At 46.2% G+C, this 68,566-nt stretch overlaps 2 protein-coding genes, 1 long non-coding RNA gene and 1 pseudogene across 3 annotated transcripts; 2 read left to right on the top strand and 2 right to left on the bottom strand.

The window, feature by feature from the left end:
* Positions 1-23,258: 23,258 nt before the first annotated feature.
* On the bottom strand, positions 23,259-25,118 carry LOC124698126. Its single transcript, XR_007000886.1, has 3 exons — positions 25,095-25,118; positions 24,115-24,165; positions 23,259-23,356 (listed from the first exon to the last, which is right to left on the bottom strand). It is a non-coding gene; the product is annotated as an uncharacterized LOC124698126 (long non-coding RNA).
* Positions 25,119-25,319: 201 nt separating this feature from the next.
* Positions 25,320-26,251, bottom strand: LOC124695438 (annotated as a pseudogene).
* Positions 26,252-27,124: 873 nt separating this feature from the next.
* LOC124698125 (pentatricopeptide repeat-containing protein At1g62350-like) lies at positions 27,125-30,688 on the top strand. Its single transcript, XM_047230647.1, has 2 exons — positions 27,125-27,457; positions 30,283-30,688. Exons 1-2 carry the CDS (start codon positions 27,125-27,127, stop codon positions 30,685-30,687), a joined length of 738 nt encoding a protein of 245 aa, XP_047086603.1. The 3' UTR covers position 30,688.
* Positions 30,689-59,692: 29,004 nt separating this feature from the next.
* On the top strand, positions 59,693-62,795 carry LOC124695437 (probable leucine-rich repeat receptor-like protein kinase IMK3). The gene is made up of 3 exons (XM_047228289.1): positions 59,693-59,911; positions 60,240-62,010; positions 62,119-62,795. The coding sequence occupies exons 1-3, from the start codon at positions 59,693-59,695 to the stop codon at positions 62,793-62,795; spliced, it is 2,667 nt and encodes an 888-aa protein (XP_047084245.1).
* The last annotated feature ends 5,771 nt before the right edge of the window (positions 62,796-68,566 follow it).

Raw genomic sequence — 68,566 nt, 5'->3', positions numbered from 1 at the left:
TCCTTGCATGAAAGCGGTTTGCGACGGCCTGACCACATGATCAGCCACTGTATTCAGTCTAATGGTGACCACTTTCGTGAATATCTTCAAACTTACATTTAAGAGGCAGATGGGTCTATATTGTTGGATCCTTTCTGTCCTGTAACTTTGGGTAACAAGATAACCTCACCGAAATTTAGACAGAATAATTCTAGCTGTCCAGCGTGTAAAACAATGAACATTTTTAGAAGGTCCTCTTTAATGGTATCCCAAAAAATCTGATAAAATTCAGCAGGGAAACCATCTAGACTCGGGGCTTTGTTAAGTTCCATTTGGAAAATTGTTTTATTAATTTCCTCCTCCGAATAAGGAGCCGTTAAAACAACATTCTCTTCCTAAGACACTTGGGGTATATCTGCTATTTGGGTCTCATCCAGAGAGAAGAAACTCTCATCTGGCGGAACAAATAGCCCCTTGTAATAATTACTATATATGATTTGAGTTGCTCATGGCCTTCAATTAGACCCTCATCTTGTACTAAAGATTGAATACGCTTTTTCCTGTGACGGTCATTGGAAATCCCATGAAAATATCTCGTATTTGAATCTCCTTTCAGAATGAATTGGGCTTTTCAATGTTTGTACCACTTCAACTCTTCTTCCCGAAGAAGACCCGCCTCTTGTAATCACTCCAATAGTAGGATGTTGCGTACAAAGGACATTGACAGTCACTCCAAGCATATTAACATGCCACATTGATCTAGGCGGACAATCGCACTACTATCACCAAACTAGGCTAACGATCTTTCTCGCAAAGGATGGAAAGAAGGGGTTGATGAGGATCATGATGTCGCCAATGGCACCCATATAGGCACGCCAACAACTAGAACCAACCATTGTCCATGGAGAGTGGCAAGGGCAAAAACTTCTAAGCTGCTCGGTGGCTCGAAACCAAGCTTCGTTGAGACATGATTGGAGGTGGATGGTTTTTATTCCACACCATCAGAGCGATATCGCTGGGACACCAATATCAAACGAAAGAAATTTCATTCCTCCACTGGATGAGAGACAAAAAATCTCTCTCCTCAGCGCCCACGGTAGCAGATTGGTGGCTGGTGATAGAGGGGAGCGAGATTGGATTGATCTAGACGTGGTGGCTAGGGTTCTATGGTCCAACAGACTTGATTTTCTTGTATCATATATGTAACATGTTAGAGAAACTAACCTAGTATGATTAGAATTCCCTATTATGTGTTTTCGCGTAACTAGGACTTCAAGTAGCAAATGAACAAGCGGTTGTATCTGCACGTCGAGTAAGTGCAAAATTACGTGATATCCTTTTGCTGGATGTAAAAAATGAAGTGTTTGACGGCTCACACAACTTTTTCAAAACCTACCGATTGGCTGAAAACTAAAAAGAGTAGTCCATTTTGCAGACTGAAATAAAATGTGTGCGGCTGCACATTATAAAACACATTTTTGAAAGTGCAACCAGTGTAGGCTAAAAGTGTAGACACGCGTCAAAATAAAGAAAACCGTATGATTTTAAATCTAACGTAAAAGTAAATCGAACTACAAGAAAACGCTGAAATAAATGCAGTTTTACATTGCAACAGCAGCCGTTGTACATGTGCGGTTGGAGAGAATTCTATAGAGATAGAGTGATTTCATAAAAACTCTAGAAAGCTGCTCCTAAAAAGAACAGTAGATTGTTCCCAAGTAATTCCGAACAACATAATTACGGCGTCACATGTGAACCAGATTTGGCACCTCGTGTGAAATCAGCTTGTTTCCTCCGTTGTCCAAATCCGACGGCGGGGGTGGCTGCGGGCTGCGGCACTACTATACAGTACATGACATGCACTCAAGAAAATTATGCATTCGACGATCGCAGTAGAAATTGCGATGGAGAGTATGCTTGGGGCATCTTGCCATTTGTCGACCAGCTTTGAATAGGCGAGTAGCTGACGAATGCGGCCATGCGTGGGACTTGAATGGAAGTTTTAATTTGACCCTGGACAAAAATATAATCACACGGTCCCTTTCAGGCCGCAGCCACGCTCATCCATGACAACATTTTAGCAAGTCGACACTAGATTAGCATCACCCATGAGATGGAACACCAAAAGAAACTACCACCAATTGTTTTCTTTCTGGTGTCGACCTTATTTCCACATGTGCGCACCATCTCAGACCTTTCACAATGGAGGGTGTCCAAAGAGCTTCTTTAGCAGAACCCGTAAGCAGGCTAAAACTATAAAATAACCGCTAGTTTACGGGTTCAGTTTGGAAATCAGCGCAGATTAAACGGGACGAAACCGGAAAAAAATTTACAGGCCGAGACCGAAAACCAAACTCTGGCCCCTATTTGTAGGGCTCGGAAGGTCGAACTGGAGGCTAAACTGTATTCCTAGTGGTGTTTTGGCGAGCTACCGAAATAGGACCAAAATTCGACAAAATCTGGCCGGAGGACAACCAAATTTCGGCGGGGCCCTGCGTTGCCAGCTCGGGGAAGGGAGAGCGAACAGCCGGCTGGCCACGAGTTCGCCAAGCACGGGCGGGGCGGCCCTGGAGGCGTCCGTGACGAGGCGGGGCGGGGTCGAGCTCGCTGGGGCGGTGTCGGGCGGGGCTGGGCCAGGGCACGGCGGGGCGGCGAGGGGCGGGGCCGGGCGGCGAGGGGCGGGGCCGGGCGGCGAGGGGCGGGGCCGGGCGGGGCGGGCATGGGTAGGGCGTGCCAGAGCGGGGCGTGGTGGCACGGGGCCGGGGCAGGGCGACGCGCGGGGCGGGGCGGGGGCGGGGCAGGGCGGTGCGGCCGAGGCCTAGGCGTGCTGGGGCAGGGACGCGTGGGGCTGCATTTGCAACCAGGGGAGTTTGAGAGGAAGAAGAAGATGTGAGGGGGAAAAGAAAAAAAAGTGGGTCTAGTGGCATCTTTTAGAATATGCTTTTTTACAGTTTTATTTTACGGGTTCTGATCTGCGCTGACACCTTTTCGACCTGTAAACACAAGTTTAGTGAACCGAACTCGCGTTTTACAGTTTGCACGTTTACGGGGTCTGTTAGAGATGCTCTAACATATTATTGAAAAAATGCTTAAGGGTCAGCCTCTTTAATAAATTATCTCTTAAGTGTTATCTCTGCAAGGAGATTGGGCTAGCCATTATTTGTTGTCTATAACTCTCTCCAAGGATTGTATCTTAGGCTTTCACAGTGCATATACTGTCCTATAGCTAGGCATGTTAAGAGACAAGTACTTCAATGTATTCTTTTTTAGTGTTGGATTTAAATTTAATGACTTTGGGCTTATGTATACATGTGATTTGTTTACTAATATTTTTTACCGATGGTCACATGGAATTGTTATATCTTAACTAACATACAACACTATTCTCTTTCATCGTTAAATATGGTGATACATAAGCAAAGTACCTAGAACATCGCGCCAAGAAATATCATTGTGAAAGGCCTTAGAACAACCACATGCTGCTGAAAGCTAAATATGTCAAGTAATGAAAAATGGCTTCGATATCAAATGGCTAAATTTTCCACAGCGTGTAGATTGCCAAAATATCTATGTTCTCTCTTCTTAATTTTCCATGGTCCACAACAAAGAGAGGCACTAGAGAGAGGGGAAATTTGGATGTAGGAGCAACTACTTGCTCTCACGCCCTAAGGCTATGACAATACCCTTCACAATGGAGGATACCAATACCAAAAACCAAATTCATGATTTAGAACCCCTATTTGGCATACATTGTGTACAACACAATTTTCTCACCTCATTAACTATAGTGTTAGTACCATTGTGAAAGGGCATATACGGGTTTTCTACGTCCCAACTTGTTGTGAGCATTGAACTGAATTTCGCACAATTTACTCAATACAAATCTCGCCGACGGGGTGGTTACAAGAAACCGGCAAGTTTGGCAAGTTGAGAGGCCACTTGGGTGTGCATCATTCAGGGTGGCGTGGGCAGGCGATAAGCGTGGGGGCGAGACAGAAGAGCAAGTGGGCGGCGAGTCGACAGTGGATCAACCGTAGCCTTTGTAAAGTAGTACGACCAGACTATCACGAGTTCATGCATGGCCGTCCCTGTTTCCCGGGCTGTACTCCTTGGACCAGAGGACAAATCTTCCTGGCCTGGCGCCTAGTGGCGCCACCAACATGGCCGTGCAACTAATCCAAGTTGGGAATTACGAGGCAGGAACCAGATCGATGAGGATCAGCCCGATGGATAGGGATGTGACACATTTGTATATTTGGATTATGAATACATTTGATTGTTTTCGAATGATAAAAAAAGAAAACATTTATAGTCATACATTTTGTGCAACTTGTTTCTTGCTCTTGCATATCCAATACAATGGCCTAAGTCAAAAGCATCTAGAATCGGTTAAACTAGCAAAATAGGTTTTTTATCTAGATTTTCTATCAAGATTGCACATTTACATTTCGAGCTAAGAGCATCTCTAGTAGACTCCGTAAAAGGCCCAAAACCGAAAAATAATCGTCAGTTTACGGGTTCGGGCCGAAAAAGGGCGCCGATCAGGTAAACGAGCAAAAACTGAAAATATTTTTTCGGGTTGCGTTCGTTCGCTCCGTTGGCCTGTATTTGTAGGGGCCGATGGAGCGAACCGAATGCAGCCCGAACACAATCCCTGCTTTGCGTGCGAGGAAATTTTCAGCTCCTCCCAACCGCCGCCGCCGCCGATCTGTGCGCCCTCACCTTCCTCTGCGCCGCCACCCTCTGATTTCTCCCCGATGAGTCTCGAATCGACCCCGCCGGCCGCCGTTGCTACCTCGCAGGCGCCGCCACCCTCTCATGTGGTCGCCAGAGCTTCCGCCGCTCCACCAACCACCCCGGCGACCGCTGTCACCCCTGCGACCCCCGCGGATGTTGCAATGACGGTCTCGTCGACGAGCAGGGTGAAGCGGCGGCGCGCGGGAACGCATGTGGTCCCGCAATCCGGTGCCGCGGTGGCCACCGGTGATGTATCGGCGGTGGCAACAAAGCCGAAGGCAGCCCGTGCGAGACCGAAGAATTTAGCTCCAAAAAGGACGAAAGTGAAGGCGGTGACTAGCCGTGGTGCCCCGCCTCCGGTCCCCTCCACGCCAACGCCGCCGCCGCCACCGGAAGCCACCGCGAACGTTGTCAACACCCAGATTTTTAAGTCCAGATGCCTATTATGCCATTCATCGCAATCCCAGGAATAATATTGTTGTGAGACATAACAGTTGATATCATAAGTCATCATTCATTACAAACCATAATCGTCTTACGAAAGTAGATCACATGATCCAATATTACAACCATAGTTGATCTAGTGATCAACGAACATCACAAATATTACAAAGCGGAAGCGTAGTAGTAGTAGTGGACTATCTAATTCCACAAGCCAACGCTTGACGTCAGAAGAGCTCCTAGTTGTTGTAGCCGTCCTGCTGGCCGTCATCTTCATACTACTGCTCCTCTTCATAGTCTGGCCATTTGAATAGCCAGGGACACAGCCGTGAGTACTTTTAAAGTACTCGCAAACTAATACTATGGTAAGTAACACTAATTTCATTAAAGGGGTGCTAAGCTCTAGGTTTATTTGCATAAAGCCAATTTTAGTTCATAAACATTTGGTAAAAGACTCCTCAAATTGCTAACTAACTCAAGTGGGAACATTAGTGTCATTCCCACAACTCAGTTGTGATTCAAGTCAAGTCACCATTCATGTCACCCTTTTAGTCCGTAAAATATCTGACAACATAACAGTATGGCCTTTCCAATCGTCCGTAACCATGGACACGGCTATTCGAATAGGTTTACACTCTGCAGAGGTTGCACAATTGTGCAACAACATTTGATTACATCCGTCGGGGATAACCCCGAATCATCGTAACTCAGTACGCGGATCATCAACCATAACATTTCACTTATATATCCTAGTATAGGCACCTCTCCCCATGAGCTTGACCTCCCAGTGAAGACAAACCGTCAGCCTGGGAACTGCACAGGGCTTGGCCGGACATTTACCTCTTTTCACATTATTTCACATTATTTCACTTAAACGGAGGCAGCCTCGACATAACCCCTATGATGCTTGTTTAGAGGGAACCCATACTAAGACACATAAACTTCCAGTTAAGCCCTACCCATAATCAGATATTGTGGGGGTACTTGTAAATTGGAAAGGTATCGCATCCAAACCCAACCATCAATTTTTATCAAGTTCACCAAGTCACTAAAGTCACATTCACCTTCAAAAATCATTCAAGTCACTTCACTTTACCAAGTTCTCATCTAGAGTAGTCAATTTTATTTGTTAGCACTAGCAACTAGTCATGAGGGGTGCTAACTAGCTTTGATTGTTCTAGGCTAAATTTGATACTCTTGGGCTACTCTAGACCAGGTGAACCATGAATCAAAAAGTAACTTTGCTAAATAAAATTCAATAAAGCTTGTAAAGTAAAAACTTGGGATAGGACCACTAAGCATAAAGTAAAATATGGTGATGCCTTGCTCTTGTAGCGCTTTGCACTTTGCAAGTTTATTAGCTTGCCTTGGTTGGTGTACTGATCAAAGTGGTCTTCTTCTCCTTGGAAGTAGACCTCCTCCTCTTCTTGATACTCCTCGGTACTAGCGTCTAAAAACGAATACGATACATACAATCACCAAACCAAACTTAAATACTAGACTAAGCACACACATGAGTCACACATGCTAGGCTAGCATCACAACCAAAATCTCAAAGGGGTTTGACTTGTGTGTTAAGAAAACTTGTGAGAGAGAAAATAATTTCCTCTCATTGAAACTTCTTAAGATTTAAGTTCCTCAAATAATAATAAGGTATGAATTCATGTTGATCCATTTCAACAATTCATATCTATCATTTGGGGAAAATGATTTAAATGAGGTACTAACCTCATACTATTTGATTCTTACTTTAACAACAATTTAATGTCTCTAAGTAATTCAAAATGAGATAATATAGACTAAGTCAACACACCACTTTGAATTGCTTAGGACCATGATTTAAATGAGAGAGAACCTCTCATACTATTTGGAAAATAATTTTGAATGATTTAAATGCACTAGAAATAGCCACATAGCCATCATTTTGATCTAGTCCATGATCATACAAACAACTATGTGAGGTTTTTATAGAAACATGTAGAGTATGTGAAATGTGATTTATGAGAGTTGGAATCAACTCAAAATCACTTATGGTTGACTTTTAATAATTGTTTGAATTTACAAAAGTCCCTGCCTTGTTATTTTTGTCACTTTATTTCTATACAAAGAATCTAAGGGTGAGACCAGTGGGGTTGGATAGAGCTTTTTACAAGCTTTCCAACAGTACCAAATTCATCAAATTTGGCCCAATGGATTTGAAACTATGAAATTTAGAAAATGGAACCAGTATTGAAGTTTGAATTAAACAGAAAAACGAGTTTGAATTCGTGGGCTGGCGGGAAACGATACTGGGCCCAATTGGTTTAAAATCGCAACGGCCAGCCCACCACGCGTCCAGCACGCGTGGGCTGCCTGACAGGGTGGGGGCCACCCGTCAGTCACTTATCAAACGTGAACCGGTAAGTGTATATTTGGACCGCACGATTAGAACGTGATCCGACGGACCACAGCCATCATCGTCGACGACGAGAGAGAGACTCTGCCACGGCGAGGGGAGGGGGTCGGAGGCTCACCGGCGGCGATGGTCGGCGATGAGCTGCGGTGAGGTTGTCGACGACGAGGAAGCATATGGTAGCAGCGGCGCTTGCTGGGGAGGCTCCAATCGACAGCGACGATCTCAGCACCTCCGCGGCTCCGGCGATGAAATTGGCTGGCTACAGAGGTGAATCGAGCAGAGGCGGTGGTCGAGGAGGGGTTGTGATGAGAGGAAAATGCGAGGGTGTGTTGGATTGGGAGCGGGAGAGGCTCCTTTTATAGCGACTTGGCGAGGCCGAGGTACTGCGGTGAGGTCATTGACGACGACGCGTCTATGCTGCGTGTAGTTGACACGTCCGTTGGGAACCCCAAGAGGAAGGTGTGATGCGCACATCAGTAAGTTTCCCTCAGTAAGAAACCAAGGTTATCGAACCAGTAGGAGTCAAGGAGCACGTGAAGGTTTTTGGTGGCGGAGTGTAGTGCGGCGCAACACCAGGGATTCCGGCGCCAACGTGGAACCTGCACAACACAATCAAAGTACTTTGCCCCAACGTAACGAGTGAGGTTGTCAATCTCACCGGCTTGCTTTGTAAACAAAGGATTAGATGTATAGTGTGGATGATGATTGTTTACGAAGAACAAGTAAAGAACAATTGCGGTAGATTGTATTTCAGATGTAAAGAATAGGACCGGGGTCCACAGTTCACTAGTGGTGTCTCTCCCATAAGATAAACAGATGTTGGGTGAACAAATTACAGTTGGGCAATTGACAAATAAAGAAGGCATAACAATGTACATACATATATCATGATGAGTACTATGAGATTTAGTCAGGGCATTACGATAAAGTACATAGACCGCTATCCAGCATGCATCTATGCCTAAAAAGTCCACCTTCAGGTTATCATCCGAACCCCTTCCAGTATTAAGTTGCAAACAACAAACAATTGCATTAAGTATGGTGCATAATGTAATCAACACAAATATCCTTAGACAAAGCATCGATGTTTTATCCCTAGTGGCAACAGCACATCCACAACCTTAGAACTTTACGTCATCGTCCCAGATTTAATGGAGGCATGAACCCACTATCGAGCATAAATACTCCCTCTTGGAGTCACAAGTATCAACGTGGCCGAGCCTCTACTAGCAACGGAGAGCATGCAAGAACATAAATAACATATATGATAGATTGATAATCAACTTGACATAGTATTCAATATTCATCGGATCCCAACAAACACAACATGTAGGATTACAAATAGATGATCTTGATCATGATAGGCAGCTCACAAGATCTAACATGATAGCACAATGAGGAGAAGACAACCATCTAGCTACTGCTATGGACCCATAGTCCAGGGGTGGACTACTCACACATCGATCCGGAGGCGATCATGGCGATGAAGAGACCTCCGGGAGATGATTCCCCTCTCCGGCAGGGTGCCGAAGGCGATCTCCTGAATCCCCCGAGATGGGATTGGCGGCGGCGGCGTCTCAGTAAGGTTTTCCGTATCTTGGCTCTCGGTACTGGGGTATTCGCGACGAAGGCTTTAAGTAGGCGGAAGGGCAGGTCAGGGGGCGTCACGGGGGCCCCACACGCTAGGGCCGCGCGGGCCCCCTGTAGGCCGCGCCGCCCTAGTGTGGCGGCGCCCCGTGGCTCCACTTCGTATCTCCTCCGGTCTTCTGGAAGCTTCGTGGAAAAATAGGCCCCTGGGCGTTGATTTCGTCCAATTCCGAGAATATTTCCTTTGTAGGATTTCGAAACCAAAAACAGCAGAAAACAACAGACTGTCTCTTCGGCATCTCGTCAATAGGTTAATGCCGGAAAATGCATAATAATGACATATAATGTGTATAAAACATGTGAGTATCATCATAAAAGTAGCATGGAACATAAGAAATTATAGATACGTTTGGGACGTATCAAGCATCCCCAAGCTTAGTTCCTACTCGCCCTCGAGTAGGTAAACGATAACAAAGATAATTTCGAAGTGACATGCTATCATAATCTTGATCATACTATTGTAAAGCATATGAGATGAATGCAGCGATTCGAAGCAATGATGAAGATAATGAGTAAACAAATGAATCATATAGCAAAGACTTTTCATGAATAATACTTTCAAGACAAGCATCAATAAGACTTGCATAAGAGTTACTCATAAAGCAATAAATTCTTAGTAAAGGCATTGAAGCAACACAAAGGAAGATATAAGTTTCAGCGGTTGCTTTCAACTTCAACATATTTATCTCATGGATAATTGTCAACACAAAGTAATATAACAAGTGCAATAGGTAAACATGTAAGAATCAATGCACACAGTTGATACAAGTGTTTGCTTCTAAGATAGAAAGAATAGGTAAACTGACTCAACAATAAAGTAAAAGATAGGCCCTTCGCAGAGGAAGCATGGATTACTATTTTTGTGCTAGAGCTTTTCATTTTGAAAACAAGAAACAATTTTGTCAACGGTAGTAATAAAGCATATGTGTTATGTATAAGATATCCTATAAGTTGCAAGCCTCATGCATAGTATACCAATAGTGCTCGCACCTTGTCCTAATTAGCTTGGATTAACATGGATTATCATTGCATAGCATATGTTTCAACCAAGTGTCACAAAGGGGTACCTCTATGCCGCCTGTACAAAGGTCTAAGGAGAAAACTCGCATTGGATTTCTCGCTTTTGATTATTCTCAACTTAGACATCCATACCGGGACAACATAGACAACGGATAATGGACTCCTCTTTAATGCATAAGCATTCAACAACGATTAATATTCTCACGAAGAGATTGAGGATTAATTGTCCAAGCTGTAACTTCCACCATGAATCATGGCTTTAGTTAGCGGCCCAATGTTCTTCTCTAACAGTATGCATACTCAAACCATTTGATCACGAAAATCTCCCTTACTTCAGACAAGACGAACATGCATAGCAACTCACATGATATTCAACAAAGGTAAAAGTTGACGGCGTCCCCAGAAACATGGTTACCGCTCAACAAGCAACTTATTAAGAAATAAGACACATAAGTACATATTCTTCACCACAATAGTTTTAAGGCTATTTTCCCATGAGCTATATATTGTAAAGGCAAAGAATAGAATTTTAAAGGTAGCACTCAAGTAATGTACTTTGGAATGGCAGAGAAATACCATGTGGTAGGTAGGTATGGTGGACACAAATGGCATAGTTATTGGCTCAAGGATTTGGATGCACGAGAAGAGTTCCTCTCAATACAAGGCTAGGCTAGCAAGGTTGTTTGAAGCAAACTCAAGTATAAAAGGTGCAGCAAATCTCACATATGAACATATTGTAGGTATTATAAGACTTTATATTGTCTCCTTGTTGTTCAAACACCTCAACCAGAAAATATCTAGACTCTAGAGATCAATCATGCAAACCAAATTTTAACAAGCTCTATGTGTAGTTCTTCATTAATGGGTACAAGGTACATGATGCAAGAGCTTAAACATGATCTATATGAGCACACCAATTGCCAAGTATCACATTATTCAAGACATTATACCATTTACCACATGCGGCATTTTCCGTTTCCAACCATATAACAATGAATGAAATAGTTCAACTTTCGCAATGAACATTAAAGATAAAGCTAAGAACATATGTGTTCATACGAAACAACGGAGCATGTCTCTCTCCCAAACAAAGAATGCTAGGATCCGAGTTTATTCAAACAAAAACAAAAAACAAAAACAAACAGCAAGTAAAGCACATAAGATGTGATGGAATAAAAATATAGTTTCACTAGAGGTGACCTGATAAGTTGTTGATGAAGAAGGGATGCCTTGGTCAGCCCCAAGCTTAGACGCTTGGGTCTTCTTAAAATATGCAGGGATGAACCACGGGGGCATCCCTAAGCTTTGACTTTTCACTCTTCTTGATCATATTGTATCATCCTCCTCTCTTGACCCTTGAAAACTTCCTCCACACCAAACTCAAAACAAACTCATTAGAGCGTCAGTGCATAATTCATATATTCAGAGGTAACATAATCATTCTTAACACTTCTGGACATTGCACAAAGCTACTGAAAGTTAATGGAACAAAGAAATCCATCAAACATAGCAAAACAGGCAATGCGAAATAAAAGGCAGAATCTGTCAAAACAGAACAGTCCGTAAAGACGAATTTTTAGAGGCACCAGACTTGCTCAGATGAAAATGCCCAAATTGAATGAAAGTTGCGTACATATCTGAGGATCACGCACGTAAATTGGCAGATTTTTATAAATTTTCTACAGCAGGGGCGGCTCAATTTCGTGACAGCAAGAAATCTGTTCCTGCGCAGTAATCCAAATCTAGTATTGACTTTACTATCAAAGACTTTACTTGGCACAACAATGCAATAAAATAAAGATAAGGAGAGGTTGCTACAGTAGTAACAACTTCCAAGACTCAAATATAAAACAAAAGTGCAGAAGTAAAATAATGGGTTGTCTCCCATAAGCGCTTTTCTTTAACGCCTTTCAGCTAGGCACAGAAAGTGTGTATCAAGTATTATCAAGAGATGAAGCATCAACATTACCTCGGGCTTTACGCCTACCCTTCTTATTCTTTTTCTTACTCTTTGGTTTAGGGAATACATGTCTACCTCCCGGTGTAGAGGTGAATTTTAGGGTGCCTTCTCCTACATCTATGACTGCTCCCAATAGTTTGGATCTTCCAAGTGTGATTTGTCCTGTTCCTACACATTCAATAACAAGATAATCAGTGGATACTGTTCTTCCAAGAATGGTTGTATGCACACCCTCGGCTATTCCCTTAGGAATTATAACAGAGTTATCAATAAGAGTTATTCCTTCTCCCCCTTCAACGAGTCCCCAAAGTGTCCAAGATTCATAAATACTCTTAGGCATAAGGCAAAATTCAGACATAATATCACAATGGGCATGAAAAGTTTTACCACACATAACAACTTTAATAGTAGGGTCCCATTTTGAAGGTTCAGAGTTCACTAAAACTTGATCAAGACGGTTACGAACATAACTATAGTTTTCTTTCAAGCAAGATGCACTTGTCTCAAGAGTGTTTAATCTATTATAAATGCTAATAAGAGCTGAATCAAAGTTATTAGCTGAACTATGTGATGCAACCAATTTTTTTATGGCATTAAAAGCTTGATCACCGTCGCAATGAAGGAAATCTCCTCCCACTATAGCATCCAAGGCATATCTATAGCGAATCATAAGCCCAAAATAAAAATTACTAAGGAGCAAACTTAGAGTCATTTAAGGTTCAGCTTTACGATAAGAATCAAAAATTCTAGACCAAGCATTTTTAAAACTCTCCTCATTCCCTTGTTTAAAAGTAAAGATTAATTCATGAGGTAAAGAAGTAACAGGTTCAGAGCTAGACATGATAACAAAATAAACTAAATGCAAGTAGCTAATTTTTTGTGTGTTTTTGATATGGAGAACAAGACAGTAAATAAAGTAAAACTAGCAACTAATTTTTTTGTGTTTTTGATATAAGAGCAAACAAAGCAGTAAATAAAGTAAAGTAAACCAAGACAAAAACAAAGTAAAGAGATTGGATGTGGGAGACTCCCCTTGCAGCGTGTCTTGATCTCCCCGGCAACGGCGCCAGAAATTTACTTGCTGCGTGTAGTTGACACGTCCGTTGGGAACCCCAAGAGGAAGGTGTGATGCGCACGGCGGTAAGTTTCCCTCGATAAGAAACCAAGGTTATCGAACCGGTAGGAGTCAAGGAGCACGTGAAGGTTGTTGGTGGCGGAGTGTAGTGCGGCGCAACACCGGGGATTCGGCGCCAACGTGGAACCCGCACAACACAATCAAAGCACTTTGCCCCAACGTAACGGTGAGGTTGTCAATCTCACCGGACTTGCTCGTAAACAAAGGATTAGATGTATAGTGTGGATGATGATGATTGTTTGCGAAGAACAATAAAGAACAATTGCGATAGATTGTATTTCGGATGTAAAGAATAGGACCGGGGTCCACGAGTTCACTATGGTGTCTCTCCCATAAGATAAACGAGATGTTGGGTGAACAAATTACGGTTGGGAAATTGACAAATAAAGAAGGCATAACAATGCACATACATATATCATGATGAGTACTATGAGATTTAATCGGGGCATTACGACAAAGTACATAGACCGCTATCCGAGCATGCATCTATGCCTAAAAAGTCCACCTTCGGAGTTATCATCCGAACCCCTTCCGGTATTAAGTTGCAAATAACGAGACAATTGCATTAAGTATGGTGCGTAATGTAATCAACACAAATATCCTTAGACAAAGCATCGATGTTTTATCCCTAGTGGCAACAGCACATCCACAACCTTAGAACTTTACGTCACCTGTCCCGGATTTAATGGAGGCATGAACCCACTATCGAGCATAAATACTCCCTCTTGAAGTCACAAGTATCAACTTGGCCGGAGCCTCTACTAGCAACGGAGAGCATGCAAGAACATAAATAACATATATGATAGATTGATAATCAACTTGACATAGTATTCAATATTCATCGGATCCCAACAAACACAACATGTAGGATTACAAATAGATGATCTTGATCATGATAGGCAGCTCACAAGATCTAACATGATAGCACAATGAGGAGAAGACAACCATCTAGCTACTGCTATGGACCCATAGTCCAGGGGTGGACTACTCACACATCGATCCGGAGGCGATCATGGCGATGAAGAGACCTCCGGGAGATGATTCCCCTCTACGGCAGGGTGCCGGAGGCGATCTCCTGAATCCCCGAGATGGGATTGGCGGTGGCGGCGTCTCGATGAGGTTTTCCGTATCGTGGCTCTCGGTACTGGGGTATTCGCGACGAAGGCTTTAAGTAGGCGGAAGGGTAGGTCAGGGGGCGTCACGGGGGCCCCACACGCTAGGGCCGCGCGGGCCCCCTGTAGGCCGCGCCGCCCTAGTGTGGCGGCGCCCCGTGGCCCCACTTCGTATCTCCTCCGGTCTTCTGGAAGCTTCGTGGAAAAATAGGCCCCTGGGCGTTGATTTCGTCCAATTCGAGAATATTTCCTTTGTAGGATTTCTGAAACCAAAAACAACGAGAAAACGACAAGCGGCTCTTCGGCATCTCGTCAATAGGTTAGTGCCGGAAAATGCATAATAATGACATATAATGTGTATAAAACATGTGAGTATCATCATAAAAGTAGCATGGAACATAAGAAATTATAGATACGTTTGTGACGTATCAGTCTACAGGGGTGCTGGTGGACTGGCGATGACGCAGGCGTGCAGCCGACGTCCTGGCGGTGATGCAGGGCTTGACGGCGGTGAAAACGAGGGTCCGTGGTGCTCGTCATCGTCCTCGCGTCCTGGCGTCCGTGGCGGATGGCGTCGGCATGGCGTCGTGCACAGGGTTCCCGCGGGCAGGTGAGGGTGTCTGGTCGTCTCCTGGCGTCGTGGCGCAGCTGCTGGCGAAGGGAGAGAGCGAGTGGTGGCGTGAGGCGTTGGGGCGACGTCATGTCCGTGCGTGTCTGCGACGCTCGCCTGCGCGCTCTGGCGTGGCAAGGCACGTCTGGGCGTCGCGCGTTCTGGCGCCTGTGGTGCACCAACGCGTCGACCACCGTGTCTGGCACGGTCAGGAGGGTGAGAGGAAGTGATGTGACAAGATGGTGCATGCTGGCAAGGTCTAGAGAGAGAGGGAGCAAGTGCAGGTCCATGCCATGCCACGGCATGGCATGCCTTTGTCAAAATGGTGACGACCCTGTGTACCAATTCTTGTCTAATGTGTTTGGCAAAGCTCAGAGGGGTCAGGGAGGTACAAAGGATGACCTAGGGTTGATGGAGGAGGCAAGGAACTGCTGGACAAAGCAATGTCCCGAGTTGGCAGTAAGGTGCTCACCATGTGCTCGATGAAATGGCCGCAACAGAGTGACATTCGAATTTTTGGATGAAATTTGGTGGGTTTGCATTGAATAATATTTGGAGTAGAGTGGTGGTGGTGGTCAAATTTGAAAAGGTTTGCAAAATCACAAATGACATATGATCTAGAATCTGTTTCAAAGTCCTCACTTTGCTTGATCACCATTTGAAATTGAGCAAGAATTTGCAGTGATGGTTTTGGGCAAAGTTGTTCACTTTGATGTTGTCTAGGATGAGGTTCAAAGAGTTGGCAAAGTCTAGTTGAGAAATCTCTAACTAACAGGAGGGCAAAGGGCTAAAATTGTCACAAGTGACCATTAGTGCATGTGAGTTGGTTTTTGATTTCAAATTTGATTCAAAAAGAGTTTCTTTGATTCCAAAAGTGCTAATAAGTGTTTAGTAACCATTTACAACCAATGGTGCAAGCCAAAATGGTCTAGGTTAAGAATTTGCAAAAATGGCATAAACCATATGTGTGTGTTGGTTGGATTTTCTATTTTCCTTTCTCTTTTCTTTTTCCTTTTAAAGGGTTGATCAAGTGATCATTGGTTAGGGTTTTAGCACCCTTGCAAACATACAAACAATCATCATGGCAAATGCACACTATCATAAATATAAAAGGTGAGTTGTATGCATAGCACTATATGGAGATAAAAAAGTTTTTGTTGGTTCTAAATTTTGCATTTTGGAAACTCTCTTTCTTTCTTCATTGAAAAGTTGGGATGTTACAAACGTCGCCCAGGTCCGTGGGAATGGATGCTGTCTCCGGTACCGATCAAACATGAAGCGGTACTGGCAACACATTGAGGACAAGTTTCATAAGCTGATGTCGCGCGTTTGCCATCCTGTCGATCGCACGTACCGATCCCTCCAAGGTCGTTGGGACGCGATCAAACCGGCTTGCAGCCGGTGGGCAGCAGCAATGGACCAAGTGGTGTCCAATTCTCCTAGCGGCGCAACTGTCGACGAATATGTGAGTGCATATTTGGTAAAGCTAATTGTAGTTTAGCTTTGGTGACATATTGACGATTTCTTCATTCCTTTTGCAAATGTAGGATCGCATTGCCGATGCGAGGTACAGAGACATGGCCGGCAACAAGGGCAAGAGCTTCACCATGCGTCATTGCTTTGATGTGCTTCAGCACCTCCCCAAGTGGAAATTGAGGGATGAAGAAGTATCACCGAATAAAGCCGCAATGGTTGCGCTCGACGACACCGAGGACGAGAAGGAGGGTCGGAACGTCGACAAGCCGGAGGGGAACAAGAAGGCGAAGGAAAGGCTCAGGCTCGAGGGGGAGGCTACATTGTTGAGGGACAAGTTTGATCAAACGATGAAGTCGAAGGAGGTGATAGCGTCCAAGACTTTGGAGATCAAGCGTGTCATCATCGAGATGAAGAAGGATGTGAGCCTTGCAAAGCTTGAAGCCAGCCGAGAGGAAGTCAGGAACAAAGCCAAGTTGGAGGAGATGAGGATCAATGTGAAGAAGGCCAAAGCAATGAAGCAACTATTGGCTGAAGAGAGGGAGATCATGATGATGAACACTAAGGACATGAATGAGGTTCAACTGGAGTGGTGGAAGGAGGCCTCAGCGGAGATCACGCAAGATGAAGAGCAGGGTGTCGGGATGGACTGCAGAACCGTCCCGAACTAGGGTTTTGGTGGACGGCGGTGTCAGAACTTTTCGTGGATGGAGGCTCTCGTCTCTGGGTTTTCCCGATACGAGGAATAAATAGGCGGAAGGGCGGAGCAAACGAGGCGAGGAGGCGCCATTACATGGGCTAGGCGCGTCCAAGGGTGGGGCCGCGCCTGCCCTATGTACTGCCACGTGGCAGCTCTCCTGCGCGTGTCCTTCTGGCTCCATCTTCATCCCGGAAAATTTAGACTCTGGGCTTTTGTTTCATCCAATTGTGAGAAACTTTCATGTACAACTTTTCTAAAACACAAAAACAGCAGAAAACAGGAACTGGCACTGCGGCACTGCGTTAATAGGTTAGTCCCAGAAAATGCTAAAAAGTGTGGAAAAGTGCACATAAAACATATAATAATTGTAACACAACAAGTATGGAGCATCAAAAATTATAGATACGTTTGGTACGTATCACTCGTCAAGAGGAAACTGGTGCTGGCGATGTGACTCCAGGAGGTGGTGGCGATGTGACTCCAGGAGGTGGTGGCGATGGTGCTGACGGCGGGCCAATCTCGATTTGATGTCGACGGTGAGAGGAGATGGGGAACTATGAACTATGTCATTTGATGTCTGCACTATGAACTATGCATAAATTGTTTGCATTTTATTGTGACGTTTGTTCCATCATATCCCTGTTTTTACTGGTTCGGCCAAAACTGTAAAACAGAATATTCTGTTTTGCAGTTTCGATTTACGGGATGTGTTCTGCGCCAGCCATTATACGACCCGAATACGCGAGTTCGGTAAGCTGAACTACACTTTTTCAGTTCGCGTTTTACGGGTTCTGCTAGAGATGCTCTAAGTAGCATGAGGAAATATCAAGTGCATACGTGGTGTACCTTTTCTTTTTTTATGGGGGCCGTTGTGCCTACTTTGGTACTCCTGTAAGGGTATATTGCTCCTATATGTGGTTTTGGTAATTAATGATAATCCCTATGAACTAATGTTTTCATTGAGTTTATATGAAGAAATATTCCATAGGTACTACTTGTATTCCATGTGTTGGATTCAAGTATGGATGCCATGAAGATAAAGATATACCTTATGTATTGGCATCAAGATCATCGATTTGAAGATATATATGCGATATGATCAAGAAGAAGAAATGAAGATAGAGTTCTTATGTGGAACTCAATATTAGCCATGCTCTAGCTTATGTGATAAGCAACGAATGATCAAGATCTTGAGTGCTTGATTCCAAATGAAGAATTCAAGTTATGGCTCTAAGTCGGTGTCATGATAGTATCATAAGTTGAGCTATGGTTGACTAAGATTTAGAGCATGCAAACAAATGAAGAATTCTATATACACCTCAAGATAGTATGATAGAGCATGAGAAGATACAAGGTTGACCAATACAAAGAGTGAAGAATATATTCAAGTTTGGTCAACACATGAAGCATGTAGAATGTGCCACGTGAAGTCATGTGGTATGGTAAGCCTTGTCAATTATGCTTCATGAACTAACCCATCATATATGTGCCCTTGTGTTGTCTATGTGGGTTAGGTATCTTTCCATGGGCATGCATCAAAAGTGAGATCTCATATAGCCCATGAGAGGATGACATCAAGTGGTGATCGTCATCAAGGTTGAGTTGGGCAACTTCAAGTTGAGCATCTCAAGAGGATCATATGCTTGAAGCTTGCCGTCCATTTGATGATAATGGACATGTGAAGATATGCATCAATGGAGCTTTCCCATCATGGTGTATGGGGGAGCATTTGTGAGTCTTCACGAAGTAACAATGATCAAGTAAGGCATTCCGTCTTGAGTGGAGCTTGAAGAGTTATCATCAAGATCAAGCGGGATGCGCAAGTCAAAGGTATGACTTTGCTAGGTTTTCCTTTTACCGGTCTCAAGGTGGATGTTGGGAGACCGGATTATAGGATAGATAGCCGCACTATCAAGAGGGGCTTTCGGTTGGGTAACTTGATCACATCATCTTAGGGAGCTCAATCCTTTGCATACTTTGCATATCCCTATTGCTTCTTGGTGTTTCTCTGTGAGAGGTTCTTGAGCTTGTTGCTAGCTTTACAACAATCCCAAGTTTATCGAAAACGGAATCCACATGCATCTTATATTGCGTTTTCGAGTTTGGACGTCTTCACCGTTTTTTGACGGTGGGAGACTCCCTCTCTAAAAAATCTAAAAATATCCTGTGAGGAGTCTCCATATTGGTTTCATGTCAATCGGGGTCCGAACACAAAAGTTATCACAGTTTTTGTATACCATGTTTTTCCTGTTGGCCCGGTTTCTCGCCCGGCGTGACCGGCCGTCCCACCGGATGGCTCGGTTCAAACCGGCCCCTGGACTGGTGCCAACCGGGCACTATTCAGTAAGTCTTCCAGCTTCGCCCGGTGCTGGTCCGGCCGGTGGCCTGGTCTGACCGGACCCTAGACCCCGGTCCTAGGCCCGGTTGACCAGCCTCCTCGACGGTTGACTCAGCCTAACTTTTCCCCAACGGTTATATTTGCTCTTGGGCTATAAATAGCCCTTCTTCCACCTTGGTCTATAAATAGCCCTTCTTCCACCTTGGGCTGTATAAGTTCTTTCACTCTCTCTCCTCCACTGTTGACTTTGAAGAACTTGCCCTCTCTCTTGATTCCCCCCATGATTCTTGCTCATTCTTGAGGGATCTAAGGGAGGAGATCTAGATCTACAATCCCCACCAATCCATCTCTCCTCTAAGTGAGGAGAACTCTTTAGATCTAGATCTTGGAGTCATTTGTTGATTTCCTCTTTGTTCTTCCTCTCTAATTTCATCCTAGCATTTGTTGCTTTGGTGAGATTTGAGTGTGAAGGATTGAACATCTCTAGTGTTCTTGCTTTGCATCATTGCATAGTGTTGAGCTCTCCACCACGATTAGTTCGAGTGAGAGACCGTGAGCTTGTTACTCTTGGAGGGAGACCTCCTAGTTGGCTTGGCGGTTGGTGCTCCGGTGATCTCTTCAAGGAAGATTGTGAAGAGACCCGGGCTTCTCCTTCGTGGAGCTTGTGAAATGGTTGTGGAGCTTGCCATCTTCGGAGTGGAGGAAAAGCTAACCATAAGGAAAGGGCCATTATCCTTCGTGGGTTTGGTTCGGAGAATAGGGCGAGCCTTCGTGGCGTTGGGGAATCCTTCGTGGGACCTCCACTCCTCCAAATGTGACGTACCTTCTTGCAAAGGAAGGGAACACAGGAATACATCCTCGTCTCCGCGTTCCTCGGTTATTTCTATACCCGAGCTTTCTTTCCTTGTGATAGCCATTGTGCTTGAAGTACATATATCTTGCTATCACTTGTGCTACATATATCTTGTGCCTATCTTGCTTAGCTCTAATTGTTGTTGTTGCACTTAGTTGAGCCTAGCATATTTAGGGGTTGTGCTTGTAAACTAAACGTTAGTTTAACTCCGCATTCTTACAAGCCAAATCCGTAAGAGTTTTTAAACGCCTATTCACCCCCCTCCAGGCGACATCTCGTCCTTTCAACTCCGTCGGATGCAAATTAGTTGTTGAATATTCAATTAATCTAGACATATTTTAGATTATATTTTACTTAAAGAGAACGTATTTTGTACGTGCTCTGGATCATTGAATTATTCCTTGATATTCTTGCTCACCATAGTAGATGGAAAAATAACTCTCTCCCATAGCCTTTTATCCGAATCTCAAAGCAAAATGGAGGGTGACGGAAACGCCCGCATCATGCGTGTAACAAAAGTATTTCCGTTACTTGAAGAGAATGTATTTTGTACACACGCGCATATGTGTGGGTGTGTTCTGCATCATCGATTTAGTCCTTGAGATTCTTACTCACCATGGTCGATGAAAAAATGGCTCTCTCCCTCCTCCTTAAATCTACGATAAGTAATTTGGATTTAAGTGAGACAAGTAGTGTTTATAAAACATATGGCCACCTTTTGAAAATATAAAGCATGTAAGTTCTGATCTAAGTCAAATTCTCTAAAATTGACCACGTCCGTGGAAAAAAGATATAAACTTGTAGAATAGTTGTCTTCTAATTGGTCAAACTTAAAAACTCTGACTTAGGTGAACATTTACACGGCTAGTAGGGATTATATACTACTCCATTGGTTCCAAATTTGAGCCGCTAAAACTTCTTATATTAAGGAACATGGGTAGTACTAAACGACTGAACTACGTAGAAACATTCTAAACATTCCCCTATAATGCAAAAGGAAGACATTGGATCACACACCTAGCTCATCTTCTTCCTCCTCTAAGGCATGTCGGCTTCCTTCCGTTCTATTCTTCTCCCTCCGCAACATGTTAGGGCATCAATATGCACCCTCGACCATGTGTGCCTATAAGCTATAATGGGAGCTCATCCCTCATCATCTTTGCTAATTTAGAGGTCAATGTCATCATCAATAACCTCCTATCCGTCTTTCATTTTCCCTTCCATTTTTTCTTCACGCTTCTCCTTCTTCTTCAATGGTGAAGCTTACATGAAAATCTAGGTGGGCTAAATTAGGTGAAAATTAGCTTTTAGTGGGCTAAAGTTTACAAGTTCATAGGCATATATCTCTTGGGCTGGGCGGGCCAAAACCCGGTTTTTCCCCAACTAAGCTCCGCCCCTGTTCTTCCTCCTACTAATGCTCTGCCTCCCTATGATCATGTTGTAAGGTATGTAGAGATGTATTGTTCAATATGTTAATGGACATATGATTATGGATATTTTTTTCCAGTAAGATGCTAGCACCTTGGTCTTGGTAGCAGGCAAACAATCTTCACATTAGAAAAACTAGCAAGCGAAGGCGCGGCGGCACGCCGCGCCGGAATGTGATAATTACGTGCTTTATGTTGTTCGTTAGTGTTCGTTTGTAGTTGCTTATTTAGTGTGCGGTGGTAGACTGGACGTTCTTATTAGGCTTCCGGGTGACGTGGGTGTTGATTTATTGGGCTGAGATCTGTTGCATGGCTTTTTATTTTTGGTCGAACGGTGGTAGTAAGCTGAAGTTGACATGTTGTTGTGGCTTTTGGTTGTGGAGCGGTGTGGCTGATTCAGTGCTGAACGTCTGGGGAGTTGCTTCATTTGATGTGGTTATAGATGAAAATCTCTTACTTGATGTGGTTATATTTTCATGTGTTGGTGGAATATACTTAGCTGGCTAGTAGATTTGTGAAGGATGGTATAAGTTTTGTTAAATGTGGCGAGCATACTTAGCTAGATGAGTCAGGATTTGCGTGTTGGTTGAAATAACTGCAAAAAGACATATAGCAAATGAGAAAATTCGCAGCCTATCTATCAGTTAAGACATTAACAGACGTACTTAGGATACATGGAGCATAAACTCCACCAAATGGTGGATACAATAGAAGGAAGACGAAGACAGATATTGCACTACAGAGGTAACAAAACCACCGATATTGGGGCATTAACTCATGATGTTATCATTCTTGGTCATCAGATAAAAGGGTAACAATGAATTATTTGCTCCTTCTAGAGGAGGAAGAGCGTGTAATACAGCCTGTTCTTTAAGTGGAGGAGCTCCTGGCAAAGTCGCCGGACATGGGTTGTTTTGTAGGTGCGCTCGTTCCTGGCGGACCCCTCAGCGGTACGCCTAACATGTTTCTGCTCTTTCTCGCTCTCTGGCATGTATTCTTCCAGGACAGGTTCGGCTTTCATTTCCCTTCTTCGCTGAATAAGATGTCATCGCCTGGCACATAGGACTCCTCTAGACCCGGCGCGGCCACAGAAACAAATGAATATATATTTTAGAGAAGCATCTAACTCCATGCTTATTATAGGAATAAATTTGCAATATCAAATAAATATTCCAAATATAATAATCTCTTTACCACCACCAACACCATCTGATAAATATTATAAATATAACTCTTGTCCGCCTAGAAAAACAGGTGGGAAGAATCAAGAGCTAAATATTTGCAGCATATGCGCTGCGTATAGCGCAGGATTCCGCATAATCTTTGGACTATAAATGTACAAACCTAATACTCATATATTTCGTATAGTGAATGTCCCAGGTCCTAGTTCAAATCTGTTGTTGTTAGTTAATATATGGAAATACTTTTGTACAATTGCTATGCAGTGTCCAGACACTCAATTGATATCCCTGGTTATGCAATTTCAGGCGTCCCAAGCCACTGAACTGGAGTGTATTATTGATAGTTTCCTAGAAAAATTGGGAAGTAGATGCATTATTTCTATAAACAAATTAGAAAGTTAAGAAGATGGGAAGGAAATGTAACCATATAAAGCATGCAGAGACAGTGTTTAGATATGAGAAGATGAAGCAAGCAAATAACTGACTTGTTTCCATCCAAAAGAGTGGCATATCTAAACAAGTCGGTCGGAAGGTCTTTTGTTGGTGCTTCATTTAAATCCAAGTGTTGTAGAAAACAATGATAACACATCAACATATAAAGAAGATGGTTAAATATATTCTACCCACAAAGAGGCAGAACATACATATACCTGGAGTGCAAAGAAATAACATTCATATCAGAGCAAATAGCTGCCACTGATGGCAGTCACCTTGGCTAGTCGAACTGCAACTGTTGTAGAGAAAAAGAAGTGGACCAACTATCACTATGAGCATGGAGTAAAAGACTGCAATTTCTCAAAACTCAGAATAAGAAGTTGATTTAAACTATATATCCTGTAACTACGAACCAAGTACCAACATAGTCCAAAAACAAAGAATGCATGACGTAGCATAGCTGATGACTACATTTAAAATCCTGTAATCCAAAAGTTCAGGCCAATAGACTACAGAAGAGTTATGAAGATATGTGGGCCAGGAACTAAACATAAATATGGCTATTCTCTTAATTTCCACAACCAATATACAGAAAGGAAAAGGCGTGTCTCAAGCGGAAGGGAAAAAAATGTGGCAATCCAAGGAAAGCTACAGGTTTGAAGGCAATGTACCTGGCCATTTTATCAGCAAGTGATCTCAGCCACCAATCTACATTCTGGAATCTGCAAGAAAAGTAGCCCTCAGCATGTTCTTTCAAATATGACTCAGAACATGGTAAGTAAGCGTAATGTACAGAAGGGTGTGCTCAATTATTATGCAGTCTTTATTTGTTGCCACCACAGGTTTGATGCACAAGATGCTCGAAGTTTTTACGGTACAAAGAATTTTAAGGCATGCTTGCAGCTAAGAAGAGGAGATCAAGCTTCAGTTAATTGAACACGAAATGAATGATTAGATATTGTCTCACATCTTAATTAACTCTCAGCAGAATACAAAAGGAAAATTGAAGTGAGGAAAAGTTAGAGGTTATCCTTAAAGATAAATCTAAGGAATTCCTATTAAATTATGAAAAGACTCATACTCTGCATACTTGACAACAGATATAAGATTTGTTTGTGAAGAAAGGAGCCGTAGAAGAAAAATCCCATGAAGTGCTAAAATACTGCAATATGAAAAGACTCATGCTCTGCTTACTTGACACCATTTGATGTTTAAATAAATATAAGATTGCTTTGGGAAGATAGGAGGAAACATTGTACATACGAAAGCTGTAGGCAGAAAATGCAACCCACCAATGTTTTATGGTTTCCTATAGAAACTATCATAAACCTCTAGGCACCTTCAATAACGAAAAGATGTTGACTTAAATGGAGCACATGCATTTGGACAGCTAAGAGTTTACAGCCACATCAGTATGCCAATGTGTAATGGAAGCATAAGTAAAAGCAGATGACTGTATGTACTGCAATTAGCTATGTCAGCATAAAGAAAGATACCTATAGCTGACGCTTGGGTCCAGACATTTAGCTTAAGATAATTCCCAGGCAAACTGAGTTCATTGGATACATGAAGAATAGATAGTATAATATATCGCTACTGTATAGAACTGCAAAGCTGGCTTTCCTTGTCTATACTAAGAATTATTACTCACACAGTAGTAAATTGGGCAGTCATTTTTTCATCAAACATGAGTAATGCATGCATATTATCAGTTCAGATGCAAAGTTTGAGAAATCACAAATTCAAGAAAATTGACGTCCCACAATCCAACATGGAGCCACAACACATTCAAGAAGATAGGGTCTAAAACTTCACCAGAATTGCAGACACAAAGAGGAGGATGCCAAGCTCAGACAGGCTTGCGGAAGCACCACTCTCAAACGTCGAGGCGGCGCCAAGAGCTGCGCGGCGCGAGGCCCGCAGCCGTCACGGTCCACATGCACGCGCCGCAACAGGGGCAGCACACGCGGGGCTCCAGCGGGGCGCGGCTGCCCACCAGGCACGCCCGCGTGCAGAAGCGCATGAAGCCGCGGAACACCCCGCGGTAAGCGCCCACGTCATCGCCGGCGCCGGGCGCAGCGTGCTCGCACTGGTCCGACATGTACAACAGGTCCCCGCCGCACTGCCGCAACAGGAAGCTCCGTCCGGACGTCTTGAAGAAGAGGGAGACGGGGGCGAAGTGGCTCGGGACGGCGGCGCCCACCGTGCCGCAGCGGAACAGGAGTACCTTCGCGAGTGCCGGCCACCCGCTGCCGACGCGCCCTGGCCCCGGCGCGGAGTAACGTCGTGGGGGAGGACACCATCTGCGGCGCGCGCGAGACTCAGAGCTCCCGCCACAGCACGCACTCGGCGACGGCACAGAGGCGGCGACTGACCAGCGCCACGGCGCAGAGAGCCTGCGGGTCTAAATGTCTAATTGAGCGCGCAGAACATCAGCACCAGACCTCTCTGTTCTCGCCGGATCCATCCGTGAAACCGCCAGACGGTCGACGCGTGCGCCTCCTCACGACTCCACGTTCTACACCCCACCACACCCCAACCTGCCTGCAGGTCAAAATAAACGAACCATAAAATCACATGAACCCAATAAATCAAACCCAAATCACAACAACAAATCGACCTCGATAAGAAATCTCCACAGCTCGAAGGAGGAACGGAAATTCGAACTCGACCAGAGAACGTACCTCCAGCCGGTTCAAATAACCATACACTCGTCGCCGCCTCGGGAGGGAGAAGAGGGCAACCAGCTCCACCTCCGCGCCGCCAGCAGCCTCGGGAGGGAAGGAGGACGTCCAGCTCCTCCTCCATGCCCTCAGCCGCCCGAGAGGAAGAGGACCGCATCGACCTCCTCCTCCGAGCCTCCAGCCGACTTAGGGGGGAGAGTCGCTTCTCCTTCATGCCGCCAGCCGCCTTGGGAGGGAGAGAGGGCATGCCGCACCAATGGCTTCCACGATGTCCAGGGAGGAAGAGGAGGGCATCAGCCCGTGATTTTCATCCCGCCGATCCGATCCACGGGCCATCAAAAATCGATTCAGAGCGAGGAATAGAAAGGAGACCCTAGAGCGGAGACAGCAAGGAAAATAGGAGAGGGCGGAAAGAAAATATAGGAGCGTCGACCGCACCGCTTCAACACGTACAGCTGGGTCCCACAACCCAACAGCGGCACGGTGAGAAGGAAATATTAGGGGTACCCAGAAGTAACAACCAAATGGCAAACCAGGTGGAGTAAAAACAAAAAAAAAAGGGCAGGTATCCCCAAAAATGTACACAAAAACGAACGTGTGCACAGAATTACACGTGTCAGCTAATGGCATAGGCCTAAAAAAACCCAAAAATCTGTGAAAAATTGAGGCTGTTAAGGATTAATATAGTAGTTATGAAAGGAAGACCAGAAGAGCATACCATCATAAAGGCTTTTCTAGTCTAGAAAAAAAAAGTAAAGCTATATTTTTTTAGGGGAATGCTACCTGAGTCTTTGGGTTACAGCCCAAGAGCACAAACACTGTGCACAGTATTTCGATCCACAACACTGGGCCCCGATTCTGTATATATGGGCTCCTTCGGATCCACAGGCCCCACTGTTGGGTCTGAGTTGGGCCAATGTTCCATCACTTACTGGCGGCCCATCCACTTCCATCACAATAACTCACCACTCGGCTGTAAAAAAAAAACAGCACCCAAATGCTCTCCCGTCTCCTGCCGCGCCGCCACCACCGTCGCCTCCTACAAACCCTACAATCGGCGGCCGCCGCGCGTGAACTCCACCAGAGGCCGTGCTCCACCGCGGCGGCATCGAGCCCTAGCCTGTCGATATGGCGGCGGAAGAAGGAGATGGGGAAGGAAGGCCTCATGGCGGTGGGGCAGCTCAAGCGGCTGGCGGCGCTGCCTCCCGCCGGAGGCCACCCGCGGCTGGAGCAGTACATGCTATTGCACGTCTCTCGGCTCCTCCGCACCGACCTCCTCGCCGTCCTCTTTGAACTGCTGCGCCAGGACCACGTGCTTCTCTCCATGAAGGTCCCGCTTCCACCCCGTTAAGTCTGCTCGACTTACTGTTGTTTTATTTTCTAATACTATCGTCCTAGATGAGACTTAAACGTAAGTTTTCAGTGCCGTCTGCGGAAAATGGGTGCACCATGGTGTTGCATTAGTGATTGAATTGCAAAGTAGTTCGACTGTCATGCTATGTGCATATTGATATACTCCTAGAAAATTAGTGATTCTAATACTTTATCAACCCTGAAAGTCTGAACTGGCGTCCAGTTTGCAATGCTTGGGCTATGAAGTACTCTTTAATTGCACCTAAGGAACATAAATTAGTTGAATTCTAGACTAGGGTTTGTAAAGCTGGCCTACGCAGAAATATATCTTGTATATGTTTTATGTAGAATTCAGGTGCTGTTTGAGTTGGTAATTATTAAATCAGTAGTTCGTTGGACAGAGAATTTGCTTGGAATTTGGTTGGGTAGTAGTACTGAAATTCTGTAGTTCTGATTTGCGTATAGGCTTTTGGTACTCTTGCCGATGGTGAGGTCCTATTTGTGGGATATAATATTCGATGTGGTGAATTGAACCTCTGATGTGTGATCTACAATTATTCATTTGAACTTTCTTCCGCAGCAGTCAGCACTGAATTTTTCAAGTTGTTTGTGCTCTTTTGTGGTGATCAAGTCCAGACAACACCGCACAATAGCAAAACCATTAGCTTTGCATTACATCGCTGAACACTCAAAACTCTTACTAACCACCCGTTCCTGGTTGTGGGCTTGTGGCTAATGTGGTGTTTGCATGGAACTTCACGTTAAGGTGACATCCTAAGCTACGGCATAATAGTTTAAAATAGATATGCCCTCCGTCTCAAAATAACTTGCTCAACTTTTTCTAGATAGGATGTATCTATAACTAAAATGTGTTTATATACTTCCGTATCTAGACAAAGTTGAGTAAGTTATTTTGGGGCGGAGGGGTACTATTTTAGGCCCTTATGGTCCCACATACACAGATGATTGCCTGCTCTCGCTATGGACAAAACCATTGATGTTGTCCATCCAGGACAACACATGGATGCCACATCAACACAAACTCAAGCCAAAACCAAGTTCTTTAAGGATGAAGGTTTGCTCCCACTTAAGCCGTTTTGGATGAGGTCACGGAGGCCATGATCGAGGAAGAGGGCAAGCTTTTGGGAATACGATCACCGAGAACCACTTTGATGATCTAGCCTCCAACCTTTGAAGGACCAGCAGACCCTTTGGATGTCGACGATTTGCTAAAGGAAGGCATATAGAGAAAGCTTAATCTGACCAACTGCAATGTGCCGTACCATGTCAAATGAGTGGTATGCCAACTCAATGGCGTGGTAGAGAAAGATGTTTGTATCTGAGGACTTGAGCTGTTTCACTTAACTGATGTGCTATGGAAGAGCTTACATCGCAACTGAGAGGAATAAGACTGACAAGAATTTTTTTGCTGGGAGGACATGGACGTTAGCCAACATCAGAAGTTCACATCTCAAAATAATATCAGAAATTCCTGTTCGTGCCACAAGGATGCATGGCAATTGGAAAACACTGGTAATCAAAACATAGATCGACAAACATGATTAGCCAATGGCTACCAATTCTTCCGTGATTTCCGTACGTTCCAGCACCTTGTCAGCCAGGCCATCCTCCAAGAGAATTCTATGAGCTAGAGGGAGCACTGCGGCAAGGTAATCACGGGGCGAGTAGCTCCCAACAGAAGACCAAAAATTATCCAGGGCTGCCAAGTTCTGGACATTAGACAGCCATCGACCAACAACAGTACCCAAGAAAGTTCTTATCAAACTTCCAAAGCTACAGCGAGAGGTCCTCACATCAGACTATCAGAGCTTGCAGGGAAAGTGTGCTGAAGCTGGGTGTAGAATGGCACTTTGCTAGTGCCCACACCGACAAGAGAAACACCGTGCCATGTTAGTGAAGTACAACTTGGGTTCTGCAATCAGAACACAACAAGGGATAGAAAGCTTGTGTAACACTGTCTATATTCCAATGAACAAAGGGGTCGTGTATATATACACGTTACAGGATCCATGACAGCACACATGGCTGCTAGCAACGCACACTCAGGTGCCATCCAACATCCACCCTACCCTATTCCTTGTTGGTGCCTGCAGATCACCTGCAGTTCTGGAGCTTTAGCTTGAATCTTGTCCTTTGCGAGCTGCATGGACTCTCTACGCTTCTCCCGAATCAGTGACAACCACTGTTACAGCAAAGCAATAGTTTTATAGATAACTTGTAGTGGTGAAGAAACAGCTTTGTTTTCAAAAACTAAGTCATTGAGACTCGTCCAAATTGACCATGCCATCGCCCCAAAGACAGCCCAGCCAACATAATTTTAGAAGGAGGGTCATCCCAGCCTTATGCCTCACAGAAAAGGACTTTGTAGTTTGGCGCGTCATTCCTCATTAAGCTTGAATGACTATTATTCACTTAAAGTATGATGCACATCGGTGTCAGTCCTGCTGATAGTTGTTAAAATGCAAATTTGATGCTTTGGCAATCGTTTTTTATATTATCTATTCAGATTATAATTCCTCTCATCTCAGAGAAGTTTACTTCCAACTCCATTCCATTTTTTGGGAAGTTTTAAGCTATTTTAGTTGTGCAGTGCGCATTTTCGCCCGAAGTGCAGTGCGCATTTGTGGGACATGCACTTATGTCATTATTACCTTGGTTAGGTGGATGTTTCCAAAACCCCATGTACCTGCAACCTAGAGCAGACTAGTGTATAAGCAACACTTTATACTATTTAAAGTGCTGTAGGCTTCTGTAAGATTAAGCATTTGTCTGTTGTTACAGATATACGGCGTTGTGCGGAAAGAGATCTGGTATCGACCCGATATGTACTTGTACCGAGACATGCTGCATATGCTAGCTAGGAACAAGAAGATCGACGAGACAAGGCAGGTGTGGGCACATCTGAAGTCTGAAGATGTGCTATTTGATCAGCACACCTATGGTGACATCGTAAGAGTGTTCTGTGACGCTGGCCTGATAGATCTGGCGATGGAGTTTTACGAAGACATGAGGAGCTCCCCGGAGCCGCCCCTCTCCTTGCCGTTCCGGGTTATACTGAAAGGCCTGATCCCATATCCGGCACTGAGGGAGAAGATAAAACGAGAGTTTCTGGAGCTTTTCCCTGATATGATTGTGTATGATCCCCCAGATAGCTTATCGGATATAGATGAGGAATTCAGATTTTGATTCAGTATATGCGCATACTTTTATACCTGAAGCCTTCCTGAAGCTACTATCAAAGATCTAAGTTGCTCTGCTCAGGCTCAGGTAGTGTTTGCTCTCTGCGTTGTAGCCGGACCTCCATTTGTCTCAGGCTTTTGACAGATGAGATCATTTGTAGATCATGACAGTTTCTTTCTCATTTGACCCAAGAACTGAGGATCATTGGTTTTCCCTTCGTGGCTTGTTTGGGCAGGAAGGGATTAGAAACTGGGTGTTTAGTTCAACTTAGGGCATCTCCAGCGGCGCGACGCATTTCGGACGCCCAAAAGTGGTCGCGAGCGTCCGTTTGCGTCGCCCCGCGGACATATTTTGTCCGCTTGTCCGTTTGCGTCTGGGTGTGCTCCCACCGGGGCGACCCATTTTTTTGAATTGCAACATAGTACAAACATTGAAGTAGTACATAAAAATACATAAAAACTATACAAAGTAGATCTATAGGCCTAGACTACTTGCTTCCTGACGGGTCGTTGCGTCGCTCCGTCGCCTCCCGCGCGGCCGCTATGGCTCGGTGCGATGCCGCGTCCTCTTGCAGGCACTGCTCCACGGCCTCGTCCTTGAGCGTCTCGAAAGTCTCGACGAGGGCCCGCTGCTCGGCCGCCTTCTCCTCCGGCGTCGGCGCATCAGGGTCATCGAAGGACCAAGATATCTCCGAGTCGGAGTCCTCGGCTGCAGCGGTGGCCGCCAGCCCGCGCTGTTCCAGCTCGACGTCCAACGCCGCGTGGCCCGCCGGCCTCCTCCCGTGCTTCCTTCTCCGCTTCGGCCCGGGGCCGCGGCGTCCCTGACCGGGTGGAGGAGATCGGTGCTATCTTCGGAGTCGAACTTCTCGGAGGAGCTCGACGCCGGAGGAGGTGGAGTGGGAAGTGAAGGTGGAGGTGGAGGCGCGGCAGCCTGGCAGCGTCCGACGCTGCTCATGGTGGATCTGCTTCAGAGGAAGCGGCACTACGGCAGCGGCGGCTAGGGTTTGTGGGGAGGAGATGAGATGCTCGCGCCCCTGTATATATAGGTCGGAGGCAGGGCGACGGCCGCGCCACGCGTGGCATCGCCATTACTACGTGCACAGAGGTAGGCGACGGCCGCGCGCCACGCGAGGCATCGCCATTAACGCGGCCGCAGACTGCCGAAGCGACGCCCCGGTGCCGCATGCGGCGGAGAAGACGCATCGACGCTGCGCACGCTCGCGGAAGCCGAGGCACGCCGTTAACGCGGCCCTGCAAAGGCTGCAGCGCGCCGCCCGGAAGTAATGCCGCCGAAGACGAAGCAGTTGTGCCGCTGCTAGGTGGGCCCGTGCGAGGACCGAGCGGACATTTTCCGCGACCGCCGAGCGTCCGCCGAGACGCAAACCTGGCGCATATTTGGGTCAGGTTTGCGTCTCCGCGGACGCCCGGTCACTTTGCGTCGCGTCGCTGGAGGTGGTACACGACGCATTTTCGGTCACGGCGGACACAAACGGTCGCTCAGCGTCCGTTTGCGTCGCGGAGATGCCCTTACGCTGCCTGTACAAAGCTACTGTGCTCAATAACAGGCTATTGGCTAACCCTTGTGTTGTCACGAGCACACATTTCTGACATTCTCTTGAGACTTTACTCCTAGTAAAGTTTCTGACGTTGGCTAACGGTCATGGCCATTTCAGAAGACAGATGGTGACTGACTGACAACCTTAAATTAGAATGAATCTGAATCTTATGCAGCTCCATTCCGTCCTCCCTGGGGTTCGCATAGGGCCGGACGATTTGACTTGCTGTCCTATCAATTCTCCCTTCTCCGTTCTTTGCAGTGAGCCGCCGCTTTCAGTTACCCTTTCTGTACGTAGTACCTACTCCCTCCGCTTCAAAATAAGCTAAACTTTGTACTACTACTAGATTAGTGCAATTTTTTTGATACTTTTCATGGATCCGAGAGAGTACATTTTTTGAACCGGAATTCGATGTTTAGCACCTGTTTTATAGTCTGGTCCCGATTTGGGGCTTACTGGCGCGGGGAGATGAGAAGCGTTTCAAACGAAATTTGGATTAGAGTTGGCGATTTGTTTGGTAGCTCGTGATTAATTTTTTGGCAGGTACACAAGGCCCAGTTTATTTGGTTACATCCGAGCTCAGTTTTAGTCCCGCCATTTGTTCATATGGTAACCTTACCTCGCACCTTCTTATTTATCACAATGAGCTTCACGTTGTCCACGAAGCCTGACAACATGCTGGCGCTTGGAAACATCACCATGCCACTCTCGCTGAAGATGGCTAAGGCTGTTGATGCTACATGCGTGCAAGACTAGGTTGAATATGAGAGACCGAACTTCCAGCGTAGCACAACAAGGTAAGTGTCGCCATTGGCTACACCTTCACGGTTACCACCATGCCATCGCCAACGACGGTGGCCATGCAGGTTACCGTCATGCCACCGTTGATGGTGGCCAGAACGATTATCGACATGGCTTACCACCTCTCACATACCACAATCATCACTACGCTGTTGTCTACGAAGCTAGATACAAGGGCTACCACGACGGCGGATGGAAATGCCACCATGACGCTGATGTGGCTACCACCATGGATTACCACCTCTGACTTACCATGACCATATTGCCATTCACTAAGTCAGGCACAAGGTCTACCACGTTAGCGTCTGGAAATACCACCATGACGTCGTTGATAACGGTGTTGGTACCACCATTGATTACGCTCTCTCACCCCTCACCTACCATGATCATGTCGTCGTCCATGGAACCGGGCACAATGCATACCACAACGATTCAAGGAATACCACAACGTCGAGGGTGATTACCACCATGAATCGATGAAAAAGATGATCAAGACAAGTGAGAATTTGAACAACAGATTACAATGCACCCAAATAACTTACCACATAAGTACTAATTACATTATACTAGCGAGTTGTTTATCTATCCGTCTACGTCTCCCGAAAGAAAATATTTACAACAGTGGGTTGAACCTACGAGTAAATGACGAGAAACTACCACATTACAGGCGGTCATGTCTGAAAACTACCAACATTGGGCAAGACGACACATAACTACCACTCTTGAGACTTGGTCGAGATGCGAAGCACTGATTCTACCAATTAGCCTTGTTAAGCCATTTTCTGACCGTTCGGCCCCACCTGTCAGGTCTACGTGACTGAAACAAAAAGATTAAACCTCACTACAAGAATTTTATAACCTGTGAGGGTCGATTTGCAGAATTGCCGAAGGGATAAGATTCCTATCGCGCTCGCCGTCGCAGGCACGCAGCCGCCGCCCCCCGTCGCGCCCGCGCAGCCGTCCCCGAGCCACTGCCTCCGCGCCGCCGTCCCCGAGCCCCTTGCGCCGCTGTCCTCGAGCTCATGCCTCCTCTCGAGCCCCACCCCGTCGCGCCTCCCCTCCCGAGCCGCCACGTCGTTGCGCCGCCCCTCCATTCGCGCTGCCCCCTCTCGAGCCACCTGAAAGAACATCTCTCACATCATGTTTTGTGTGTTTGATGTCAATATATGTGATACACTAATGTTTGTTTAAGTGGTACAGAGATTACATAGATATTTATTCATGTGTGTTGGATTTGATCGTTTGTCAAAAGAAAACGAAAAGTTGGCCGGGCCGGATAATCCGGGCCGGATATTGTTGAAATATCCGGCCCCCGATTTTGGCTAAGTCTCTTGAGGAAAAGCAGCGCAAAGTATAGGGGCCGGATTTTTGCCCGGATATTGTCCCGGTATTGTACCAGGGCCGGAATATCCGGGCCGGATATTTTGGAAATATCCGGCCCCCTCGTTTTTGGCTAAGGACTGGAAGAAAAACAAGTCTGGCATTGGGCCGGACATTTGGCCGGATAAAGTCACAGTTTTGTCCCGAAGGCCGGATTATCCGGGGGGGGCGGATTATCCGGCCCTTACTTAGGCCGGAATATCCGGCCCCCCGGAAGCTGCAACGGCTCAATTTTGAGGGGAGGTATAAATACCCCCCTTCTTCTACCTTGGTTGTTCGCTCAATCATTACACAAGAAATCTGCCAAGCCACCTCCATTAGAGCCACCTCAAGAAACTCAAGATTTGCAAGATCTCCTTCCTCCCCCAACCAAAGCTCTTGATCTTTGGAGATTCGAAGGAGAAGACACCGATCTACATCCTCACGGAAGCGTTCTTCATTTCCCCTCACTTGTTTGAGGGATCTCATGCTAGTGTTCCTATTTGGTTCCCTAGTTGATTTGTTGTTGATGTGTTGTTGTTGATTGTTGTATTGTTACTGATTTGGGAGCCTCCAATTTGGTTGTGGATGTGTGCCCCAAGAACTTTGTAAAGGCCCGGTTTCCGCCTCGAGGAAATCCCTTAGTGGAAGTGGGCTAGGCCTTCGTGGCGTTGCTCACGGGAGATCCGAGTGAAGCCTTCGTGGCTGTTGGTTTGGCTTGCATAGCAACCACACTCCTCCAAACGTAGACGTACCTTCTTGCAAAGGAAGGGAACTACGGGAATCATCTCCGTGTCATCGCGTGCTCCACTCTCGGTTACCTCTATCCCACTCTATCTCCTATTGCGTAGCTATATCTTGCTTAGTTGATATCCTTGTCATATAGGTATATTCACTTAGTTGCATATCTAGAGAATTTACCTTTGTGTCAAGCCTAAGTTGAAAAAGAACTAAAAATTGGTTAGCACCTATTCACCCCCCTCTAGGTGCGGCATACGATCCTTTCAATTGGTATCAGAGCCTCGGCTCTTATTTCGGGCTTAACCGCCTAAGAGTATGCTGAACGAGGATCCCACGGAAGAGGCCACCAAGACGTCTCCATGGAAGACTTCAATTCGTTGAAGTCCTCCATGGAAGCCCAAATGGAAAGCATGAAAAAGATGATTGCCGAGCTTTTGGCTCCGGCCCTTCCCAAGGCTCCTAGTGTAGAGGTAAAAGACACGGGTGCGTTAGATGAGGGAGATGCTTCGGACTTACCCTCATCTACCAAACCCGTGGAAGGTGATAACTTAAACACTATCACATCTCCTAGGGGAACTAGTGGAGGTGAAAGCTACAATCGAGTAGCTCCACCTTTCCTATCTCCCGATATACCGGTTCCCCATCCCCATTTGAACATTCGGGGCGACCCACCTAAGTTTTCTATTGATAATTTCGATACTTGGCAATTTGAGTTCCGCTCTCATGTTTGTAGTGCCTCCAATGAACTATGGAGAATCATCTTGGAGGGCTTCAAGCCATACAACCCCGACAAGTTGACTAGAAGAGAAGCGATTGATAGTCAACTCAACAACACCGCCTTACACATGATTCAAACTAGTGTGGGGACACCGGAATTGCATCGTGTCCGGAACTACACCACCGCCAAGGAAGCTTGGGATGGCTTGGCCGCTAGTTGCATTGGAAGTGAGAGCACAAGGAGGAACAAGTATAATGCTCTTAAGAATAAAGCCGAAGGGTTCATGAGGCTACCGGATGAAGATCATGAAGTCATGTATGGAAGACTTCTCACCGTTGCCGATGCCTTCCGGCTTATTGGTGCCACCCACATCAATGACACTTGGATCAAGGAGAAGTACATTGAATGCATGATGCCATTTGTACCCATTGATGTCAAGACTCTTGTGGGAAGGGAATGCTATTCCTCTCTCACCTCTCAACAAGTCGTGCACGAGATGCAAGCTCTCAAGGTGCTTGAGGAAACCTCTCATGATTCTCGCAATCGTGCTCTTGGGATGACAAAAGGTTCCAACCTTGCCTTGGCGGTCAACTCCGTTGAAGAAGTGATTCCTCAAGAATCTTATAGGGCATCTTGGAGTATGTCCTATCCGGAAGATTTGCAATGCCACTACCATGATCACATGGCCTTCCATGCAAAATCCTTTTGGGTTGATCCCTCCAAGGCCAAGGAAGACAACATCAAGAGGAACAACAAAAGTGGGTTCACTAGCTTTGGTCCAAAGACAAGATCATGCTACAATTGTGATGACAAGCGTCACTTCATTGCCGAATGCCCCTATGAGAATAGAGAGCTTCATAATGGGAGGCTCATTCCCAAGGACAAGAGCAAAGACACAAAGGGCAAATATTCAAAAGCCCCCAACAAGAAGTTCTACAACAACAAGACCAAGAAGGGCAAGAGGCCCTCAAGAGTTGTGCTAGTAACACGGGAAGAATATTCATCCGATGAAGTTGAAAGTTCTAGTGGTGATGAAGATGAAGAAAGCTCAAAGGAATTGGCCGCCATCGTCACCACCAACATACCCTCTTCATCTCTCTTTGAATCTCCCAATGAGAACCCTCATATCAAGAATGCACATTGCTTCATGGCAAGGTCCTCCTTGGACACACCTATTGTGCTATCAACTCAAGAAGAGTATACCTCCGGTGATGATGATGTTGATGATGAAGAAGATGCAACCTCTAATGGCTTGGTCGCTCTTGCCTCCCTCTCCACTAACTCTTCATCACCAAGTGAATCCCCCAATGAGGTCATTCTTGTGGAGGAAGAAAGTTGCCTCATGGCTAAATCCTCCGAGGTATCATCTCCTAGCCCCTCTATGCCTAACATATCTAGTGATCTAGGGGTTGATGATGCTAGTCTAAAAGTGAAACAAGAAATGCTAGATTTTGATGATTTCATTCTCAACCTACAAGGTAACACTAAAAAGCATGTTTCAAACCTCACGGTTCGTATAGCTCAACAAAGTGATATGCTTGAGAAAAAGGGTCAAATAGAGAGAGAAGACTCTCTTGAAATCCATGCTCTTAAAAATGCTCTTGAGGAAAGTCAAGAAACTATAGCTTCTCTTGAGGAGAGGCTAGAAACTCTTGAAGAGCCTCAAGATAAAATTAACAAGCTCACAAAAGCTAGAGATCTTGCTAGGGCTAAGTCTAAAGTGCTTAAAAAGGAAAAGTCCCAATTTGAGGTTGATCATGAGAAACTTGTGAAGGATCTAGATGAACTAGACAAAGCTCACAAAGCTTTGAAGAGTGAATTCACTCTCCTATCCAAATCCTATGAGCAACTTCAAATTAGGCTTGCTTCATATGATGTGCCTAGTTCCTCTACTCCTCTATGTGATCATGCAAATATTGTTGAGGAAAATGCTAGGTTGAAGGATGAATTTGCTAAGGCCTCCTCTTCCCAAAGTAAACTTTCTTTGGATGATCTTTTGAGTAAGCAAAGATCAAACAATGGGAAGGAGGGCCTTGGTTATAATGCCAAGGCAAAGAAGGCAAACAAGCAAAAGGCCAAGCCCGCACAAGAGAAGAAGAAAGACGTCACTAATGGTGAAGCCTCCAAGGGCAAAACCATGAATGATGATGATGCGGGAATTGCTAACCCTCACTATGTTTTATTTAAAGATTATTATGGTGATGTTTATGCTAAATATGTTGGCCCATATGATGGTTATGTTGCTTGGTCTATTTGGGTCCCAAAGACCCTTGTTGCTAACAAAAGAGGACCCATTGCGAAATGGGTACCTAAATCCAAGAATTGATCTCATGTAGGACTATGCTGCCGGAGGTTCAAAATGGGTACTTGATAGTAGATGTACAAGTCATATGACCGGCGGCAAGAACCTCGTCAAGGAGTTGAGGCCTAACATTAATGATATCACCGTCTCCTTTGGCGATAATTCTACATCCGAGGTATTGGGTTTTGGCAAGGTTGTGGTTGCACACAACATTACTCTTGTGGATGTCATGCTTGTCAAAACCCTTGGTTACAATTTGCTTTCCGTTTCCGCCCTTGGCAAGATGGGTTTCGCCGTCTTTATTGATAATGATATTGTGGTCCTCTTGTGGAGCAAGACTCTAAAAGTCGCTTTCGTTGGGTATCGCGAACACAACTTGTATGTGGTGGACTTTTCGGGGACCACCACGACAAGTGCGATGTGCCTATTCGGAAAGGCGGACGTGGGTTGGTTGTGGCATCGCCGCCTAGCCCATGTCAACATGAGAACTTTGCAAAGTCTTCACAAGGGGAACCATATTGTGGGACTAATGGAAAATGTGTCTTTTGCCAAAGATCGTGTTTGTTGGGCTTGTGTTGAAGGCAAAATGCATGACTCTCCGCATCCAAGCAAGACCATTATCTCTTCCAAGAGGATCTTGGAGCTCCTTCATGTGGATCTCTTTGGTCCCGTTACTCATGCAAGTCTTGGTGCGAAGAAACATTGCTTGGTGATTGTCGATGACTACTCAAGATACACTTGGGTCTACTTTCTCAAGACGAAAGATGAGACTCAACAAATATTCATTGACTTTGCTACCGAGGTGCAACGCCAACACAACCTCCTCATTATGGCAATAAGAAGTGACAACGGCTCCGAGTTCAAGAACTACACACTCAATGATTTTCTTAGTGATGAGGGGATTCGTCATCAATATTCCATCGCTTACACCCCTCAACAAAATGGTGTTGCGGAGAGGAAGAACCGGACTCTTATGGATATGGCAAGGTCTATGATGGCGGAGTATAAATCTCGCTATAACTTTTGGGCCGAAGCCATCTCCACCGCTTGTCACTCCTCCAACCGGCTCTATCTCCGCAAGGGCTTGAACAAGACTCCATATGAAATACTCACCGGGAACAAGCCTAATATCTCATACTTCAAGGTGTTCGGGTGTAAGTGTTTCTACAAAATCAAAGGAGTTCGTTTATCTAAATTCGCTCCTAACGCTTTGGAGGGTATATTTGTTGGTTACGGTGCCGAGTCTCACACTTATAGAATCTTTGATATAGCCTCCGGGATTATCATTGAATCTTGTAGTGTGAGGTTCGAAGAAAATGATGGCTCCCAAGTGGGGCAACTTGATGTTTGTGCAGGTGATGAAATACCTCAAGATGCCATAGTAAGAATGGGTGTGGGATTTTTCCGCCCCATTGAGGGACACGGTGTGGCGTCTCGGGAAGAACTATGCTCTACCACGGTGGAGCCCTCATCTTCTCAACATCAACAAACCCTACCTAGTGAAGCAAATGATGCACCAACCCAAGAACAAGAACAAGACCCTCCCTCTTATGTGCAAGATCAAGGACAAGATCAAGGTCAAGATCAACCAATCATTCATAATGGCTCCAATGAGGATCCAATCAACTCTTGCCCTTCTCCGAATAGTGTTCAAGATCAAGCACATGAGATTGAGCAACCCCAAGCAATTGAGGAAGCTCAAGTTGAAGGTCAAGACGGGGACCCAAATGATCAAGTTGATCAAGTGACACCTCCAAGGCCTAGAAAGACCAAGGAGGAGATCGAGGCCCGTCGTCTAGCAAGAAGAGAAAGGAACCTCGAACTTCGTGGACACACTCATGACAAGGTTCTTGGTGATGTAAGGGCAAAGGTTTCCACAAGAAGGCAATTGGCGAACTTTAGCCATCATCATGCTTATATCTCCTTAGTGGAACCCAAGAAAGTATTTGAAGCCCTTGAAGATTCGGATTGGTTGGAAGCTATGCATGAAGAACTCAATAACTTCAAGCGCAACAAAGTATGTACTTTAGTTAAGAAGCCAAAGGAGTGCCGCAATGTTATAGGCACTAAATGGATTTTCAAGAACAAGCAAGATGAGTTTGGAAATGTTGTGAGGAACAAGGCAAGATTGGTGGCTCAAGGGTTCTCTCAAGTTGAGGGAATTGACTTTGGAGAAACCTATGCTCCCGTGGCTCGCCTTGAGTCCATCCGTATCCTTCTTGCTTATGCTTCGCATCATAACTTTAAGTTACAACAAATGGATGTGAAAAGTGCTTTTCTTAATGGTCATTTGCATGAAGAGGTTTATGTTAAGCAACCCCGGGGTTCGAGGATCTCAACTTTCCTAACCATGTCTACAAGCTTGATAAAGCACTTTATGGTCTCAAACAAGCTCCTAGAGCTTGGTACGAGCACCTTAAGGAATTGTTGGTAGACCGTGGGTTTGATGTTGGGCTAATCGACCCCACTCCTTTTACTAAGAGGGTCAATGGGGAGCTTTTCATTTGCCAATTATATGTTGATGATATTATATTTGGGTCTACTAACAAAGCTTTCAATGATGAATTCTCAAAGCTTATGACCGATAGGTTTGAGATGTCTATGATGGGAGAGATGAAGTTCTTCCTTGGTTTTGAGATCAAGCAATTGAGGGAAGGAACCTTCATCAACCAAGCAAAATATCTCCAAGACATGCTCAAGAGGTTCAAGATGGCCAGAGATGAAGGGTGTGGCCACTCCTATGGTTACCAAATGTCATCTTGCACTTGATCCCAATGGTAAAGAGGTGGATCAAAAGGTATATCGCTCCATGATTGGATCCTTGCTTTACCTTTGTGCATCTAGACCGGACATAGTGTTGAGTGTTTGTGTGTGTGCAAGGTATCAAGCTTCTCCTAAGGAGAGCCACATGATAGCTCTCAAGAGAATCTTTCGATATTTGGTTGATACCCCAAGATATGGTATTTGGTACCCCAAAGGCTCAAGTTTTATTCTCAATGGTTACACCGATGCGGATTGGGCGGGAGACAAGGATGATAGGAAATCAACCTCCGGGGCTTGCCAATTTCTTGGTAGGTCCTTGGTGTGTTGGTCATCTAAGAAGCAAAATTGTATATCTCTCTCCACCGCCGAAGCCGAATATGTTGCCGCCGCAAGTGGATGCACTCAATTGTTATGGATGAGGCAAACTTTAAAGGAATACGGTGTCATTTGTGACAAAGTGCCTCTATTATGTGACAATGAAAGTGCTATCAAGATTGCCTATAATCCGGTGCAACATTCAAGAACGAAGCATATTGAGATCCGGAATCATTTCATTAGGGATCATGTTGCCCGGGGTGATATTGAGCTTATCTATGTTCCCACCAAAGATCAACTTGCCGATATATTCACGAAGCCTCTTGATGAAGCAAGGTTGTAAGGGTACATTGCCCCTATGTGTGGTTTTGGTAATTAATGACAACCCCTATGGACTAATGTTTGCATTGAGTTTATATGAAGGAATATTCCATAGGTACTACTTGCTCTCCATGTGTTGGATTCAAGTATGGATGCCATGAAGATAAAGATATACCTTGTGTATTGGCATCAAGATCATCGGTATGAAGATATATATGTGATATGATCAAGAAGAAGAAATGAAGATGGAGTTCTTATGTGGAACTCAATATTAGCCATGCTCTATCTTAAGTGAGTATGAGAAGATACAAGGTTGAGTTGGGCAAGTTCAAGATGAGCATCTTGAGTGGATCACATGCTTGAAGCTTGCCGTCCATTTGGTGATAATGGACATGTGAAGATGTGCATCAATGAAGCTTTCCCATCATGGTGTATGGGGGAGCATTTGTGAAGTATACACGAAGCGACAATGATCAAGTGATGCATTCCGGCTTGAGTGGAGCGTGAAGTGTTATCATCAAGATCAAGCGGGATGCGCAAGGCAAAGGTATGACCTTGATAGGTTTTCCTTTTACCGGTCTCGAGGTGGTTGATGGGAGACCGGATTATAGGATAGATAGCCGCACTATTAAGAGGGGCTTTCGGTTGGGTAACTTGATCACATCGTCTTAGGGAGCTCAATCCTTGCATGCGTTGCATATTCTTATTGCTTCTTGGTATTTCTCGGTGTGAGGTTCTTGAGCTTGTTGCGAGCTTTACAACAAGCCCAAGTTCATCGAAAACGGAGTTCACATGCATCTTCTATTGCGTTTTCGAGGTTGGGTGATTTTACCGGTTATTCATGATATAAGGTTCTACCTTTTATATTCATGATAAAATCCCCTCCTACATATTCTTGGGTTTTCACTTTCTATAAGATAGCATTTGTTGTTATCTTCCAAACAAAATTGGTTTCATGCGATTCGGAGTTCGGGAGCATTAGTTATTAAAGAAAAGGAGAAAGGAGAAAAGAAGAAAAAGAAAAGAAAAAAAAAAGAAGGGGCCAGCCGGCCAGACCGGGCCAGGCGCCGGCCCACCCGGTCGAAAACCGGCCTGGGCACCGGTGCCATCCGGGGCGGGGTCCAGTGGGCTCGCCTGCCTCCTCCGGCCCAGGCTCCGGTCGGCAACCGGGCCGCCCGGCGCAACCCCCGGCCCAACCGGACCCCCGCGCCTCTCCCTTGCGCGTCGCCCACGCGCGGCTGGCGCGGCTGGCGCGCCCAGCTCGCCCCGCCTGGGCCTGGCTGCTCCACGCGGCCCGTATGCCCCGTCCGGCTGGCAGGCCGGTCCGACCGGACTGGCCTCCGGCCTCCTCAGCGCTACGGGCCGGTCGACCGGCTGGGCCGCCGGCTGGGCACTCTTTTTTTGCCCGTTTTTCTCCCCTTTTCCTTGTCTTTTTTCCCCCAACGGTTTTATTTGCTCCTAGCTATAAATAGACCTTCTTCCACCTTGAGACTAGTAGGTCTTCCCATTCTCTCACCTCCATTGTTGCTATTTGAAGAACTTGCTCTCCCCCTTGATTCCTCCAACCATTCTTGCTCATATTTGAGGATTTGAGAGAGGAGATCTAGATCTACACTTCCACCAAACCGTTTCTTCTCTAAGTGAGGGAATCTCTTGGGATCTAGATCTTGGAGTCTTTGGTTGACTTTCCCCTTGTTCTTCCTCTCCAATCTCATCCTAGCATTCGTTGCTTTGGTGGGATTTGAGTGTGAAGGACTTGAACACCTCCGGTGTTCTTGCTTTGCATCATTGCATAGTGTTGAGCTCTCCACCACGATTTGTTCGAGTGAGAGACCGTGAGCTTGTTACTCTTGGAGGGTGACCTCCTAGTTGGCTTGGTGGGTGTCCCGGTGATCTCTTCGTGGAAGATTGTGAAGGGGCCCGGGCTTCTCCTTCGTGGAGCTTGTGAAGTGGTTGTGGAGCTTGCCATCTCCGGAGCGGAGGAAAAGCTAACCATAAGGAAAGGGCCATAATCCTTCGTGGGTGTGGTTCGGAGAATAGGGTGAGCCTTCGTGGCGCGGGGAATCCTTCGTGGGACCTCCACTCCTCCAAACGTGACGTACCTTGTTGCAAAGCAAGGGAACACGGGAATACATCCTCGTCTCCGCGTGCCTCGGTTATTTCTATACCCGAGCTCTCTTTCCTTGTGATAGCCATCGTGCTTGAAGTACATATATCTTGCTATCATTTGTCCTACATATATCTTGTGCCTATCTTGCTTAGCTCTAGTTGCTATTGTTACACTTAGTTGAGCTTAGCATATTTAGGGTTTGTGCTTGTAAACTAAACGATAGTTTAATTCCGCATTTATACAAGACAAATTCGCAAGAGTTTGTAATTGCCTATTCACCCCCCCCCTCTAGGCGACATCTCGATCTTTCAATTGGTATCGAGCAAGGTCTCTCCTTGTTTTAGGCTTCACCGCCTTGAGAGTAAAGATGTCGGCTAGTAATTTAGTGCACAATGACACAATTATCTTTGTTGGCACAAATTATCATTTGTGGCGAAATTGCTTGCTTTGTAAACTTCGGACCTTGTGTCCAAACATTGAGCAATTTCTAGATGTAGGTTTTTCTCCTCCGATGGATCCTCAAAATCTATCTTTAGAGGATGAGAAAAACTTACATCTTGAAGCTCAAGTATCTAATGAGCTTTTATTCTCCTTGAGACCCGATTTTTGTAGGTTCTTGATATATATAAAGAGAAAATCGTCTCATGAGATGTGGATCAAGCTTAAGGAAATGTTTGGTGGATCCACTTCTCAATTGGTCGGTGGTGACTCCGAGGAGCTCTCTTCCCCTTCACATCATGAAGAGCTCCAAGTTGCTTCCACCTCCGGTCGTGATGAGTTATCATCTTCTTTCACTTCACCAACGTGTAGCAAGACACGAGGTAATGATATGGTGAGTGGTGAGGAAAATTGCAATGTTGATATTGTGCTCAATAGTGATGATTCTTCATCTCTATCCCATTGTAATGCTTTCTCTTTGGACTTAAACACATCTAGCATTGAATATGACCTACATACTTGTGTTGATAGTCCTTGCATATCATGTGTAAATTGCTTACATAGATCCCATGATGATATGCTTGCTTTGTCTTGCTCCCATAATCAAAATGCTTCTATTTCCTCTAGTTGTTTGTTGACTAACAATGTAGAGGAAATCGAACACTCTATGGATCAAGACATGTTTTCAAATGAGGATTCAAGAATATATTCATCTTCATCCTCCGGTATGCACATGTGCCTTATGGCAAATGGACCAAAGGTATCTCCTACTTTGACTCCTAACACATCCTCTAATGATGAGAGTGATGATGATGATAATGATGAAGAACATAATATCTTGGTGCATGATATGGGAATGGTATATGCTTCTCTTCGTGGTAATAAAGAAGCTCGTGCTTATCTCGAACACTCTATGGATACCTTGAATAAATATAGGGAAACCATAGTGGAGTTGGAGTCCCATGTTGAAAATGGGGAAATGAGATTCACTCTCCTCAAGCATGAGCTAAAAGATGAGAAGCATGCTAATTTCATGCTTACACAAAAAATTGAATCCTATATGCATGAAAATGAGAAAACTATTGTTGATGCTTGTGCTACTAACTTTAATTCTTGTGAAGCATCGACCTTAAAGGAGAATGTTGAGCTAAGGGCTCAACTTGAGTTGCTAACTAGCAATTATAGGAAATTGGAAGAAAGTCATAAAAAGCTCTCAAGCTCTCATGATGATCTTCTAATTTCCTATGATGAGCTAAAGTTAGCTCATGAGGCAAGTATCACTAAGGTAACATCTTGTGAGCCTCATATGGATGTTAGCACAATCTATACTACAAATGTTACATTGCCATGTGCTAGTCCTTGTAATCCATCTAGTCAAACTAGTGATACACCTTGTGTTGGATTACTCACTTTGCCTTGTTGCTCTAACAATGAAGCTTCTACTTCCTCTAGTACTTGTATTTCTACTAACCATGTAGAGGAAATAAAAGAGCTCGAGGCTCAAGTCCTTTCTTTGAAGAAAGACTTGGAAAAGCGTCATGAAGGGAAATCCGCACTTGACAAGATGCTAAGTGTGCAACAATCCCCCAATGACAAAAGTGGACTTGGATTCAACTCCAATAACAAGAACAAGTCCAAGAGCAAGAGCAACAATAAGAAGGGCCAAGACAAAGTCAAGGATCCGGCCAAGTTGGTTTGCTTCAAGTGCAAGGTTGAAGGGCATCATGTTAGATCATGCCCATTGAATAAGAAGAAGCACTTGAGTGAGAAACAACAAGGGAAACGGCCACAAGGTCAAGGTCAAGCTCATGCTCGACCTCAAGTTGAAGATAGGGCACTTCCCAAGAAGAATCAAGATATTGTTCCCCAAGAGAAGAAATCAATAAAGAAGAGAAAGGGGAACACTTGCTACTTATGTCGTGAGAAGGGGCACTTTGCTTCTTCTTGCTTAGGTGGTACCTTATCTAACCCTATAATTGTTGATAATGATTATTCTCTAGGGAAGGATAAGGATGGCAATGTGTTTGCCAAGTTTGTTGGAACTCAAAGTGGTTTCAAGAAAAGAACCATTTGGGTTGCCAAGCCTATTGTGACTAATCTCTTAGGACCCAACTTGGTTGGGGACCAACAATCTCAAACTTGATCAATAGGTGCATGTGGAGGTCATTGGAGACTTGGCTACTTCATGAAGAATTAAGGGATCTTCATATATTATTTTTTGACCAAGCCAAGTCGTATGGATTATCATCTATATCTCATAATCCAATGTTCCTCCTAGCGGTAACTTATACTTCAACTCTTCATGCTTATTGTAAGTTACTTGCCCCTTTGCATGTTTGGTTTTGTACCAAATATGTGTATGTATGTGTTGTGTCTTACTTGCTTATCTTGTGTGTTCAAGTATGTTTGTTTGACTCACCATATACTTGTGTATTGTTTTGAGCCTAATGCATCTTGATGATATCTTATTTGGCTCTCTTTGAAGTGATTAATGGAACATCCCATTTTGGGGGAGTGATATGCTTTGTGCATCTCTCTTTCTTTAAAATGTGTGTACATGGGTACCACCACTTAGTATTGATATTGCAAGATTATCTAGTCACTATGTGGTGTGCCATACTCATGAGAAATTCAAATTCTAAATATCCTTTAATCATCTCTAGTTGAATTTTAGTTGCCTCTTATTTAGAAGAAATGTTTTATCACATTATGGGGGAGTAATATGTTTTGTACATATCACAAGCCTAGAAAATGTGAACATATGAGGTTATGCCACTTAGAGTTGATGCTCTTAATTATCTTGTTCCTAGGTGGCATGTTTGCTCAAACAAGCTCCATTCCTAATAAAAATATTTTATTACTCATCTTGTGGGCTTTTGTTTGAATATGAAATTCTTGGTGCGGTTTTTCCTCAAATACATATCTCTATATCTTATTTGGGACACCGTTTGCTTCAAGTTATTCTAATCATTGCCGTGCGTAATTGTGTGACTAGTTGAAGCTATCAAGAATCTTCATCCGTGCATAGTGCTCAATTCTATATACTTATCCTATGCCTTTTATTGTGAAGTTGATCCTTACTAACATTGTGAATACTCCACCGGAAATTATTTCCAATATACTCATTGTCTTTTATTGTGAAGTTGATCCTTACTAACATTGTGAATACTCCACCGGAAATTATTTCCAATATACTCATTGTCTTTGAATTCTTGGATCATCTTCACCTTGGATTGTTTATTGTTGCCTTATTTTATTTCCAACAAATCTTTGTTGCTCCCATGTGTCTTCCTTGTCCCTTTGAAAAATCCTTTGATAAATTCTCTTGATTCATATCAAGTGTTTGTTTTGGAAGACAAACCTTTTTCCTTACGGTACATTGTGCCATTGTGAAAAGTGTATAGGGTTTGGTTTATTTTGTTTGAACCTTGCTCTTTTGGGGAGTTTGCTATCTCATTCTTTCTTACATGATTTATTTGCTTGAATGAGATAAATCTTTGAGCATGTTTGCTTTATTTAATCCTCTATGCTCAATGGTTTCTTCTTAGTTCACTTGTTGAACTTTGTTGAACAAATCTTTTGTGATTTGCTTCTTAGATATAATTTGGACAACAAATTTGTTTTGTGACACCTCTATGCATTATTTAATTCTTTTGGTGTTTTGTCCAAAGTATATCTTTCTTGGATCTTTAAAAGTTTTGGTGCATGCTTATATGTAATTTGTTTATGCTTGTAGCATGCTTGCTTTCTTTCGATCCATTATGTAGGATATACTCCATCAAATCCTAAATGGCTAAAATGTGCATGAAATTCGAATTTCATCTAAATATGCACATGTTTATATGGAGTGTGTTCTATATATTGTGGTTAGACTAACCATGTTGGACCCAATAAGTTTGGGGACCAAGATGTACTTGAATGATGTTTTAGGTATATTGGAGATGCAATGGAGGCTTGTCTCATCTATAAGGAAGGTGTAGTCACCATATGAGTTTTGGAGTCAAGCTAGGATGATTGATGAACTCTTATCTACTACATCAAGCCATTGCTATCTCGGTAACAAGTATCTTATTCATGCATTCTCATATAGCATCCAACCTCTTGTAGGTTGTATCTTGGCATGAAATTATTTATTTCGAAAATATTGCGGTTCTTGAAAAACCCTTTTATAATAAAACTTCTTATTGAACATTTGAGTAATTTGAGAAGATGCATATGATAGGTTATATATATCATATTTTATGATTCACCTATCACAAATATGCCCTCCAGCAATTTACTGCATATCAATTCCTCAAAGAGCTCTTGTGTGCAATATTGATGAATTTGTGAAATAAATCCATATTTATGATACTTGTTGCCTTTCTCAAAACATTCCAACTAGCTCTACTTCCCTTATTGTTGGTTGTGATGTTTTTGAGATTTTCTTAGTTGAAGCTCATTCATATACCACTAGTGAAAATTGGAGCCATAGGCTATATATGCTTTTTAAGCAAATATCCTTTGGTATATTGTATGACTTCATTTTTGGATATCTAGTCTTATTTATTTTGTTAACCTCTTGTGCGTGCATTTTTCTTTATGGATCATTTTGTCCACTTTAGAAACTTATATACACAAGAGCGTTAATCCATCACCTTGATATCCTTGTTCTTTGCCAACCATCTTCTTATCCTTTTGATTTTAGTGTTATTGGTAAAGAAGATTTATGAGTGCTTGGTTTATTTGTTTTTCTTCATGCACTCATATCTCGTAATTGTTGGACTCAAGTTGTTCTTGATAAGCATATTCTCTTTATCTTAGTTGTGTTCTAAATGATGTATAGGGAGTGAGGATTCCATGTTTGTGCATATTGTATTCAAATGCAAACATTATAAATTATGCACGAACCTTGGGGAGCTTTCTTATTTTATTTAGAGCACTATATCTCTCTTATCATGATATCTTTGTTCGTCCAATTGGATCCTTGATTGCTTGCCTTATTTGTTGAAGCTCACTTCACCATGTTATCTTTATGCAATCTTTGATCCTCAATATAGTTTGACTTCCTTCAAGTATTCATCATTGGATATGTGCACTTGATTCCACTCAAATTATGAGAAGTGCACACTTTGGGGAGGAACTCACATTATATTGGCCTTCTAAATTTTTCACCCATTTTGACAATCGATGCCAATGGGGGAGAAGTTTAGAGGGTTTAAGGGAATGGTTTTATACTTAAGTTTGGTTTGTGCTTAAGTGTTTTGCCTCTCATGCATTCCATATTTATATGTCTTGCATGGTTGTATATATATAGTGGAAACTATCCCAAAGGTTAATCTTGACAATATATGCAATGAATTCATGTCATCACACGTGCATACATTGTGGGGGAGTTTTCACTATATATATTGGTTCTACTCACATCTCTTGCATTTGTTGTAGTTGTGTGAGTAGAGCCGGTTTTGATATGGGCTAGTAGCTTTGTGTTACTTGACCATATCAAATACAACCTCTTGTATACAACTTATTCTCGGATAAGTTGTGTACTTGTTTCTAATATTCATTATATAAACCCTCTTATTGTGGTTGTCATCAATTACCAAAATGGGGGAGATTGTAAGGGTACATTGCCCCTATGTGTGGTTTTGGTAATTAATGACAACCCCTATGGACTAATGTTTGCATTGAGTTTATATGAAGGAATATTCCATAGGTACTACTTGCTCTCCATGTGTTGGATTCAAGTATGGATGCCATGAAGATAAAGATATACCTTGTGTATTGGCATCAAGATCATCGGTATGAAGATATATATGTGATATGATCAAGAAGAAGAAATGAAGATGGAGTTCTTATGTGGAACTCAATATTAGCCATGCTCTATCTTAAGTGAGTATGAGAAGATACAAGGTTGAGTTGGGCAAGTTCAAGATGAGCATCTTGAGTGGATCACATGCTTGAAGCTTGCCGTCCATTTGGTGATAATGGACATGTGAAGATGTGCATCAATGAAGCTTTCCCATCATGGTGTATGGGGGAGCATTTGTGAAGTATACACGAAGCGACAATGATCAAGTGATGCATTCCGGCTTGAGTGGAGCGTGAAGTGTTATCATCAAGATCAAGCGGGATGCGCAAGGCAAAGGTATGACCTTGATAGGTTTTCCTTTTACCGGTCTCGAGGTGGTTGATGGGAGACCGGATTATAGGATAGATAGCCGCACTATTAAGAGGGGCTTTCGGTTGGGTAACTTGATCACATCGTCTTAGGGAGCTCAATCCTTGCATGCGTTGCATATTCTTATTGCTTCTTGGTATTTCTCGGTGTGAGGTTCTTGAGCTTGTTGCGAGCTTTACAACAAGCCCAAGTTCATCGAAAACGGAGTTCACATGCATCTTCTATTGCGTTTTCGAGGTTGGGTGATTTTACCGGTTATTCATGATATAAGGTTCTACCTTTTATATTCATGATAAAATCCCCTCCTACATATTCTTGGGTTTTCACTTTCTATAAGATAGCATTTGTTGTTATCTTCCAAACAAAATTGGTTTCATGCGATTCGGAGTTCGGGAGCATTAGTTATTAAAGAAAAGGAGAAAGGAGAAAAGAAGAAAAAGAAAAGAAAAAAAGAAGGGGCCAGCCGGCCAGACCGGGCCAGGCGCCGGCCCACCCGGTCGAAAACCGGCCCGGGCACCGGTGCCATCCGGGGCGGGGTCCAGTGGGCTCGCCTGCCTCCTCCGGCCCAGGCTCCGGTCGGCAACCGGGCCGCCCGGCGCAACCCCCGGCCCAACCGGACCCCCGCGCCTCTCCCTTGCGCGTCGCCCACGCGCGGCTGGCGCGCCCAGCTCGCCCCGCCTGGGCCTGGCTGCTCCACGCGGCCCGTATGCCCCGTCCGGCTGGCAGGCCGGTCCGACCGGACTGGCCTCCGGCCTCCTCAGCGCCTGGGCCGGTCGGCCGGCTGGGCCGCCGGCTGGGCACTCTTTTTTTGCCCGTTTTTCTCCCCTTTTCCTTGTCTTTTTCCCCCCAACGGTTTTATTTGCTCCTAGCTATAAATAGACCTTCTTCCACCTTGAGACAAGTAGTTCTTCCCATTCTCTCTCCTCCATTGCTACTATTTGAAGAACTTGCTCTCCCCTTGATTCCTCCAACCATTCTTGCTCATATTTGAGGATTTGAGAGAGGAGATCTAGATCTACACTTCCACCAAACCGTTTCTTCTCTAAGTGAGGGAATCTCTTGGGATCTAGATCTTGGAGTCTTTGGTTGACTTTCCCCCTTGTTCTTCCTCTCCAATCTCATCCTAGCATTCGTTGCTTTGGTGGGATTTGAGTGTGAAGGACTTGAACACCTCCGGTGTTCTTGCTTTGCATCATTGCATAGTGTTGAGCTCTCCACCACGATTTGTTCGAGTGAGAGACCGTGAGCTTGTTACTCTTGGAGGGTGACCTCCTAGTTGGCTTGGTGGGTGTCCCGGTGATCTCTTCGTGGAAGATTGTGAAGGGGCCCGGGCTTCTCCTTCGTGGAGCTTGTGAAGTGGTTGTGGAGCTTGCCATCTCCGGAGCGGAGGAAAAGCTAACCATAAGGAAAGGGCCATAATCCTTCGTGGGTGTGGTTCGGAGAATAGGGTGAGCCTTCGTGGCGCGGGGAATCCTTCGTGGGACCTCCACTCCTCCAAACGTGACGTACCTTGTTGCAAAGCAAGGGAACACGGGAATACATCCTCGTCTCCGCGTGCCTCGGTTATTTCTATACCCGAGCTCTCTTTCCTTGTGATAGCCATCGTGCTTGAAGTACATATATCTTGCTATCATTTGTCCTACATATATCTTGTGCCTATCTTGCTTAGCTCTAGTTGCTATTGTTACACTTAGTTGAGCTTAGCATATTTAGGGTTTGTGCTTGTAAACTAAACGATAGTTTAATTCCGCATTTATACAAGACAAATTCGCAAGAGTTTGTAATTGCCTATTCACCCCCCCCCTCTAGGCGACATCTCGATCTTTCAAAGGTTCACTTATTTGAGGAATGAGCTAAATATCATTGATTCAAGGAGTATAGCTTGACCATCTTGCAAACACACCTTCGTCTCAAAACTTTATTTGGTTTAGATGTGGGCATGGAAATAGGGGGAGTGCGGTTTAAATTATTGAGCTATCCCTCCCCCATAATGCCAACATTAAGAAATCATTCTCTTTATATCATATGTTGATATGTGAGCTTCAATGATGAGTAGTGACTTGGACCCAAGATATATCTTCGCGGTGCCATGCCACAACACTCATATATGGTGGCCTAGGCCACCACACTCTTCTTTGTGAAGAGTTGGAGTTATTTGGATCTTATCGCCTTTTATTTGACAACTCCATGTTCTTATGGGAAATCACTCTAGTTTGGCCTTATTTGCTCATATCTTGCAAACTTGAGTGACCATGTACCATTAACAGTTTGTATCTTCTAAAACCTAAGCCTACTCTCTCCTATAAGCCATTTCCATCTTGCTCATTTGTCATGTTTGGTAAAAACTTGGAGTTTGAGGTGTTTCGGTCGGATGATCTAGGTTGCTCCATCTTATTGGTAAATTTGCAACTTATATGTGACGTGATACATTATTGCATCACATATGGGTCATGCAAATAACGAACGAAAGATGGGCCGGATTCCCGGTGATTCTGGAATTTTCCAGAACCCCGGATAATCCGGCCCCAGGAGACACCGGATAATCCGGCCAGGCCGGATTATCCGCCCTAATCTAGGGCCGGATTATCCGGCCTGGGCAGATCTTGAAAGGGTTGAGGACGAGGCCGCGGGGGGGCAAACGGTTCACACCACCCCCCACGCGCCTCTCTCTCCTCTTTCTCCTCTCAAGTTCGCCGGATCTCCTCCTCCTCGCCGGAGACGCTCCGTCCGCCCCCTCTCGGAGTTCTTGGGTGGATCGGGTGCATCTCCTCCCTAGCTACCTTCTCCTCCAAGCGGTTTCCACAATGGATGTGGGTATGATTCACAATCTCTAACCCTAGATGTTGTGTTTTATATGTGCTATTTTCTTGGTGGAATTGGTGTCTAGTTGTTCCAAATCAATTGTAGTGTACTCCTATTGCATGCTATGAGGCCGATCTAGTCTTAGACAAGCTTTTGATTGGAAAACTGCAAATTTCGCGAGGGCCGGATTATCCGCCCCCGAGCAGGCCGGATTATCCGGCCGGGCCGGATTATCCGCCCCCAGGGGACACCGGATTATCCGGCCTGGAGCTTCATCGCCGCTGCAGTTTTTGCTTCAATCTATCATGTCTAGATTTGTACCGACTTATAGCATGTTTCTCGAGTATATTACTGTATCTTACATGACTTATGAGCATTACCTTCCCTTTGCTACCCGCCTTTGCTTCTCACGGTGGTGCTTCTCGGGGTGGTCGGAGACGCTCAAGGCATGATCGATCTAGTGACGAGTTTGCACCCAATGCACCTCGCAAGTCCGTCACTTCAAGGCGGAAGAACAAGGAAGTGAGGGAGAACTACAAGGCCATGGACCCAGTCTCTTATTCCGCTATCCGCATGAAGAACTGGTATGAAGATGTCCCAAGGGATGAAGAGATAGAGGGCAGGAGATACTGGTGCATGGAGCAGGAGTTCATCTTCAAGGACGTCTATGAGCCCATGAAGAATCTGAGACCCATGCAAGCTATCAATGTGGACATTCTGGCAGAAAACAACCACTTTGAAGATGCAATCTGGGTAGCTGGAAGGATGGGCTTGCTTGATATCATGAAGATTCAATGTGACTATAGCCCAGATTTGGTGAAGCAATTCTTTGCCACTTTGGCAATCAAGAAAGATGAGGAACGCACTATGGAATGGATGACTGGCTCCACTCACTGCAGTGCCACTCTGTGCCAATTTGCTGGTTTTCTTGGAGTTCCTGTTGATGGGGGTCGTCGCCTTCATGGACCACAACAAACAGATAAGAATGCTCTTGTGGATCTCTATACCTCAGCGGGAAAAATTGGTCTTGCTAAGGGGCTGCTTCCCATATACAGTCAGTTGCTTCGGTTCTTTCGGGCAACCATTTGCCCAAGTGGTGGTAACAATGATGCTCTCCGGGGAGCCCTTGTGGACCTTATGCACCTCAGCTATAAGTGTGCTCGTGATGTTAATGAGGAACGGAACTACACTCTTGATGTCATGGACTTTATCTTCCATGAGATCCATGATGCCATGGTCTCCCGGACCACCATACCCTATGCACCCTACATTCAGCTTCTCATCAACAACTCTGTGGCTGTGTGTGGTGAAGACTTGAGTAGGTATCCTTTGGTGAAGCACAATGTCAAGAAGGCCTACAGGCTTAAGCCAGTCTCTTCGACTCGTACTCGCTCCCGACACTTTCATGGGTGATGCTCGTTCTAGTGGTTTTGCTCCCGCTCGTCATCCCGATGTCCCGGCTATGAGGAAGCAAGTGAGCCGGCTTAGTTGGTTTCGGCGTCACATCCTTTGCATGAACATTGAGATCCATAAGGAGAACTATGCAGCTAGCCGAGAGCGTTCGAGATTAAGCATACTCGAGGCGGTTATTCTTCACAAGCTCGGTGGTGATCAAGGACCCCCACCTCAGCCTCCGGCTCACCGGGGTTACGGTGGATGGCACTCGCACGGGTTCCATGGAGTGATCTTGATGATTGCCTTCAAAGGTCCAACACCTCTCGCCGCTCTCCGGATGCACCTGACACTGATGAGGAAGAAGAGGAAGCGGCATCCCAGTCCGATGATGAAGAAGCCTCCGAGTGATTCCCATGAGACGTGTAGCATCGCGCTTGTCCCCTTTTTGGCGTCTCGATGTCAAAGGGGGAGAAGTGTTCTATTAGGATTCTCGGGGATTTGCATGGTTTGGGCACAAGCATATGCGTTTATCATTCTTATATTGCTTGTGTTCCCTCTTCTTTGAACTATTTGGTTTATTTGGTTTGTTTGTGTGCCGTTCAAAACTATGTGCTATGTGGTGTGAGACATTGTCATGGTTTTCGGATTTCTATTTGTTGAGATCAAGGATATTACATTATGTGTGATGCTATATCTCCGTATTATATATCTACACATGGGTATGATTTCTTACATCCTATCTCAACCTCATATTTGTCGATGTCTATGTGTTAGAGCTCATGTTGGATACCTCTTGTGTTGAGGCACCTCTCTCCTATGTGTTGTGTATTTGTATTCAAATGCAAATTACTTATATGCACACATATAGAGGGAGTGATTCTCTTGCAAATCCGTATATTGTCATCAAACACCAAAAAGGGGGAGATTGAAAGAACAACTCTCACATCATGTTTTGTGTGTTTGATGTCAATATATGTGATACACTAATGTTTGTTTAAGTGGTACAGAGATTACATAGATATTTATTCATGTGTGTTGGATTTGATCGTCTGTCAAAAGAAAACAGAAAAAGTTGGCCAGGCCGGATAATCCGGGCCGGATATTGTTGAAATATCCGGCCCCACGATTCTGGCTAAGTCTCTTGAGGAAAAGCAGCGCGAGTATAGGGGCCGGATTTTTGCCCGGATATTGTCCCGTATTGTACCAGGGGCGGAATATCCGGGCCGGATATTTTGAAAATATCCGGCCCCCTCGTTTTTGGCTAAGGACTGGAAGAAAAACAAGTCTGGCATTGGGCCGGACATTTGGCCGGATAAAGTCACAGTTTTGTCCCGAAGGCCGGATTATCCGGAGGGCGGATTAGCCGGCCCTTACTTAGGCCGGAATATCCGGCCCCGGAAGCTGCAACGGCTCAATTTTGAGGGGAGGTATAAATACCCCCCTTCTTCTACCTTGGTTGTTCGCTCAATCATTACACAAGAAATCTGCCAAGCCACCTCCATTAGAGCCACCTCAAGAAACTCAAGATTTGCAAGATCTCCTTCCTCCCCCAACCTAAGCTCTTGATCTTTGGAGATTCGAAGGAGAAGACACCGATCTACATCCTCACCGAAGCGTTCTTCATTTCCCCCTCACTTGTTTGAGGGATCTCATGCTAGTGTTCCTATTTGGTTCCCTAGTTGATTTGTTGTTGATGTGTTGTTGTTGATTGTTGTATTGTTACAGATTTGGGAGCCTCCAATTTGGTTGTGGATGTGTGCCCCAAGAACTTTGTAAAGGCCCGGTTTCCGCCTCGAGGAAATCCCTTAGTGGAAGTGGGCTAGGCCTTCGTGGCGTTGCTCACAGGAGATCTGAGTGAAGCCTTCGTGGGCTGTTGGTTTGGCTTGCGTAGCAACCACCCTCCTCCAAACGTAGACGTACCTTCTTGCAAAGGAAGGGAACTACGGGAATCATCTCCGTGTCATCGCGTGCTCCACTCTCGGTTACCTCTATCCCACTCTATCTCCTATTGCGTAGCTATATCTTGCTTAGTTGATATCCTTGTCATATAGGTATATTCACTTAGTTGCATATCTAGAGAATTTACCTTTGTGTCAAGCCTAAGTTGAAAAAGAACTAAAAATTGGTTAGCACCTTTTTTTTTTCGAGAGTACGCAATTGCGTACCTTAATTTTATAGAAGGCAGAGATAATGTACAAGATATGATGCCCAATGCAAACATCAGGCACCAAAAACTCCAAAGAAAACTCCAAAAAAGAAAAGGCTACTCTCTCACAACTAGACTAGAGTCTCCAACTACTGCCCTCTGAGCTCTCCGAGTATGGCACAACATCTTACACTCCTCCACAATGTCGGCGGCTATGATCGTTGGTGTGCGCCTCCTAGCCGAGCCCCTGAAAAACCTCGGCGTTCCTGTTTTTCCACAGCGCAAACCCCACAGTGCAGACTAGGCCATCAAACCACTTCCTATCCTTCGCACGACATTTCTCCCTCTCCTCCGTCCACCAAGCTTCGATCGTATCCGAGCTCTCCGGCGTCTTGAAGTTGATTTGAAGCGATCTCGCCACCCTGAACCAGACCTCCCTGGCGACGACACACTGGACCAGGAGATGCTCAGCAGTGTCTTCCTCCTGGCAGCAAACGAAACAAGCCGAGGATTGGGCCTGCAGCCCATGTCTATGTCGACGATCTGAAGTCCAGATCCTATGCTGAACCGCAAGCCACATAAAAAATTTGCTTTTGGGAGCGGCTTTGGCCTGCCAGATAGCCTCATGCAGTTGGAACCTGATGGCCCCCTGCGAGAGCATAGCGTATGTCGAACTAGCTGTGTATGAGCCGGACGAAGACCAAGGCCAGGAGAATAAGTCCGGATCCGCCTCGTTTCTTGGCACGCTGTGCACGGCAACCCATAAAGCGGTGCACTCCCTAGCCCCAAGTGTGGCCAGGTTGCCAGAGATGTCCGTTATCCACGCATTGTGGCGCATAGCTTGGGCTACAGTCCTGGAGTTTTTGATCCTGGTTTTGACATGCAGCGTGATCCCGGGAGCGATGTCGTGAGCGGACTTGCCCCCAATCCAGCGATCCCTCCAGAAGAGGATCTTCTGCCCCTCGCCGACAGTGATACGAACCAAACTGTCGAAAACCTCCCGAGCTTGGTCGTCCTTGAGGATCGGCAGTCCTTGCCAAGCCCTAGATTCGTTCGTGCGTCGAACCCATTCCCAGCGAACCCTGAGAGCGAGTCCCTGTAGAAGAAGGTTTTTCACTCCAAGGCCTCCAAATTCCCTAGGCTTGCATACTTGGTGCCAAGCAACCAGGCATTGTCCTCCATTAGCTTTATCTTTGCCTGCCCAGAGAAAACCCCGCAAGCTTCTATCGATCTCCTCCAAGAACCAGGCCGGGGCCTCAGTAATGATTAGGTGATGGACTAGTCTTGCCGCCATGACTGACTTGACGAGGACTAAGCGTCCCGGCCTGGTGATCAAGCTCTTCTGCCAAGCCGGCACGATGCGGGTAGCAGAGTCCAGCACTGGTTGAATTGGTTAGCACCTATTCACCCCCCCTCTAGGTGCGGCATACGATCCTTTCACCACCACCTCCTCGCGCGCCCCTCCCGAGCCAGCCCCTCCACGCGCAGCCGACCGCCGCCGACCCCTTCCACCGCTCGACGCCGCCCTGGCCTTCCCCTGCTCCGGCGCTCAGTTATGGCCGCGGGTACACCTGGGCAAAACTCGGGCCGGGCCGGGTTTCGGGCCAAGCCCGAAAAAGCCCGAATGTAAAATGCTAAGCCCGAGCCCGGCCCGGCCCGACCGTCGGGCCTATAAATCAAGCCCGAACCCGGCCCGAACGGGCAAAAGCCCGACCCGGCCCGAGAAGCCCGGCCCGAACCTTGCCTAAATTGCAAAAACTGTAAGCCCGAGCCCGGCCCGGCCCGACGTTCGGGCTCAAAAGTCAAGCCCGAGCCCGGCCCGAAGTGCAAGCCCGACCCGGCCCGGCCCGGGATTTTCGGGCCGGATCGGGCCGGGTCGTCCGGGCCGGGCTGCCCATGCCCAGATGTAGCCGCGGGGTGAGCTCGGGTTTAGCTCGTCCCCAGCGAGCTTGGGGCCGCCGTCGCCGCTGCGCCGGTCGCCGCCCTCCCGTCTCCAAGCCGCACTGCCTCCGACGTCCCCTGCGGTTGCTCGTGTGCCGAAGACGGGGCAGAGGAATTCCTCCGGTGGGCTCGCCCCCTCGCCGACTTGTCTTGTACGCCGCCGCACATCACGTCGACCACCGCGGTAGGAAGAGTGGTAGTTACGTGTCGCCTTGCCCAATGTTGATAGTTTTCAGACATAACCGACTGTAATGTGGTAGTTCCTCGTCATTTACTCTGAACCTACTCTTCAAAGGAAATTTAAGAAAATTCGCTCAAAAAAGCGCTAAACCATGAAGACGAAATTTATGATTTGCGGCTAACAAAACTCGAAACCAACTGTCAGAATGGATTCATATCAAACATCTTTTTCATGTACAACTTATTTTGATTCGAAACATGTTTATGTTTATTACAAGAGTAGTATTTGAAAGAGTTGCTGAGTGGAACCACCTCAGGTATGGCTAGCGTTGAGAAGGAAGCATGCCTGGTAGTAGAAACGATCGATTCTAGGGATAGGTCTACCTGTTTAGAGGTGCTTTGAGAACCGGTTAAACCAACCACAATGAGGAGGATTTTCAGGCAATCAAAGGGGCTTTTTTTTGCTCTCTAGATGCAACCTCCAGGCTACCAAACACGTTCTTAGATACTGACTGGGCTACTGGCCGTTGGAAAGCGCTGGCAGGGCAGGGTCAAAGGCACGCAGTGAGCTGAAGTATGGCCATGTCGCCCTCCTGGGCACTGCACATTCTTCCAGGAGTACATGACATGATGCTCAATCGAGTCGAGTGGCTCGCTTGGCACCACCGCGGCACCACCAACCACCAGGAGGAGGCAGGAGCAGTTGACAAAGGCTGGCTGGGCACGAAGATCCATCGAAATCTCTCGCGCTTTCCGGGCACGAAATCATGCCGTGCATTGGTGCCTGCACAGCCCTCGCCGGCACCACCACCCCTGCCGCTGACGCGCCGGGCCATGGCGGCCGTGGGGAACCACGTCCAGCGGCAGCCGACACCTCGAGTGCCATGTCTGTGGTCCGCGGCTCGCTAATCTCTCTTTACTGCCATTAAATTCGGTCGCTGCTCTCGACGCCAGTATTATAACCATGGCGCACGTGCTCGCTGCTGCCGACCGAGAGCTCTGCCCCCCGTCGCCGGGGAGGAGGGAGAAGATAGCCGTTGGCGCCGATCACGCGCGCGCGCTCAGCACGGTACGGCCTGCTGCCGCACTGAATGGGGTGAAGATTGGATTCTTTCCGGCCCTGGCCCTGGCCCGCACGCCCAGGGCCTCGTACCGTAGCGCCGCTCTGCCCCTCAACCTCAACGTACTCCTGCCATTGTTGTACGACCTGTCTTAAAAAACTTTGGTCGTCGCCGTGGCAGCGCAGTGGCGACTGGCGAGCTAGCCGTTGCTTAGTGCATCTGGATTCATGGTTGAATCCGTTAGGCTTTCCCTGATTATTCCCTCCTTTCTTTCCTCTCACCCTCTGACCTGCCGCCTGCTTTGCTTATATAGGAGTCGAGCACTATTGCTTTTCCACACCAAGAAAGAGCTCCTGAAAATCAGCGCCTACATAGCTAGCTAGGCTAGGTACGAGGATAGAGAGTTTGCAGCTGCATTGACACTGTTGAATCGCATTGTGCTTGGATTAGATCCTAGAGTTAGTGCTACTGGTAGACCTGTTAGTGGCAATGGGATTGAGGAGCAGCAACCGACGCAGCGTCGGGTCAAGAGGCGGCGGCGGCGTCCTCGCGCTATCACTGCTGCTCGTGCTTCTGCTCCAGCACGCGGCGGCGCCGGCTCACGGACAGTCGCCGTCCTCCTCCGACGGCGTGCCGATCGCGCAGGCGGACCTGCAGGCCCTGCGGGCGATCGGGCAGGCGCTGGCGGCCCCGCGCGGGCTCCTGCGCGGCTGGAACGGCACCGGCCTCGACGCCTGCTCCGGCGCCTGGGCGGGCGTCAAGTGCGCGCGCGGCAGGGTCGTGGCCCTCCAGCTGCCCTTCAAGGGCCTCGCGGGCACGCTCTCCGACAGGGTCGGCCAGCTCGCCGCCCTGCGCAAGCTCTCCCTCCACGACAACGCGCTCGGCGGGCGGGTCCCCGCCGCCGTCGGCCTCCTCCGCGACCTCCGCGGCCTCTACCTCTTCAACAACCGCTTCTCCGGCGCCGTGCCCCCCGCGCTCGGTGGGTGCGCGCTCCTGCAGACACTCGACCTCAGCGGCAACGCGCTCTCCGGGACCATCCCGTCGGCGCTCGCCAACGCCACCCGGCTCTACCGGCTCAGCCTCGACCACAACAACCTCTCCGGCCCCGTGCCAACCAGTCTCACATCTCTCCGCTTCCTCGAATCTCTTAGCCTCAACAACAACAATCTCAGCGGCGAGATCCCGTCCACCATTGGGAACCTCTCGACGCTCCAGTTCCTAGACCTTTCAGACAACCTGTTAGCTGGTACCTTCCCTCTCTCCATCTGCAACGTGACCTCCTTACTAGAACTCAACCTCGACGGCAATCGCGTCGGAGGCCACATTCCTGACGCCATCGACGGGCTCAAGAACCTCACCAAACTGTCCCTTGGAAGAAACCTCCTCGACGGGGAGATTCCGGCGACGGTCGGCAACCTCTCGAGGCTGTCTTCTCTCGACGTCTCCGAGAACAACCTCACCGGAGGGATTCCGGAGTCCCTGAGCAGCCTTGCTAACAACCTCGGCGCTCTCAACGTGTCCTACAACAGCCTCTCGGGCCCTGTTCCCGTGGCTCTCTCCAGCAAGTTCAACTCCAGCTCCTTCGTGGGGAACCTTCAGCTCTGCGGGTTCAATGGCTCGGCCATCTGCACCTCCGCTTCGTCTCCGGCGGCCATGGCGCCTCCTCCTCCGCTCCCCGCCAAGACCAGGAAGATCAGCAAGAAGGAACTCGTCATTGCCGTCGCAGGCATCCTCTTCCTCTTCTCCCTGCTCTTCTGCTGCGTCCTCATCTTCTGGAGGAAAGATAAGAAGGACAGCGCGTCGGCTAAGAAGAAGGGCGCCAAGGACACGACGACATCCAAGGAGGTCGGGAAGCCCGGCGGTGGAGGCGGTAAGGGGAGCGATGCTGGAGGTGACGGCGGCGGAAAGCTGGTCCACTTCGACGGTCCTCTCTCGTTCACGGCCGACGACCTGCTGTGCGCCACCGCGGAGATCCTGGGGAAGAGCACGTACGGGACGGTGTACAAGGCGACCATGGAGGACGGCAGCTATGTCGCCGTGAAGCGGCTCCGGGAGAAGATTGCTAAGAGCAGCAAGGAGTTCGAGACCGAGGTGAACGCGCTCGGGAAGCTCCGGCACCCCAACCTGCTCTCTCTCAGGGCCTACTACCATGGGCCCAAGGGCGAGAAGCTCCTCGTGTTCGACTTCATGACCAAGGGCAACCTCGCGTCTTTCCTCCATGGTAATTAACCACACTTCTTCAGTGCCCACTGTTTTATTTAGCTTTGACCGAGTTGCTTAATTCTTTTGTCTGAGTATCTGACAATGTCCATTGCTCTTGCATCTGCAGCTCGCACACCGGAGAGCCCACCAGTGAGCTGGCCGACGAGGATGAACATCGCCGTGGGCATTGCGCGGGGGCTGCACCACCTGCACGCCGACGCGACCATGGTGCACGGCAACCTGACGAGCAACAACATCCTCCTGGACGAGGACAACAACGCCAAGATCGCAGACTGCGGCCTGCCACGGCTCATGAGCGCCGCGGCCAACAACAACGTGGTCGCCACGGCCGGCGCACTCGGCTACCGCGCGCCCGAGCTCTCCAAGCTGAAGAAGGCCAACACCAAGACGGACATCTACAGCCTGGGCATGATCATGCTCGAGCTCCTCACCGGCAAGTCGCCGGGGGACACCACCAACGGGCTCGACCTGCCGCAGTGGGTGGCCTCGGTCGTCGAGGAGGAGTGGACCAACGAGGTGTTCGACCTTGAGCTCATGAAGGACGCCGCCGCGGGCTCCGAGACGGGCGAGGAGCTCGTGAAGACGCTGAAACTCGCGTTGCATTGCGTCGATCCTTCGCCGGTGGCACGGCCCGAGGCGCAGCAGGTGCTGCGGCAGCTCGAGCAGATCAAGCCCTCGATGGCGGTCTCTGCCAGCTCCTCCTTCACCGGCGAGGCGAGCCATACTACCGCGACCGGTACTACCATCACCGATGATACGAAGTCCACTACCGGCACAGAGTAGTCAGCCTCTTGCAGACTGAAAGTTCCAGCTCTTTGTTACTTCAGACTCTTAAGAAGTAGACTTCAGTTCAGAGTCTATTTTTTCCAGTCTGTATATAGGATTAGAGTTTTTAGGGGGTGGGAGGATTTTGTTCCCCATGTCATTCTTTCGTTCCTGAATTCTTTTGTACTGCCAGAAGCACTCCTTGTTATCTGAAGATGATTTGGGAGTGCTGGCTTCTGTTACGTTTCAAATGAATATTTATTACTTCAGCACCTGTCTGAACTCCAAGCCATCTTGTTACCCTTCAAATGAACATTTAGTACTTCAGTGCCCACTGTTACTCTTCAAATGAGCATTTAGTACTTCAGTAATGTCTGAACCTCGAACCATCTTATTGGTCTCGTTTCATGGTATCTAACAAACATTTTTGCTCTAAGAAATTGCTCTCTAACAATAGAACAAGAATTCAAAATAAACTGGTACGTTACTCCATTACAGTATCAAGAAATAAGCCCTGGTGGCAAAGGATTAGATTACATACGCAAACTATGCAAATCTGAACGCACAACAGGTAAAATATCCGACATCTTTTCCGACTTACTACCTCCGTTCTAAAATACGCATTTTAGTTATAGATGCATTCATATCTACAAAAAATTGAGACATTTTTTTTTTTAGCACAGAAGGAGTAGTTATCAAAGCCAATTCTCAGTTGCAAACGAGGACGTTATAGATAAAGTTTGATGAGCCAAAACATGTTTGGTAAACTGCAAAGTCTAAGGTCATGGCAGACGGCATCTTTGACTGGATTAGCGCGGATAGCTTTGTTGTCCCTAGTTTCTGCTATTTTCCGCTGTACATTTCATGCTTGTGTAGCTAGTGATGTATTCACCTTGTCCCGAGCTCTTGGGCCCTTCTCCCGTCCTACTTGCAGTTCCTAATGTGTGTGTCAAGTAGCAAGACGGAGTTAAGGCCTAGTTTGGCAGCAAAGTTTTTCTAAAACTGAAGTATTTCAGTGCATCGGGATGGAATACTTCAGTTTCATGATACCATAGTATTTTTCAGTTTTCGCAAAAACTTCAAGATGCTTGGGAATTGTTGTTTTACATGGAAGATCCTTTTACTCGTAGGTGCGTCGCATAACTGTTGCATGCATGGCTGAGCGTGAGTTGCTCAGTTTGAATGGTTCAGCTCAAGACGTCTATAGATAATGCTTTGTTTCCTGGAAATTCAATTCGGCTCCTGGATGCGTATGCTCCCTCTACCAATAAAACATATTTTGAAGTGTGGAAAAATTTTGACAAAAAATTCTACATGTACAGCTCCATAATATATGTGTATGCGTCAAGTTTCACAAAAAAATAATATTTTTTGTGGCCTATGTAAAAAAGAGAAAACTTATCCTGTGAAAAGCATTGTTTTCAGCATTGAATTTTATCTTTTTTACACACGTCACATGATAAGTTCATTTTTTATGAACCGACTTTGTGAGCGCGTAGCACGTGAAGATGTACATGCGAATTTTTTGTTTCAATTTTTTTCAAATTTAAAATATGTGTAAGATGCATTTCAAAATATAGGGAGCATATGCTCCCATGTTTCCTTTGATGAGTCCTACTCCCTCCGTTCTTTTTAATTGACTCGAATTTAATACAAGTTTGTACTAAATCCGAGTCAATTAAAAAGGAACGGAGGGAGTATATTGTAATGTCACTGGTGTAGAATCCGGCCTGCCGCGCTTGCCACTAGTCAACATAGGCTGCAGCTAGCACGTGATAAGCTGCATCAGTAGCAGTACCACTTGAATTGCTAGCAAAGGTCGATGCATTCCCTTGCTCCCTGAACTGACTATCATGTTGCTACCTCAGGCTGTTTCTGGTTTCGGTTGCTGTGGCCTGCTGTGATGGGCGAAGAGTCGTTCTTGACAGACGCGGCCGCTGCCTACTAGGTGAACTGACTATCGTGAACTTGCTTTCTTCATGGATGAAGAAGCATGGCCGCAGCCCGCAGGTGCCATAGGCAAAGACGACGAAGTAGAAGCCTTTTTTGTGTTTCTCTATTTAAGAAAAAAGAGGTCCAGACTGAAGTTTATAATACGTCAAAAAAACTGAAGTTTTGGAGATACTTCAGTTTCCAAAACCTCCATATCTTCTAGACCCAAACGCTTTGAAGTATTCAACACTTTATTATTTTTAGAAACTGAAGTATTTTTGAAATACTTAAAAAAACTGAGCTCTCAAACGGGGTCTAACCCATTTCTAAATTACCCAGTAACGTAAATCGGAACCCAAACGTACTGTCAGTGCCACCTTTTGGCCCTTGGATTAGGCCTGAATCTTACCTGCACGTGTGTTCATTTCTCAGTTCTTCTGTCACAACTAATAGTCAAGGTTAGTTATATGCATGTATCGCATGTTCAATGCCTACAAATAACTCGGTTATAAGGACTGTTTATCACTTGCTAAAGTAATATTTTTCGAAAAGAGAAGAACCTATCTGAAGTTGATGTGAAGAACTTGCCTAATGAATCCATCTCAAGATCTTTTTTCGATAAGAAGTATATATTAATATCAAGAAGATACCAATTACACCCTGTTGACTGCCAAAACCCACCGGCGGGCAGCGGCCTTGTCAACACCGTAGAGCCGGGAAGAGCCTAGAGCTGCGGCTGGCTGAGACCCCTCCGAGCGACGGCCCGCAATGCTCTTCTCGGTCACACGCGGCGATGCGAAGTGCAAGGGCGTGCCACCTGACCTATACCTGGTCGAGGAAGGTGATGGGGATGCCTCGCTTAGTTTCCTGCAGGGGCATACATGTAAACATTAAATACGAGCCTCGATCGGCTCTCGGGTTATCTCGTGAATCGGCTCAAAGAGCCGATCCACCCATGATTCGTACGGGGTGCACGAATACTTGGTGGTCCTGCTTGATCAAGATGAAGCTAATGAGATCTACGACGATTTAGGGTTTTCACCGCATAATCGGATCATCCTACTCCGGGTTGGGCCTCGCGGCCACGCACGGTGCTCGTAAGCTCGATCCTAAACAAGGCCTAAAAACCAACATGAAGTTGATCCTCGGAACATCCCGTTTAGGACTTGCGAACGCCACCCTACGTGCCACTCGGATCCTCCCCCTTTGTAAGGCCTAACTATTGCAGATATTAAACTAATCCTTGTAGAACAAGGAGCAATCGTAACGGATCAGATCTACTAAATAATGATCAAGCGGGGTGCCGCCCCCACACCTGAGATAGGCGTGAGGGAGGCTAGATATGCAAGGGTTGCACTACGTAAGCATGCTTAAACGAAGAACAATGCTAACCCTAACACATCTAATGATAACTACGTTGCTCGCCATCAAAAGCGCTTCAGTACGAGCAACGCATGAACAACGTGGGGCTTGTGCTGCCTAGATCGCAAGATGCGATCTAGGCAGCATGTCGCTTACCCGATAGAAACCCTCGAGACGAAGGAGTTGGCGATGCGCCGAGATTGGTTTGTTTTGGGGTTGAACGTGAGTTGTTGTTTATTCCATAAACCCTAGGTACATATTTATAGTCCAGCGGACTTTCTAATGTGGGCGTGCACCAAACCGTGCACGAGTAAGACTCTACTTTCTAAACTAAGATGCGATCTAATATTTTACGGATACAAGGGCAATTAAACCCAACTTGGTATAACAGGCCGATTCACGTAATCCTCCACGTATACTTCCTTTAAGCCCATCTTGATTGCGGCCCACCTCTCGACTCGGTTAAATTCTGGTGATAACACATGCCCCCCTGGTTTTGGAATTGGTAATTCCAAAATCACTCGCTTTCCTTCGTCGGGTCATGTCGTGGCGGAACCGTCGCAAGATCCCTCATGATGATGACTTGCCTTCTCAACTTCTCCGCGTGACTTGGCAGTCTTTTCTCTTTCTTTCAAACACCACTTCCTCGGAAACTCGCCGTGGCATTGAATTTTCACCATATCCCCTTTTATTTAACCGCTATGAACAGTTCTCGCTCCGCATCCCCTCGCATTAGCAGTCCCAAAAACCTCCTCGCGCCATCATGTCTTCTTCCTCCTCTCGCCCTATCGGATCCTTCCAGCCAGTCCTCCATGTCCCGCGAGCCGACGCCGGAGCACAACCCGGCGGCGGTCCATGCGGCCAACACCCGTCGCGCCATTGCGGCCGGGGAGGAGTCAGACCATGACTTCTCCATCTGGTCCGAGGACGACCAGTCCTCGACGGACGGGGAGAGCGACCTCCGTTTCCTCGCTGACGGGGAATCGGAGGAGGAGAGCGATGACGATCGCTTCTCCTGGGACGACTTCACCTCCTCCGAGGGGGTGGTGGAGGAGGAAGAGGAGGAGGAGGACGACGACGACGACGACTCCCTCGAGGGCTACCCACCGGCGAAGCGCCTCCGCATGTGGTGGGACGACGACAGCAGCGAACGACGAAGACGGGGATGAAGCCCCCGTGGAGGGCTACGGGAGTAGCGACGAGGAGCCCATCGGCAGCAGTGCTCGATGAGAGCTCCGAGGATGACGATGAGGGCAGTGGACGGCCCGTAGATAGGACCTCTAGCATAGGGTCGGTAGTAGTAGATGGGGCAATGTATCCCCTAGTATTTCCTTTTGAGAGCAATTAGCTCTTTATGTAAGAAATCCCGCCTATCAATGAAGAACTGTTCCCCACTTTGATTTTGCCGATTTCTTCTGAGTTTTAATTGAGCCGATTCACCCCTCCTACTGACCTTGCCGATTCATCCCCTTCGCCAATGTGTAATGAGCCGATAACAACACATCGGTCCTTCGACATTCATCCTTCTATTCTTCAATTCCTTAGCGAGCGCTCATCGTTTTGTGAAGAAGGTTGCAACGAAGATCAGCCGATGGTACTTCAATCGGTCCTTCAATAGAGCATCTACCAGGCCTGTTGCCCCCCGAGTCTCAGCCAAGGCAAAACAGAGACGAGGATACGCAAATGAGCTGCATAGACATGGGCTTGATCGTGTGTGGGGAAGTTCCTTATGCGGCGTCGGCCGATTTGAACACAAATCGGCTTCTCCGAGCGGAAAGCCTTCAAGGTGAGCTGCCCCCGAGCTTCTTTAGTTCTTGCTGGCTAGATCGTCTCCTTTCCTTTGGTGAATCTAATGTCATCCATCCTTGACCTGATCCGTCCGCCCATGCCGCTCCTGATATTGTTCTTGAAGAGAGGATCCGAGCTTCCAAACTGCTCCATTGAGGAGTTCCTTCATAAAAAATCTCCCTTTGTGCTCCATTGACCCTCTGATCGTAACAGTTACTCCCCTTGAGTCGATGGCCATGCATCGGCTTTCATATCCTTAAGTCGATGCCTGCTGCATCGGCTGTGTTCGAAATTTTTTCGAATTTTCATATATATATTTTTTATATTTGGCCGATTTCTCTTAGTCGGCCCCCAATGTTTCCTTGCACGTATGTTCTCACATGTTTATCTGCACATGTTCATCTGATTATATGCCCCCCGAGCCGATACCTGCTGAATGACTGCAGATATCGGCTTGTATGGTTAGCCAGGGCACTGCACTTGTACGTCGGCTCCGCAAAAATCCGCGCTGACTCTCGTATGCCGACGTGGTCACTGTCCAGTAGATCGGTGCTGAACGCAAGCAGAACATGTGGTGGAAGTAATTTTGGCCGATTGCTGGAATCGGCCTCCATATTCATTGGAGAGCTGACTGAAGGTCCTGTAATGTCCCTTCATAAAATTTTTTTTTTGGGGCCGATCACAAGGATCAGCCTCGCCTGGTTTGC

Source organism: Lolium rigidum, chromosome 3 (genome assembly GCF_022539505.1).
Source record: "Lolium rigidum isolate FL_2022 chromosome 3, APGP_CSIRO_Lrig_0.1, whole genome shotgun sequence".
Classification (NCBI taxonomy): Eukaryota; Viridiplantae; Streptophyta; class Magnoliopsida; order Poales; family Poaceae; genus Lolium; species Lolium rigidum.
This window is presented reverse-complemented; position numbering and strand designations above follow the sequence as displayed.

Coding starts and splice junctions, on each gene's coding strand:
- LOC124698125 (XM_047230647.1), top strand. CDS start 27,125: ATGCTCTCCCGTCTCCTGCCGCGCCGCCACCACCGTCGCCTCCTACAA. Junction 27,458..30,282: donor ACGTGCTTCTCTCCATGAAG/GTCCCGCTTCCA, acceptor CTGTTGTTACAG/ATATACGGCGTTGTGCGGAA.
- LOC124695437 (XM_047228289.1), top strand. CDS start 59,693: ATGGCGCACGTGCTCGCTGCTGCCGACCGAGAGCTCTGCCCCCCGTCG. Junction 59,912..60,239: donor CTCTGCCCCTCAACCTCAAC/GTACTCCTGCCA, acceptor TGCTTGGATTAG/ATCCTAGAGTTAGTGCTACT. Junction 62,011..62,118: donor CCTCGCGTCTTTCCTCCATG/GTAATTAACCAC, acceptor TTGCATCTGCAG/CTCGCACACCGGAGAGCCCA.